This window comes from Adiantum capillus-veneris, chromosome 9 (genome assembly GCF_014529385.1).
Source record: "Adiantum capillus-veneris isolate H3 chromosome 9, ASM1452938v2, whole genome shotgun sequence".
In the NCBI taxonomy this organism is placed as follows: domain Eukaryota; kingdom Viridiplantae; phylum Streptophyta; class Polypodiopsida; order Polypodiales; family Pteridaceae; genus Adiantum; species Adiantum capillus-veneris.
Window position 1 is genome coordinate 158,266,715 of NC_140939.1, and position 72,089 is coordinate 158,338,803.

The following is a 72,089-nucleotide window of genomic DNA, read 5'->3' on the forward strand; positions in this document are numbered from 1 at the left end:
ATAAAGGCCAAGACTTTATCCGTAGCACCAAAGGTACCATCATAGGTAAGGAAAGAGATGCTATTCCCTCCCTCTTTGAATTTCTTCAACTTGGAAGACCTCTTCCATGCGGCATAGGATTTCCTATGGCCTCTTCTTTTTGATGGTTCAAAGGTTGCACCATCACTTTCTTCAGAAGGTGAAGAAGAGGGAGACCTCTTTCTCGCCTTTTTCTTGTCTTGATCTTCGTTGTCTTCACCATCACTTTCATAAGAGGAAGAGGATGAAGAAGATAGAGAAGAGGGTGTCCTCTTTCTCGCCTTTTTCTTCTCTTGCTTTTTATCATCCTCTTTGAATTATGTCGTGGAGGCGGGAGACTCACTTATTTCTCGTTCCTTCGGTGAAGGCCCTTGAGTTCTCCTTTGGGAAGGAGATGCATCATCAAGGAGTAAATTCTTGAGCCCTTCGTATGGATTCTCTTCTTCTTCCCGAATCGGAGAGAGACCTCTTTTGGTAGTCTCACAAGGGGGCTCCCTAGGTGTTCTCTCGTCATGGTGATGAGCTTGGAGAATCCCGTGAGCAAGGAGCTGCCGTTGCACTTCACTTTGGGGGTTTCTCGTACAAGTTTTTGAATAGGTCACCAAAGTGCAGTATACAGAGATTTATTGTACAAGTACAGTGGTTGTATGTACGCTTGATTGTGGACACTCGTTGAGTGTAGAAAGCGTTACATGTACCACGATAGCAGGTTCAGTAGATTTGCAGGTTTTTGCAGATTGCAGCTATTTTGTCTTAGTGCTTCAAGATGTCTGACGGTTTCAGTCAGATTGTCACTGAGAAGCTTGAGAAAAATAACTACCTTGCATGGAAGTTCAGAATAACAAATTTCCTAAAAGGAAAAGGTTATTGGGACTATGTAGAAGGAGACAATGAAAAGGAACCAGAGATTCCCGAGGCAAATGCTACATTAGAACAAAGGAAAGCTTTGAGGGACTGGCAACAAGGCCAGAGCAAAGTGATGTATTGGCTTTCTATGAGCATCACAAATGGCATGATGGGCTATCTACAGGATGCTGAAAGCCCCGCCATTGCATGGAGAAACTTAGGCAGAGTGTTTGAGGTGAACACCAAGGCCAGGAAGCTTCAACTAAAGTCAGAGCTAAATCAGGTTAAGAGGAACAACCTCTCCATCAACGATTATGCTTTGAAGATCAAGAGTATCATCGAGGCTCTTGTATCTATTAAAGTCTCAGTGGAAGACGATGACATTGTTCGTGCATGCTTGGATGGTCTAGGAGATGAGTATGTACATTTCAGGTCTTCCATGAATACAAGAGTCGACATCCCCGTGTTCCAAGATTTGATTTCTATGCTTATTCTAGAGGAGAAGAACCTTGACACATCTTCTTCTCATGGCAGAAATAATTATGTACAGGCCTTCTATTCTAACTCCAACAGAGGTAGAGGTAGAGGTCGTGGTCGAGGCCCAAGGGGTTGCAGGGGCCAATTTCAAGAAGGTCAATCAAATCAAAACAATACAGGTGGTAGGGGAAACCAGTCTCAAGGCAGGGGGAGTCAAAGAGGTCATGGTGCAGGATCAAGCAGGCAACAACATACTGCAGATAGTAGAGAATGTTGGACTTGTGGTGAAAGAGGTCACATGTCATGTGACTGTCCAAAGGGAAAAGCAAGTGGAAAGAGAGAACAGGGCAACTATGCATCTACTAGCAGACATGCAGATGACCTCAAAAACGAGCGCATGTTTGTTATGCAACATGTAATGAATACAATGGCTGCAGAGAATTCCACCCAAGATGATGTTTGGTATGTGGATTCAGGTGCCTCTAATCACATGACGTCTCGTGGAGAGTGGTTTAGAGATATACGCAAACCAGATGTGTCAGGCTATGTGCAGACAGGAGATGACACAGCTCACCCCATTGCTCATGTAGGGGACATACCTCTAAATACTAAGAGTGGGAAATCAAAGTACTTAGCAGATGTACTTCATGTCCCAAAAATTACAAAGAATCTTGTTTCTGTTGGACAAATGGTTGAGCAAGGTTTGCAGGTTCGCTTCAATCCAAATGGCTGTTATGTAGAAGATTTCCAGAATGGCTGTAAGCTGATCACAGAGGGCAAATGTGTGGGCAGAATGTTTACGCTGAATGTAGACATGTCTGAGGTAAAAGGTGCATTATTTGCACAGGGCACAGGTGTTGTGGCTAATGTTGACATTTGAAGCCTAGAAACAAGATAGTTAACAAGCATTGAAGCATCATTAGTAGCTTGCTCATGAGCAAAATCAAAGTTATCAACATTAATTTCACTCTCTTTACTATTGTCGGCCATTCTAACTACTTTTAGGTGTAAACGTTTTAGGTGTACTTTGGCACTTCAAGCCCTAGTTGCTACTCCTCTTTACCCCTTTAGAAAAAGCACTCAAGCTACTGTACCCACGGCTTGAATACCATTAATTGCAAGGAATAGAAGAGAGGGTCATTCAAAACCAAAAGAGCACCGGCTCTTGTCAAGCTTCTAATAGCTCAATAGTGGTTAAGCCGTAGGAAAGCCCCGTTAGACTCCACTATTAAAACCATAGCTCTCGACGGTGATGCCCCGTTAACTGCACAAAGGCAGGCGCACTGCAAGGCTGAAAAATCCCTATTCTACTTACTCACAGGCAATTAATAATACCAACCATTTATAGCTAGCTTGAGGAGCTCCCTTCTTGAGCAAGAAAAGAGAAACCTTGTGCTTTGATACCAATGTAACATTTAATGGCCTAATAACTTGTGTGTAGCGGAAATTAGCATGAACATAGTGGGCATTTCATTAGAATAGATTCCTAATGAGAATTACAAGAGTGCTTGGGTGGAGAGAGCAACAAAAATCATAACACCTAGTTAGATAGCATCAACAATACTTTCAAAACAGAGAGAAATTAAGCAATTGACAACAGTTGAGGACCGGATTTGCATGGAGCCGGTCCCCCCTCCAAAAGGCTTTGTATTATGGTTTCTCCCATCAAGAGAGACATTGTACAATACAATTCTTTGTGTTCCTTCAAGATTAGCTAGTGCAATCAAGATGAAAGCTTCGTGCACTAAGAAAAACACTTAGCAAACACAAAAATAATTATCCCTGTTGTCAGACCCAAGACCTCACACACCTTCGAAGATGGTGAGAGCTATCAGGGTATGAGAGTAGATTGAGAGGAAGGAGTATCTTACGAGAAAGATGTACATCTCCTCACATAATCACTCATATTAGCATAGCTTAGCTTAGTAATTAGCATGGTAGAGGAGATAAGCATGCATTGAAGCTTTGGATCTTGGTTGGATTTGCATCCACATGCCAAGAGTGTGTCGATGTAGGCTTCTATCTCACAAGCTTGGAGTAGGTGATGAGCTCTCCATTAAAGCTTCGGAAGAGATAGTCTTCTCTTTCTTCACACATGAGATTGTGTGAGTGTGTGTGTGATATTGCCTTGCAAAAATCAGCCCCCTCTCTCTCTCTTGGGTGAGCCCTCTTGCTATTTGCTCTTGCTCAACCCTCTTTGGCCCTCCCCAAGTCAAGCCAATGACTATTAAGTAGCATAAGTGATAGCCTTCTAACATGTGTCCCCCTTTCCCCTTTTGTGAGAGATTTAGGTTAATTAATAATTCAATTAAACTCTCATTAGACCCCTTTGCCTCCTGGCCAATAGGAATCAGGCAAGCCATTGGGATGCTGAATGCTCATTGGACCCCTTGGGAGACTGTCCAATAGTCATCTAGGAGACTTCATTTTCATTGGTTCTTTTATTAAGTGTTTTTAAATTAGTTAAACTAGATTTACTCTATCGTAATTCTCATTGGTCCACCTCTAGGGCCATCCAATAGCAATTGGGCATACCTTGTGGGCATGTGGGCTAGGGAGCTAACATGTGTCCCTAATTCCCTTTGTGTAAAGGGAGCCTGTGTGTGTGTGTGTGTGTGTGTGTGTGTGTGTGTGACTTTCTCTCTCATCCCCTACTCCCAAGGCTCGTCCCCTCCTATGTAGGGATTTGAAAAGACTTTATGATCACACACAAAGCATCCAATTTGCCCTAGGGTTGACCTTTGGACACAACCTTTGAATTTTGGAACCTTAGCATTTTGGAAGTCTTAATGGGCTGAACCTTAGGGTCTTTTAAGCCCATTGTTGCACATGGCTCTTTTGCATATGCCCCCCATTTGGATCCCTATTTTCCCTCCTTTGGATCCCTACTGTGGCCGGTCTGCTAGCTTAACCAATATTCTAGCTTTTTCTCCCCTGGCACTTCCCCACATTAAATGATCAGTTTAATATTAGAAAATCATTTAGAAGAATTAGATATTGATTATTATGACACTGCTCATCTCTTTCTATCTGTATATATGTAGCCCGCTCTCTCACCCTCTCTCTATTCCCCCATTTATCTTCTTGTCTCTCTCTCTCTCTCTCTCTCTCTCTCTCTCTCTCTCTCTCTCTCTCTCTCTCTCTCGTACTCACCTTCCCCCGTTGGGATGAGAGAGGGAGGAAGGGAGAAAGAGTGAAACCATTCTATCAATTGATAGGGTCATTTTGGTACATCGTATTGGACAACAAATAGAAGCACAAGCAATCAAGAATTGACACATGAAGACATTGCATAAAAACAACATTAGAATGTTACAAGATGCAATTGTAGAACATGGATTGGCTGTATCTGGGATACAAGAGCCAACTTTAACATGCAATACTTGAATACCATATCCAACGACACAAGAACACTCAAAGAAAATCCTCATTGGTAAGCTGGCTTTGATGGATAAACATGTTATGGTTTACATCAAGGCCAAAGTAGCAAAGGAAGAGAAAGTAAACATTCTTGCAATCTATGCATGGTTTGTTCCGTGCTATGCAATTTGTGAAGTCTCGCGATGGCTTTTTGCGATCTGAACCTCAGAAAACTTGCCTCGAACCTATGAGGTAGAGGTTTCCACAACAAATTTCTCATGGAAATTAGGCTTAGTAACATTGTGACCCACTATCTTAGCCTTGAACGGAACTGATGAGTCAACTGGCTTCGATGCTGCAACCAATACTCCTTGTCAATAATGCACATGTAATGTTTTTGTTGTTGCACACTTTTTGATTGTGTATCCCGAAAGCATGCAAAATCAATTGGTTGTCAATTGTTAAGTATGGAGCCTGATTTACCCCTTGTAATTTTTTGTGTTAAAAACGCACATTTGTAAGGCCCCCATTATGAGGAGAAGCCACCGTGCATCAAAAAATAACTCACCGGAAAATAAAATCACTCACCGGAAACCAAAATTTTAACACCCAGTCTTGAGCCGGAGCTCGAGATTGGCTTCACTGGAACATTCCTTTGCGTCGGAATATTATGGCCGAACGGCGACGAGAAAGTGACCCGAAAACGATCGGTCGGTTGGCCGGTGTTCGAAAGTCAATGGCCGGTGGGCGGTGGCCGAATTTAAAAGCGGACTTGTCTTCTCAAGGGCGGCCGCACATGGGCGGATTGGAGGGTCCGATTTGGACTTATCTACACAAGGGCGGCTACACATGGCTGCCTCTCATGAGAGAGGGCAGCCCTTTTGGCCTATAAAAGGAGGCCATTTCTACACATATTTCATAGTGTGGAGTTGATGCAACAAGGTGCGTGTGAGGTGGTGAGAGTGAAGCAAGGCGAGAGCTCCAAAAGGGTATAATCCCTTTGTAACCTCCTTCTTGTTTTGAAGTACTAAAGCCATTGAGTAGCTGCTTTCCTGTGGATGTAGCCCACATTGGGTGAACCACGTATATCGTGTGTACCCTCTCTCTCTCTCTACTCTATAATCTCTTGTGTGTGTAAATTATCTCTCTCCATTAAGTAATCTACTCAATTATCTACTTAGCTACATCATATTTCCTAACATCAAGTTTGTCCCTTTCTCAACGAGCCATACAGAGGGAACTCTGGTTCGACACTGAGTGCCAAGTGTGATCGACACTCTCATTGCAAACCCACATAAATTTAGCGTTAGAGCCTTTTCCATAGACACTATCTACTCCATTTTCTGAAGTTCTAATTCCCCAAAACAATGGAGCTATTGTACCTTCACATGTTTTTGATGCTCTTTTTGCACTTTCGCCCTTGTGCGCCCAACCACCCTTGGCATTGCTGTCTGCTTCCTTTCTGGATCCGATGGATTGCCCACATTATCTTATGTATTGAAGACTCCTCTACCGCCATCTCCTCTTCATTTTCATTGCAGTGAACATCCATTTTTCATATTGCATGCACACCTCTTCAATTCCTTGCAACATTTTGTGTAAGATACACTAGATGATGCAAAAGCATTTTATTCCTCGAAGCTCACATGGCCTGTTTGTTTTCACTTCCTAGAAACTGTGACATTATCTCCTTCAACAACTAATGTTGATAAAAAGGAGTTCCCCTAAGATTTTTGGCCACCTCTCTTGCAAGAAATGCTAGTGGAGAGGCTCTATCTTGCTCTACCCATCAAGCCAAATTTTCTGTAGATGGTCCAACTCCATGATATCTATCCTCCACAAATGCTAGCATCCACACACTCTGAAGAAAGGCATTGGACAAGTTGGGCACACATGTGTCATGCAAGCTAAGCATCTCTTTACTTCCCTTTCCTGCCAACCATCTTACATGATTGGTCTCTACTAGGTTTATCATGGGTACGAACGACAAATCATCAACGTCCTACACAAAGTTTTATGGTCAATGGTGACACAAGGTGTTACTTTCAATTTATACAAATAACATTATTTGGCACTTTTTACCCCCACAAAGTGTTTTCTCCAACAAGGGTATCTCACATGCCACCAACTCCCTTTGTTCACACTGCCACAGTTCATAAAGACGCTTGTGCTCATCTTGGAAATTCTTGAGCACATATTGGCTAGTGTGGATTCGGAGGCTCTGCTCCCAATGAAATAGACAAGAATGCTCTATAACCTCCATTTTGTTGTCTGGACCATCGTTAAACATTGTGTGTACTTCTCTCCAGTTTTCTCTAGCCTCATCAACCATGAACCCTCTGAAATCAGCTCGCCAATGTCCATTGTCCAACAACACTACATTCATCATTTCCCAAAACATGATCTTTAATTGGGTATCTTCTTCTTTCATCTCACATATAACAATGGTTTGCAATTTTTGAATCTTGTGAAATTTGTATGAAAACGCTATAAATGATTCAAATAGATGAAAAAGGAAAATGCTTATGCACAATAGCTACTTACGAAGGGTTGTAAACACGTGTGTCCATTGTTGTCCATCCCATGACCCCGCAAACATGGTCCAAGAAAACCCAGCTTCGTTGCAGGTCTCTAGTACCGTTTTGATGCATTCTATTAACAAGCTCAACACCTCAATCTGGCCTAGTGTGGTTGACATCTTGAACATGTGGCATCTTTTCCCTACATCATTGCACTGTCCAAGGAAAAACATGCTGAATCAGCTGAGACTCTATCCCCACTTCAACACTGGCCTCTTTCATCATATGTTTAAATCTAAAACAAGCATTCAAAAGTTATACATAATATGTCAAGCACATTCAGTGGTTTCTCATGGAAATTGAAAGTGTACCTTTGTGTATGGACCAATAGTATCATCTCCTCCAAGATCAAGAGGAGTTTGTTGCTGTTCAATTGTTCTCTATTCTCTCAGCCCACTGCTCCCATAACCATCTATTAAGAAATATTCAGATGCAAATGTTTGGGACCACTAGTAGAAACTTCCGTGACCATACGAGAAACTATCTCTGTACAATGGATTGAAGATAGAAGGACACCTCTAGGCACCAGGTAGCTGTGGGTTTCAAGGTGGATGAGCAGCGGTTGGAGAGAGGTAAAGGAAACACATCCAAAAACACACAAATATGCCTCTCTACAGACCAGGGTATTCACAACACCCCCGTCCACTAGAAATCACCATCAAAATTGCACACACCAACAAGCAAGTCACCGTTTGGATGCATACTAACACACACACACACACACACACACACACACACACACACACACACACACACACACACACACACACACACACACACACACACACACACACACACACACATGTTTAGCACAATCGATAGAAAACAAGCACCCCAATTTTGCTCGCTTTCAGTACTTCCACAACATTACACCTCTCCCTCTTTCATTCTCACACACACAAATAGCCCGGGGGGCACACATCGGTCACACACTGACACCACATGCACTTGAATAGAGAAAAGAAGAGAGGGGGGGGGGGGGGGGGGGGGGGGAACGTCACAAAAATCGGCAATTATTTTCTTCTTCTTCTTCTTTACAAACACCATGTACAATCACCAAAACCTCTGCTACAACTTGGATTGGTCGGTCACGTGCATCGATGAGAAAAAAAACATTTCCGATAGTCCTTGTTGACTCCTCCTTCATGTAGAGATTCTTCTTCATTGAAGAGCCCTCCTCGTTGAGAACTTTATCCTCCTGCTCTGGTTGTAGAAAAATAATTCCCCCCCCACTGCCAAAAAACCATGTCCTTATGGGTGTGTGTATAGTCTCCTCTATTTTGTCGATCTCTCCTTTTTTTTATCTTGCCTTTGCATGTGAATCAACCCTTTTTCCTATTTTTGGCACCCTTGGAGGCCAAGGCGCACATGTGAGACCACTTCCTCTAGGAGTAGTGACGACACCATCGTTGCTCTAAGGGGGGGTCACTTTGATCTCAAAAAACATGGGCCCCAAGGGCGTTGCGAGAACACTCCTGGAATCTTCCATGTCATCACCCTCTCCACTAAGCTGTTGACGCTCAGTTCCACTGAAACCAGCCAAAGATACCCCTAGTGCTGTTCACAAAATGCACATTAACCATCGGAATAGCCATGGAGCTCCTTAAGCTCTCTTTGGTACACCCCTTATGGGCCACGTTCCAATATATATACCACGTCCCCACTGGCCCACCCTTTGCATATGGGTTTTCTAGCATGCCACATGGCAGCCCACGGTTCGACCAACCCCCAATGGACCCAAAACCTCATTAAAACTACTAAAGATAAACTCTTTTTCCTCCAACCTTCCACTTTCTTGCTAGTGTTGCAATCCTTGAGCCAAAACCTCCACTTTAAAGAGTCGATAATCGACTTTGATCCATGCAAACCTCACCGCTTTTCTACTTTGCAAATCCCACAAACCAAAGCCACCAAAATTGGAAAAAATTATCTAATGCCACATTGTCAGTAACTCCCGTCGACTTTGACCATCAGTATCTTGCCAAATGTCACTCCGATTGACATTCGAGAGGGGAAATGGCAACACACACAACACACACAACACACACAAAAAATTCCCCTCTATAGCCTAGGGTATTTAGAGCACCCTTATCCTCTCAAAAACCAACTTCAAACTACGCACTCGCACTAGCAAACCATCGTTTGCACACACACCTAGATAGAACACCTCGTTGCACTCACAATCCATCATTGTCCATCTTGACCTGATCAAGACACACACCAGCACTCTATAGCTCACTCTCTCCACACACAAGTGTAAAGAAAGAGGATGTAAGAGAGCTACACAAGACAAGCACACACACACAGATATGGAAAGCTTCTTCTTCTTCTCACAGAAAAGAGAGTACAAAATGACTAAGTGCTAAAACTGAAAAGTAGCACATATGTACATGCGGTCACTAAGTGTGAACTCGCTAGAAGCGTACTAGGCTGGCACTATAAGTGTAGTCCAGCTGTAGAATCACTGGCAGAGATCCTCCGTGTCGGTCACCTAATGCACTAGTGAGTAAATGTCGTAAGAGGCCAAGACCCGTAGTGGATGCCAACTCAAGATGTAGAGCTCGACATCTCAACACTCCCCCTCGAGCTCTGCATGTCGCAGAGTCCAAGCATAGTCCAAAAACGTCGAAGCATCTCAACTCCAAGGGCCTTGTAAAGATATCCGCTATCTGCTCCTCTGTGATGACGTAGACCAAGTCGATGTCACCCGCCAACACTCGCTCTCGAACGTAGTTGTAATGGACCTCTATCTGCTTGGTCCTGGCATGGAACACTGGGTTCCTAGCCAACTGCATGTTGCTGACGTTGTCACAATGGATGAAAATCTGCTGGTCCACCTGCACTCCCAAGTCCTCAAGTAATGTGCATAGCCAAGCTACCTCGCACGCTGCAACTGCTGCACCTCTGTACTCGGCCTCTGTGCTCGATAAAGCAACCGTAGGCTGCTTTTTGCTGCTCCAAGTAACAGTAGCACTCCCAAAAGAGAACATGAAGCCACTCGTAGATCTCCTATCAACAATGCTACCAGCCCAATCTGCATCTGTATACCCATACAATGCTAATGGCGCATCTGCTACATAGAACAATGCGTAGTCAAGAGTCCCTTGCACATACCGAAGTGTGTGTCGTACTCCATCCAAATGTGGCTTCCTCGGAAGCTGCATGAACTGACTCTCCAAGCCTACTGTGTAGCTCAATTCTAGTCTCGTGATAGTCAAGTAGATTAGACTACCCACAATTTTCCTGTACATCTTGACATCCTCAACAATGTCACCCTTCTCTGCACTCAGCTTTGCATTCACATCCAAGGGAATAGAAATTGGCTTACAATCAGCCATACCATACTTTGACAATATGTCCAAAGCATATTGTATCTATGACAGCCATACACCCTCTGGAGTCCTGATCACCTCAATGCCAAGAAAGTAGCGCAACTCACCCAAATCTTTCATTTCAAACTCCTATTTGAGAAGACCCTTTACATGGTCAATCTCCATAGCATTGTCACCCACAATAATAAGGTCATCTACATATATGGTAATGACCACAATCCCCACATCACTCTCACGTACATAGAGTGAATGATCAGCATGAGCTCTCCTAAACCCAATACTGACAAGATACTTGGCAATCCTGTCATACCATGCTCTAGAGCCCTGCTTCAAACCATACAAAGCATTGAGAAGTCTGCATACATAATCTGGGTAACCTGGATCGACATAACCAGGTGGCTGATCCATATACACTTCCTCTTGCAGCTCACTATTCAAGAAGGCATTCTTTACATCCATTTGATGCATAATCCATCCTCTAGATGCAGCCACTGCTATGACAGCTCTCACAATCGTCATCTTTGCCACTGGAGCAAAGGTCTCCTCATAGTCTATGCCATACGTCTGTGCATAACCCTTTGCGACCAACCTTGCCTTGTGACGCTCAATGTTACCATCATCCTTATGCTTGGTTTTATACACCCATTTACAACCAATAGCTTTCTTGCCACTTGGCAATGGCACCAACTCCCATGTGTCGTTTGCTTCCAATGCAGCCATCTCTTCATTCATTGCATCATCCCAATGCACATTTCCAACTGCATCCTCAAAACATGTGGGCTCCACATCCTGTATCACCTTAGCCATGTAGGCTTGGTGATGAGCTAGATACCCATCATAAGTCAAATTTTGAACTAGATTTCTGACTCTGTTAGATCTGCGCGGTCCTGGGTCACTCCTTTTTCCTCTAGCATCTTCTTGTACTTTCCTTACACCAGGTGTCCTGACAGCCGGAATTCCAAATTCCTCATCAAGACTTTGTTCAGAACCATCTGAATCCATGTCTACATGTGAAAAACCTGATGATGCATCAACCATAAAGGGAGGTTCATCAACCTTTTCCTTTCCTTTTCGTGATACATTCCCTGTACCTGCTGGTGGAGTAACCTGCGTACATAGTCTACCATTCCATGGCTTCTCAACAGAGCCACGAGAAGAGGAATCTTGTGGTCCACTCAAAACCTGTGACTATGGCCTCACATTTTGTACAACCACATCATCTTTTACATCAGCCCTGATAGTGCCATGTGCATTACTGTACCAGCTCCTCATCTCATCAAAGACTACATCTCTGCTCACTCGTAATTCTCGTGTAGTAGGATTGTAGCACCTGTACCCCTTTTGTTCAAGGGAATATCCCACAAGAATACATTTCTCTGCTTTAGGATCCAATTTCCTACGCAACTCATATGGTACATGCACATAAGCTATGCAGCCAAACACTTTCAAGTGTGTCAAATCAGGCTTTGTACCTGTAAACTTTTCCTTAGGCGTTACATCATGCACCGCAGCTGTAGGTGATTCACAGCTTCAGCCCAGTAATGATGAGGCATGTTCTTCTCATTCATCAATGCACGTGCAACCTCTGCAATGTGCCTGTTTTTCCTTTCTGCGACCCCATTCTGCTGTGTAGTATATCTGCATGTAAACTGCCTACGTATACCATGCATTCGCAGTGATAGCCGTTTTTTGGCTCTCTGTAATTTCCATAGTGAGTTACCTCACCCTATCAAATCACTCAAACACTGTGGTTACCCTCACCTTTTCACTGTATATAGGTGTGTGTGAGTTAGGGGACATTTCCCATATCTTTTTAATAAACCCTCAATTAGCTAGTCATTGGGCTAGTTGAACCAAAAAAATATATAAAAATAAAAAAAATATAAGTATATTATGTCCCATTTGCGTGTAAATATTTCATTGTATATAGGGCCTAAATAAAAGTATTTTTCATAATTATTTGATATTTATTTAAATATTTCTACCTAGGGTGTGTTATTTATGCTATGTACATTGACTCACCATTACCATATTTTTTCTTACCATTTTGCATACTCTTTATTCCATATAAAAATAATCTCATGCAAGCTTCTTTTAGTTTTTGTGTAACTCCATCCCAACAAAAATCCAAAAAAACTAGTTCTATTTATGTGTATATTTTTTTACTATTGTGATTTTTTCCTTTCTACATCTATTCTCTATTACTTTCATAAATTAGACCACCACAAATATTCATCTTTTTATGTTAGACTTATAATGAGAGAGATTTATTTTGACCCCTTTATATATTTTCCACCTATGTTATTTATATTTGACATGTACATATTCTTTTTAGACCCCTCAATATTTGATTTTCTTAGTTGTAATATTCACTTATCTCATGATCTCAACAATATCTTCAATTATAGACCTACCAAATAAGGTCAAGGGTATGTGGCATGCATGCATGCACTATGGAGGGCTCACTCTTGGAGGCATTCAAAAGAATCATCCAAAGAAGGACCCCACAAGGCTTTGTGCAGTGGAAAAAGATAGTTGGTTTTGCTGAATTTTTAAAGATCACTTGCTCTCCAAATTTGAAAAGGTCTTACAAACAAAAGTTGTAGCTTGTGGACTGAACTTTTACCTCATATTTTTTCATATTTTTTTGAGCTACGAGCTGTGAGCTATGATTTTATTGGTGGACCCCAGTTTGCCCATGCTATGCAGCCACACTCCCTCCTCGACTTTATCAGTTTTCTCTTTCACACACACTTCTCCACTCATCATCCCCACCTCTCTCACCACTCTTCTCTACACCCTACTCACCTTCTTCTCAACATTGAATAATAAGAGAAACCATGGTGAACTCATGTCTCCTACACACACTTCCATTCCAAAATTGACCACCTAGTCTCATTTTTCCTTATCCATATTACCAATATCTATAAAAAAAACCACAAAATTCAGCCTCTTCTCTTGAAAGACAGCATCATGGTGATTGATTACTCATGTTCACTTACCTTGGCTCCTAAGGAAGGTCAAGAGTGGAGAAAAAACGTACCGTCAAAGCTAGTGGACCGGCAACAAGCGTCAAAATTGATCCTACTCAAGACACTTGGAGCATCAACATTGTAAGAAATCCATATTTTCTTACCTATTAAGAGTTTGTTCTTCCTTATTTGTATCCTAATTGGATACTCCCATTGTAAATATCCAATTCCATTTGTAAATCAATAAAAATACTAACTCTACTAATTTACTAACACTAACCTACTACGAAAAGTCCTATCACCTCCACTTCTCTCCTCTCTCTCTTCTTCATCTATCCCGACCAACTTCTTGATAATTACAATGCAAAAGAAATTAGATAAGTGCTGAAAATCTAACCCAACCATGGTCAGAGGAGTAACCCTAGCCCTCAAAATTGCTATAAAAGGAGGGTGTAGCTAGCACAAAAGGGGGGAGCCATAAGCAAGAGCACTATGCTATAGCTTGAGAAGCCAAGATCAACCTCTCTAGAAGGAGCTCTCGAGTGGAAGCTCATTGTCTTATGCATGTGCATGTGTTGTAATAGGGGTGATTAGCAAGGGAACTCTATGCCATTGTAAGAGAGAGAGTGATCATTCAATTGAGAGTAGGAGATCTATCATTTCTCCTACTAGTGTAAGCCCAACATTTGTTGAATCAAGGAGGGTGCATTTGGACTAAGCTTGGATACTTTGTCTCTCTTTCAACGTGAAGAAATGGACAACAATGATGTGTAAGTGTCTTGGTGTTTTTTTTTTAAAGTTCTTGATAGCTTGTCTCTGGGTGTTGTCATCAATTTAGCCATAAATCCCACATACTGTAAGAGGGCGACAGGGTGGAGAGGACTCCCCTAGCCTTAAGATAGTGACTGGGGTGGCTTTTCTTGTGATGTGTTGTGGTGTAATTTACTTAAGCTATGTTGAAAAAATAGTAATCTCACTTTGATTGGTCATGACAGATTTGTAAGAAGGTATTAATGCAACAAGCACCCCCTCCCCTTTCTTTCTCTTTCTTACATATATAATTGTGTTTGCTTGATCATTGCCGATACATTTCAAAGCAGCCCGAGCACTATCTCTCTCTCTCTCTCTCTCTCTCTCTCTCTCTCTCTCTCTCTCTCTTTACGCGTCCTAGTTCGCATCCAAAACTAGGTGGTGCCCCAAATTTGTGTAGGGTTAGGTTGCGGGTTTGTGTGTGTGTTTGTTGTTTTTTCCAACCCCAACCCAAATGGAGCAGCACGGGAGCCTAGAAGAGTGCTTAGAGGCCACTCTTCTTGTTTCCCGCCCCGGACCGCCTCAGCAGAAAATCTGAAAAATCATTGGAGAAGTATTCTCCCCCTCCATGTGACCTCAATGTCTTGATTTGCATATCTGTCTCCTTCTCAATCATGACTTTGAAGTCTTCAATTGAAAGTGACCAAACACTTCACTTTTGTTACGCATGAAGTAGACCCATACTTTCCTTGTATTGTCATCAATGAAAGAGACATAATACCTGCAACCATGTATACTTGCAGTATCGGTTGGACCCCAAACATCTGTGTGCACCACCTCAAGTGGCTTTTTACATACATTGCGCTCATGTGGAAATGAGCCCTTTGACTGTTTTCCAAACTGGCATGCTGCACACACTTTATGCATACCATCGACCTTGAATTTGGGCAAACCTTTTACAATCTGTTTTGATTGCATGCTGCGCAATCTCTGCTCATTGACATGGCCAATACGTTTGTGCCAAATGTCAACATCAGCCACAACACCTGTGGCCTGTGCAAATAATGCAGCTTTTACCTCAGGCATATCTACATTCAGCGTAAACATTCTGTCCACACATTTGCCCTCTGTGATCAGCTTACAACCATTCTGGAAATCTTCTACATAACAACCATTGGGATTGAAGCGAACCTGCAAACCCTGCTCAACCATTTGTCCAACAGAAACAAGATTCTTTGTAATGTTTGGGACATGAAGTACATCTGCTAAGTACTTTGATTTCCCACTCTTCGTATTTAGAGGTATGTTCCCTACATGAGCAATGGGGAGAGCTGTGTCATCTCTTGTCTTCACATAGCCTGACACATCTGGTTTGCGTATATCTCTAAACCACTCTCCACGAGACGTCATGTGATTAGAGGCACCTGAATCCACATACCAAACATCATCTTGGGTGGAATTCTCTGCAGTCATTGTATTCATTACATGCTGCATAACAAACATGCGCTCGTTTTTGCTGTCATCTGCATCTCTGCTAGTAGATGCATAGTTTCCCTGTTCTCTCTTTCCACTTGCTTTTCCCTTTGGACAGTCACGTGACATGTGACCTCTTTCACCACAAGTCCAACATTCTCTGCTATCAGCAGTATGTTGCTGCCTGCTTGATCCTGCACCACGACCTCTTTGACTCCCCCTGCCTTGAGACTGGTTTCCCCTGCCACCTGTATTGTTTTGATTTGATTGACCTTCTTGAAATTGGCCCCTGCAACCCCTTGGGCCTCGACCACGACCTCTACCTCTACCTCTGTTGGAGTTAGAATAGAAGGCCTGTACATAATTATTTCTGCCATGAGAAGAAGATGTGTCAAGGTTCTTCTCCTCTAGAATAAGCATAGAAATCAAATCTTGGAACACGGGGATGTCGTCTCTTGTATTCATGGAAGACCTGAAATGTATATACTCATCTCCTAGACCATCCAAGCATGCACGGACAATGTCATCGTCTTCCATTGAGACTTTAATAGATCCAAGAGCTTCAATGATACTCTTGATCTTCAAGGCATAATCATTGATTGAGAGGTTGTTCCTCTTAACCTGATTTAGCTCTGACTTTAGTTGAAGCTTCCTGGCCTTGGTGTTCACCTCGAACACTCTGCCTAAGTTTTTCCATGCAATGGCGGGGGTTTCAGCATCCTGTAGATATCCCATCATGCCATCTGTGATGCTCATAGAAAGCCAATACATCACTTTGCTCTGGCCTTGTTGCCAGTCCCTCAAAGATTTTCTTTGTTCTACTGTAGCATTTGCCTCGGGAATCTCTGGTTCCTTTTCATTGTCTCCTTCTACATAGTCCCAATAACCTTTTCCTTTTAGAAAATTTGTTATTCTGAACATCCATGCAGGGTAGTTATTTTTCTCAAGCTTCTCAGTAACAATCTGACTGAAACCGTTAGACATCTTGAAGCACTAAGACAAAATAGCTGCAATCTGCAAAAACCTGCAAATGTGTTGAACCTGCTATCGTGGTACCTGTAACACTTTGTACACTCAACGATTGTCCACAATCAAGCGTACATACAACCACTATACTTGTACAGTAAATCTCTGTGTACTGCACTTTCGAGACCTGTTCACCATCTGGTCGTGGATTGTGAACGAAGGGATTGTGATGCTCTTGCTCTCTTAGCCTCTCTTGCCTGCACCAAGCTCTGATACCATGTAAAGAAAGAGGATGCAAGAGAGCTACACAAGACAAGCACACACACACAGAGATGGAAATCTTCTTCTTCTTCTCATAGAAAAGAGATTACAAAATGACTAAGTGCTAAAACTGAAAAGTAGCACATATGTACATACGGTCACTGTGTGAACTCGCTAGAAGCGTACTAGGCTGGCACTATAAGTGTAGTCCAGCTGTAGAATCACTGGCAGAGATCCTCCGTGTCGTTCACCTAACGTGCCAGTGAGTAAATGTCGTAAGCGGCTAAGACCCGTAGTGGATGCCAGCTCAAGATGTAGAGCTCGACATCTCAACAACAAGAACCGCTGGTTTGGGTGGGTACACATGTCCGCATAGCCAAGACCATAGACACAAGACAAGAGCAAGAGAAAGAGAGGGAGGGAAGGGGCAAGCACCACTATGGATGGTTCGACAATGCACACATTCCCAAAGATCCATAGGCACACACTTCTATGAAGACCACACACAGAAAACACACTCTCCTTCATTGGCCTTGCATTAATTGGAAAAAGGTTCCAAAAATGATTATTTTGGGCTATTTATACAGAGATTGGTCCATTTTTAGTAAGTTGGGAGAACCAGACACCCATTCTGGAAACTTTGCATGAGACACCACCCTTAGTAGGCCTCGTTGACTTCCCTCTTTCTAACTTTCACTTCTACTGCACCGTGGGAAGTGCCCCGCCTGAGCACTAGTGCTAGCGATATTGGGGGTTCCCCTTTGCCTTCAAAAAATTGTTTAGCCTTTTGAGGCACATGAACTACCCCTCGGGGCCCATGCCACATCATCACATTGCTAATGATGCCATCCTACCATCAACTGCCAATGGCATCACCACATCACCTACAACTGCCGCCGTTGCTATCAACCACACCAAAATCGCCTCGAGTGCCTGGCAAGGCCACGAGTAGTGCCTAACAGGCGTCCACACACCAACACCATGGCTCCAATCTCCCTCTCTGCTTCGATGACTAATGAGGTTCATGCCTCTTGCCCATATACCCTTCTCCATTGCTCCTAGATTCTATATATGGGATCATTAACATGCCACGTGGAACGCCCAAAAGGGCTCACCTTTCTAAAGCTTCAAACCCTCCATAAAAAACCTCTTTTTTTCATCAACTTCAATACCTTGCTAGCCTTTTCTTAGGAATCCAGTTACCAAGCTACAAAGCACCACCTATAAACTGGTTCCTGGCTTTTATCGGTACCATCCCCACTCCATCTTGACTTTGTTGAGACCTTGAATGACGCTTTCAAAAATGGGAAAAAATCATCTGCCGTCATTTCACCGCAATTGCTTCCCGACTTTAGACTTTAATATCTTGTTGATCTAAGCTCTAATTGATGTGATGTCAGTTTATTTTGACTTCACACGCTTCATACTTCTCTTGAAAAATCTTGCAAGGCTGAAAAAATGCCAAATGGCACGTCTACCAATGTAGTCATCCTGGCCATAGCTGGCCTCGACAAACTTTCAACTGGCCATATCTTTCCCATCGGAGCTCCGATTGATGATCCAAAAGGAACGGCATGCTCCATAACTTGAGCACTTCACACCCATCCACTCACATCAGCTCTGGCCACCTATCCCCACTTGCCCTATCCATCAAGAATCTATAATGTATTCCATCTTTAGGCAACCATAACTTTCACCCTGTAGCTCCGTTTGAGGAGCCGTCTGGGCCGGCTTGCACAACATCTCGAACACCACATTCTCAGGCTCAATCTCAACATTTAGGACATCTAGATTTTCCATCCCATCTGGTCCATTTTGAATTTCTCTTGGCATAAAATATTTCATCAAACATACATACCCGTTATCACTTGCCTACCCAGGTCTTCCATACCTGCTTTAATACTCTGCCATGCACCTGTGAACACCCATAGCCCTGCTTTGCACACTTCCAACATCGACAAACTTTGGCATCACCAACGTGCCAAATAACTCTCATACAAACCCTTGTGAGGCTGAGAAAACCCCAAATGGCACACCTACTCAGACAGTCAAATTGGCACAAAACTGGTTCCCATCTGGGAAACTTCAACTATTTATATCTTGGCCACTTCAACTCCGATTGTTGATCCAAGAAGACCGACATGAACCATAAGATGAGCACTTAAGGCCCATGCACTCAGTTCAGCTTTGACCCATCATCTGCAACTCTCCAACCCATTGGATAGGGGAAGGGGGTACACACCTAGAACTGAAACGATCTACCTCTCTACAGCTCAGGGTAAACACAGCACCCAAATCCACTAGGATTCACCTTCAAAATCCTGCTTCCTGCTAGCAGACCACCGCTTGCACACCTCTCGACTCGACCACATTGTTTCAGATCACGATCAATCATACACGCACCACATGATACATTTCACAGCTTTCCACACACACCAAGAGCCTCTTTCCCTCTCTTTGCCACAAGACACCGTTGGTTCGATGGGGACACACTTGCCTACACGTGCACCCGATACCCCAAACACAAGCACAAGAGGAATAGAACAGAGAGGGGAAAGGGGAAATGACACCAGAGAAGCAGAAAATCTTTGCTCAAAATAGCCAAGTACAAACGGCCTCGTCGACACAACCTGGACGAGCATGGAAAATTGATCACAGATACCCTCATTGGTGGTGTTGTCAAGGATGTAACTTTCTTCCTCCTACCTTTTTTGTTGGAGCATGCACGCACGCGAGCTCTCTCCTCTCTCGAGCTCCCATAGCCAGGAAGAACTCCCTCCAAGATCCTCTCCTTGGACTTGCCTCACCCTTGACCAAGCAAACAAAGAAGAAGATCGAGAGACAAAACCCCTCTTGGCTCGTCCTTTTCCCAAGCCCAAGAAAACCTCCCCTTTTTTTCACTCCCAAGGGGGCAATGACGGCACAGTGCCATCGTTTCCTTTCTTCTTCTTTTGCCCTTTTTCCAAAAGAGGGTTTCCACTTGTTTTTTAATAACAGAAATCCTCAATGCAACAGTCTCCACGAGCACACTTATCTTCTCCCCCCCCCCTCCCCCAATCCACTTGCCAATTCTTCCCTTTCTTTTCCCAAATTCTAACCACCTTTTACTTTTGAATTTAGGCTTCAATCAAGGGATTTTAAAGCATGGTTTTTGCATGTGGTCGGTGATCCATGCGCTCGAACTTGCCAAACACCCATCTCATCAACACATTGGAACTCCATCCTATCAGTTGAAAGGCGTGAAAATTTTGCTGCACTCCCACCCTTTTGAGCACGTCAACTGAGACCACCAAAAATTAAAAAATATGTATGTGACCGCCCCACATTGAGCTTGGGGTATCTGGCCCATCGTGATTTTGATTTGCAAGCCATCAATTTCTACTGACTCCACACAGTGCATTCTACATTCACGAACCTAGTTGAGACTAAAAAAGACCTGATGTCATGCCTTTTAATGCTGACAACTTGGAACACACCTGACCCCCGAAAAACTTTCAACTGGACATAACTTTTCCATCCAAACTCTGATTGGAAATCCAAAAAGACCAACATGCTCCACAACTCGATCTTCATACTGCTACTTGCCTATTCTGGCCCAGGCCACCTGTCCCCATTTGCCTTATCCGTTAGGGATCTGCAAAACCTTCCAACTTTGAACTAACATATCTTTCACACCGAAGTTTTGTTTGACGGGCCATCTCAACGGGCTTCTAGAGAATCTCTAACACTACATTCCATGTCACATTTCCCATACTTCAAAATTTTTGACTTTCCATCCCAATTATCCCAATTTGGAGGCCCCCTGGCCTAAAAAACCACTTTGAGCATACATTTTTGATGTCACCTATTTTCCCATGTCTCCCACACTGGCTTTAGCCCTTTACCATGCACCTGTCGGCATACACAACATTGCACTTAACACGTCCTAGCACGAACCAGCTTTGGGTGCACCATCATTTCCCACCCCCTAGTTGAAAATTTATGTTCGACCACATACATGTTTATTGTACCTAAAAAAACTAAAACACCAATTTGGCAACCGAAAGCAGTCCAAAACCACAACCATATGTACAAGAGCTATCTTTTGTCCCCCGTTGCACGGCTGCTTATGCGATTTTCTCAATCCCCTTCTTTACCTGCCATCATCCACTTAGATCAAACACTTGACTTTGATCACTTCCATTCACCTGCAACACCTTACCATAGTGCCATGCCGTTGCATGTAGCCAACTATCCACAGAAGCTTCCCTCGGCATGCTTCCACTACTCTCAACATCCATTGACAAACTACCCACTTCAAACAAAGCATCACCAAACACGTCACCACTCTAATCAAACATACCATCACTGACATGGAACATACCATGCACTCCCTCCCAACTATTTAAAGTGAGATCCTCCTCAAGCAAATTCTGTACCTTCTCAACAACCCTCTGCACTGCTGCATTTATCACCATCCCCTTCATCCACCATACACAAACCTCCTTTAAAAATTTGGCCCCAACATGGGAATCTCCACCACCTATCATAGAGCGCACTTGTAGCACTGGAAGCTCCATCTTTGGCTCCCTGCTCTCCTCTTTACCTACCATGCACTTGATTCTAGCATCCTCAGGCACTTTTGTACCATCCAGCTCATAGGGGTCTATCACCACCTCTTGCGGATCAACCACGCATACTTGCTTGTCAAGCCTCTCCTCATCTAGTGGTAGACAAAGCACAAAGCCACCTTTAGTTTGTATCCTGGCTAAAGACTTCTCAACAAGAACCTATGATTGTTTATCCATTTCACCCACCGGCTCATCAAACTCCCAATCAATCTCCTCATTCAAGCATACCTACTCAAAATAACCCATATCCAAGGCATCTCCCGTGCAATCCCTAGGTAACTGTAGCTTCTCTTCCCTTTAATGAGCATCCAATACCTCTTTCTTGCCATCTTCTTCAACTTGCTCTTATTTTTTAGCCACAAAAACTCTCTCCTTCTTGGGAAATCCCTGTGCCTGTTGTGTAAACAAAGCACCTTCCACAACTACCTTGACAAGCATCATCATCAGCATGAAGCTGCACAACACCCTCACCTATAGCTTTTCATTTCCAAGCTCTAACACTCTTACCTGCTCTTCATTTATAGTGGCAACCACCACATCTTCATGCATATAACAAGGTAGTTTTACCTTTATCAGCACTGGATCTTCTGATTATATCTCTTAGCTTGTATCTCTATCCTCCTCACTTGTTTACCAGATACTTGAGCTTGTAGCCTCATCATCTTCACCATGGGCCGATTTGATATCCAAACCACTTTGAGCATACATTTTCATTGTGACCTGTTTGCCCAGGTCTCCCACATTGGCTTTAGCCCTTTACCATGCACCTGCTGTGAGCATACAAAACATTGCACTTAACACTTCCCAACACGAACCAACTTTGGTTGCACCACCGTTACGAATTTGCGAACCACTTTGACCATCAATTTTCCATAACTTTCATTCTATAGCTCATTTTGAGGAGCCGTCTAGATAGGACTGTAGACCATACTCACGGCCATCTTTGGAACTTCTATTTGTGCACTTTTCACACTTCAACCATCTCTGGCAAGCACCAAAACAGAGCATCCTAGCCTTGAAAACAACATAAAGCATACAGAATTGTTGCTCCTTCTCTTCCCTTGATCTCCACTTCTCAATCACTTTGGCATGTCCTTGGGAACGCACACATCCCTGCATTGCACTCTTTGTAGCATCAAAAAAATTTGGTTGCACAATCATTTCCCCACCTCTTGGTTGAACATTCATGTTCAACCACAAAAAACATTTATTCGTGTAGAAACTAAAAAACTAGCAAACACTATGAGAAAACAAAAACAACTACCATATGTACAAAGACCTATTGTTGCTTTCATGTTGCCCATCGTCAAGTGGGTTGCATAGTATGACCTCTTGGATCAAACATGTCTCTTTGCTCACTTCCATACATTTGCAATAACTCCCAATAGTGCTTTTCCCAAGCACGTAGCCATCCATACACACAATAAACCCATAGCAACTTTGCACCTCTTCGAGTAACACCTTGCCTCCTTTGTGCTTCAAAACGAACACCATCTTGTTCCATCAACACATCTGACTCTGCAAACACATCGATTAACCCTCCCTCATAACCATGTACATCAGAGATCTCCTCAAGAGAACCTCGTATCTGACAGATAACACATTGCACAACTGCACTTACAAGCATGCCTTTCAACCAGGACTCACGTACCTCTTTTTGAAGCTTGATCTTCTTCCTGCATCATTGAACCTGTTTTTTGCATTGGAATCTCTTCTACCATGGGACCCATGCTCTCCTTCACATTTGCAACTAACTCAATGACAAATTTATCAATCCCTTCTTCATCAATAGGCCCTTCAAGGTCAACTATCACCTCTGCCTTGTTAACTTCATCTGCTTGCTCTTCATGCACATGTTCTTCTTCTTCATCCTCAACCAAAGAAGATAGGGATTCACTCCCTCCCACATTGTCTGTCTGTTCCATAATCAAGCTTGCTTGATCTTTCAAGGAAAAATTCCATACATGCTACATCAGTGTAGCACATTCCACTACAACTTTCACAAACCATCAACATGGCACCACATAACAAATTTACCTGCATGTCCACTTCTATAGGCCTGGACTCCTCCATTTTGTTTTTATCTAGCACATTGGTTTGTATTTCTTCTTTCTCGTCAAATATATTTGTCACATCTTTAGACACATGCAAAAGATCAAATTCCTCATAGCTTGAGCGGGACAAATCGGTTTTGCATGTTGTATTTGCATTTATATAATTGCCATCACTAGCTTCCACCTCAACTTATCTTTCAAGATCTGGGATTTACTCTACTTTCACCACTTTAACCTCATCTGCAAACCACACCTTTTGATTTCTAGCACACATCAATAGACCTTGCATAGTGTGACCTCTTGGATCAGACACATGGCTTTGCTTGCTTCCATCCATCTGCAATAACTCCCAATAGTGCTTCACCCAAGCACGTAGCCATCCATTCACACCTCTTTGAACATCACCTTGCCTCATCTCTACTTCAAAATGAACACGACTATGCACACCATTGTATTCCATCTACAGTTACCTCCATAAGATGTCTCCAAAGGGCTTTAAATTTCCACTTGAGCGCTTGAAATTCCCCGTCCATGCTTTTCTTCAAACCATCCAGCTTTTGGTTTACGTCATGTAGCCACACATCTGGCACATACTAGCATCAGAAATCCACTTCCAAAGTCATCCATCCTACCTTTTATTCATCTCATAATCCATCATACCACCTCTTTGCTTTACCACAACCTAGGAGTGGAAAAACTTAAACGGCACCTTCACCGTTGAAAATGTGCTCTCTAGCACAAATATCCCATAATCTCGTAACTAGGTTTCCACATCTCAACCCCAGTCAGAATCAACAAACCTGACCACACTATCTTCAATAACACCTGCTCTTCAAAAACTGCAGATCCAGTAGCTCCAAAACCACAACTTCACCTTATAATAGAAATCTGATACTCCTTCGTGGGGGCACTAGAATATCAAGAGGGGGAATGGGAACACACCCAAAAACATACACAGATGCCTCTCTATAGCCTAGGCTACACACAACACCCTTGTCCACTAGAAATCACCATCAAAATTGCACACATTGACAAGAAAATCATTGTTTGCACGCATACCAACGAACACACGTTCCTGCACTCAAAGTTGGTCCAAGATATAAAGTGTGCCAACAAGCAGTGCTAAGAGTGTAGATAGGTGCAAATTAGAGAGTTAAAGCAAGTACAAAATCTCTAAGTAAGGAGGTGTCAGCAAAAATGTATGGTTGATGCGGTTTTCTAGGCGAGGAAGGCTCCAAGATGTGCCTATTGGGATGGAAAGTCAAAGTGTCCAAAATGATGGGATAGTGCTCCGAATGTAGTGTTCAAGATACTCTATAATCCCATCTAGACGACTCCTCAAACAGACTCACGGTGTGCAACATACGGGTGTCAAAGATGGAATGCATAGCAAATCCTCGACAGACGGGCAGGTGGCTAGAGCTGGGGTCAATGGATAAAGAGCTCAAGTTGTGGAGTATGTTGGTATTACCCTTTCATTGATTGGATAAAGAGCTCAAGTTGTGGAGTATGTTGGTCTTCCACTTTCATTGATTGGAGCTCTTAAAAGCAAGTATGATCATTTGAATGTTTCCTAGGAGTCAGCTATACACCCAATTGTCTGCTTTGGAAATAGTTCCATCTGGCATGTTTTTGGGCTTGACCAAGTTCTAGAGCGTGGTATGTATCATGTGGTATTAGTAGGAGTTGACAAAGTCTAGAGGATTGGGTTTTCAGGCGGCAACATATGCCAATTTGAAGGTTGGGTGCAATTTCTTGGAGGAGGATGTCAGATGGATTTTGTCTTCGTTTGTGGCCCCTGGAAAGGTAAAATTGTGGTGAAGTTCTCCCGGATTGAAGTTGGCATGGAAAGCTATCACTTGGTTGCGGTGGCTCAGGATTCCGACCATTGGGAAGGATATGGGAGCATGGACAGGATGGGATAAAAAAGAACTCTTTTATGTGCTTTATGAGGATTTTTATGGAGCAAGGAGGTTGGAATGCCCTAGAAAGGTAAAATTGTGGTGAAGTTCTCCTGGATTGAAGCTGGCATGGAAAGCTATCACTTGGTTGCGGTGGCTCAAGATTGCGACCATTGGGAAGGATATGGGAGCATGGAGAGGATGGGATAAAAAAGAACTCTTTTATGTGCTTTATGAGGATTTTTATGGAGCAAGGAGGTTGGGATGCCCTTTAATTGCCATGTGCTACGGTTTATTCCTATGCGAGGGTACCGAGCTCAAGCACAAGGTATTGTGGGTATCGCAAGTGAGAGAGACTCCCTTGGAGCTCACAAGCGTGGTCATGGAACATGTGTGTGGGTGTTGCATGCGCGGTGCCAGCAGCAATACAGGGAAATGCGACTCTGGATTTTGGTGGAGGAGTTAGTGGCGACGGCCTGTGAGTGGCGTTTAGCAATGTTTGGTAGCTGAGTGGTGATGCTACATATGGTGGTGATGTGGGGGGCGTCTAGTAAGGGGCGGGTTTACACGTGCCCTTGGGCCGACCAAGACGTTTGAAGGCAAGATTGATGGAGCACTAGCCCTAGAGCTAGTGCCCCCCTTGGGATCAAGTGAGGTAGAGAGAGTGAGAAGTGAATCTAGCTTCAAGGCTTGCAAGAATTTACAAATAGAGAGCTCGGGAGGTCCAATCGAGTGCAAGTTACCAAAAGTGGCCCATAGGGCTCTATAAAAACAATTATGATTCATTAAAAGGGATCTATTGGCAATTTTTTTGGCAAACGAGGGGTCCTTTTGGGGGTCCAAAAGGGGATGTTTTGGAAGAATGGTCTTGTGGAGGGTTGTGGCCACGGAGCCGAAAGCCTTGCAACACTATTGAAGTAGCGGGGAGCCAAGGAGGGCTCGCCCCCATAATTTTTTAATGAAGAAAAGGTTTGGATGGTGTATTGTTTGTCGGGCTGGCCATTTTTTGGTGCTTGTGCCAATTTAAGGGTCTTGTTGGGATGAAATCAAGACTACATTTCCCCATGTTGGTGTTGGTTCTCCCCTTACCTCTTTCTATTTCTCTTGCTCTTGTAATTTTCCCGCAATGTCGGCTTGTGGAAGTGTGTGACCACCTGAATCGCTAGTTCTTGTGTGTAGAGAGAGTGAATCAGAGTGTTGGTGTGTGTGGTAAGAGGGTTGAGATGGAAAGCGGTGGAATGTGAGTGTCATGTGGTGTTTAATCTGAGCTCTTGTTCATCATGTTGTGTGTTGAGTTTTGAAAGTGAACTCTAGTGGATTGGAGTGCTGTGTATATCCTGGCTATAGGGAGGCAATCTGTTTGTGTTCCCTGTGTGTTCCCATTCCCCCTCTCCATTTTCTATTGGCCCCATGGAGGTCTGATGCTCCTTTTTGAAGACAAAGCGGTGATTCCAATTTTCAATGGGGTCAAGAATGCAAAAAAGTGGCTCCAAGATTACGAGGTGTTTCTACTAGAGTGTAGTGTGTAAAGAGAAGAAGGCGCGGTGCAGGTGTCCCTACTCTTGGTTCATGGTAAAGCAAGGCTATGGTTTGATGGCTTACGTGATGAAGAAAATCCAAATTGTGAGGCCTTGGAAGTGGCTTCTTGGAGAAAATTCGTGGCGGATGTGCAACTAGATGAAGTGAAGAGAAAGCTGGACAGTGGAAGCAAATCTTGGAAGGGGATTTTCAAGTGTTTGAGTGAGAGTTTGACACCCTTTGGAGAAATATTGTAAAGGTGATTGCTGCTAAGAATGTCGAGTTTTTAAAGTTACATTTTTGGATTGCATGCACAAGGAAATTTGAGACAAGGTGGAGATAGATGGCTTGGTGTTATATGAAGAAGTGATAGCTCTAGCAAAAGGGAAAATCAAGAATATTCTCAAGAAGCGACATGCAAGGTAGGGTTTTCTAGGTGCTATGGTGTTAAAGCAGGTTGATGTGGTGGTTGTTCAACCAAAATTGGTGCAAAGTGAAGTTCCTGTGCGAGAAGAACCAGGGGTGGTCCCTATGCCGCTAATGCCAGCTAGAGCAGCTCCAATTGTGGAGGATGTGCAGGTGGTTCAAAATGGGAGAAAGGATGTGCTCCCATGTCAAGGTACAATTGTTCAAGCTTTGTTGAGGTGTGCTAGGGGTGAAAGAGTGCCTTTTGCAGATGAGGTGGAAGTGATGAAGCTAGAGGAGATTTCAAAGCTTGAGACAAAAGACGAGATCAAGCCAAGTGATAGTAGCTTTATGGATGCTGACACAAATTGGGATCTTGAGTTGCCTCAGTCAAGGTATGATGAGTTTGATCTCTTGCATGTGAGCAAAGATGCAGTGAATTCATGTAAGGATCAAGGTATGATGAAAACCGTTATGATTGGTGAAGACCCCGGGGCGGTCACTTTTTAGAATGTGTATGCTATCACGTGAGTTAACCGGAGAGGATTATTAAAAGATCAAAATGTATCAAAATTTATACATACAGAGGGGGGTGGGGGTTTTTTAAATAGGCACGTAGTGTAAATATAGTATGTATATCGAGGTATTATTAATAACCTCTTGAACGCACGTGATATAGGAAGCTTTTGATAAGTGACCGTCCCGGGGTGGAGACCAAGTGGAGGAACCTGAGCCTACAAGCAATGACATACATCTGAGGATGGTGTGTGGTGCCATGCTAATGGCCACATTGGTGAAGGTTGAAATGGAGTGTGCCATAGTGGTGCAACAGGTGGAGAGTTTGGCCAGGAGGGATGGAGAAACCTTGCCTATGGAAGAAGATGAGGATAATGCGGTAGAGAATGAGTTTCTCTTATCAATGATGGAACATGATGCAGTGATAGAGCACGTGTCTGATGAGAAGGTAATTGAAGTTGATAAGCAAGTGGTGCTAATCAACCTTGAAGGGACAACTCAAGACAAAGGGCTTGATGATGTTGGAATTGAGTGCTTTGCATGTGAGAAGACAAGCATGGATCCAAAGATAGAGGAGCTTCTAGTGCTACAAGTGTGCTCTATGATAGGTGATGCAGATTCCCAGGTTGTGCCTAGACAGAGGTTTGTGTGTGGTGATTAAAAGGTATGTTGATAGAAGAAGATGTGTAGTGGGCTATTGAGAAGGTACATGATTCTCTTAAAGAGGATCTTGCTTTATATGGTTGAGAGGGAGGGACATGTATGTTAGATCTATTTTATGAGAGTGGTAATGTGGTTAATGATTCTTGTTTGGAGGTGGGCAGTATGCCAATGGGTGCTTGGAGCAATGGAGATATGCTACGGGTAGTTTATGTGGGCAATTGGATGTGTGCTGGGTGCAGCAATATGGGAGGTGGCTACAAGTGGATGGACAAGATCAAAGATATGTGTTTGATCTAAGTGGGTGATGGCAGGTAAAGCTGGGGGTCCAGGCAACCCACTTGAGTAGGAGTGGTGGGTGGCAGGAGACAGGTTTTGAACATATACGGTAGTGGTTTTGTGGTGTAAAGAGAACTTGATTGGGTGTGCAATTTTTAAAGGTGCAATAAACATGTGTGTGGTTGAATATAAATATTCAACAAGGGGGTGGGCAATGAGGGTGCAACCAAAGTTGGTCCAAGATAGAAAGTGTGCCAAATAGTGCTAAGAGTGCAAACAAGTGCAAGTACAAAAGCCTGGGGCAAGCAGGTGTCAATAGAAATGTATGTTTGATATGATGTTTTAGGTCAAGAATGCTCAATGATGTGCCAATTGGGATGGAAAGTCAAAGTATCCAAAGTGTGGGTATAGTGCTTGAGAATGTAGTGTACAAGATTCTCTAGAAGCCCATCCATACGGCTCCTCAAACGGAGTCATGATGTGCAAGATATGGGTGTCTAAAGATGGAATGCATAGCAGTTCTGCGATGGACAGGGCAGGCATGGACAAGTGGCTAGAGTTGGGGGTCAGTGGATACACATGAAGAGCTATGGAATATGCCGGTATTTTTTATTCATTGATTGGAGCTCTAAAAAGCAAGTTATGGCCGTTTGAAGGTTTGTCAGTGGTGGGGAACCAGTTGTATGCCCACTTGTTTGCATTGGAAATAATACCATTTGGTGTGTTTTTGGGCTTGACATGGTTCTAGAGTGTGGTATGTATCACGTGGAATCAGTAAGAGTTGACAACTTGAGGATCAGGTCTCCAAGCAAAAAGATATGCGAGTTTGAAGATTAGGTGCAGTTGCCCGGAGGAGGATATTAGATGGATTTTGTCTAGGATTGCGGCCTTGGTTTGCGGTCCCTAGAAAGGTTGCAGTGTGGTGGGGTTCTCCTGGATCAAAGACGGCATGCAAAGCTCTCACTTGGTTATGGAAGCTTAGGATTCTGAATTATGGGCAGGATATGGGAGCATATGGGGAAGATGGGATAAAAGAAAACTTTTTTATGTGCTTTATGAAGATATTTATGGAGCAAGGGGATAGGGATACCCTCTGAATGCCACGTGGCTACTGTTTATCCCGTATGTAGGGGTAATGAGCTAAGGAGCAAGGTATTTAACTCAAATTGTGGCCTACTGTGGGTATCTCAAGTGGGAGAGACTCCCTTGGAACTCACGAGCGTGGCCATGGCACATGTGTGTGGGTGTTGTGTGTGCTGTGTTAGAGCTATGCAGGGGCACGTGGCACTGGATTTTGGAGGAGGAGGTAGTGGATGGACCACGAGTGGAATTCAATGGTGTTTTCAGGATGACTGGTGGTGCCACACACGGTGGTGATGTGGCGGGCACCAACTAAGAGGCAGGTACACATGGCCCTTGAAGCTAACCAAGACTTTTGAAGGCAAAGTTGATGGAGCACTAGCGATAGTGCCCCCTCCCTTGGGATCAAGTGAGATAGAGTGTAACATTTAATGGCCTAAAAACTTGTGTGTAGCGGAAATTAGCATGAACATAGTGGGCATTTCATTAGAATAGATTCCTAATGAGAATTACAAGAGTGCTTGGGTGGAGAGAGCAACAAAAATCATAACACCTAGTTAGATAGCATGAACAATACTTTCAAAAGAGAGAGAAATTAAGCTATTGCAATAGTTGAGGACCGGATTTGCATGGAGCTGGTCCCCCCTCCAAAAGGCTTCGTATTATGGTTTCTCCCATCAAGAGAGACATTGTACAATACAATTCTTTGTGTTCCTTCAAGACTAGCTAGTGCAATGAAGATAAAAGCTTCATGCACTAAGAAAAACACTTAGAAAACACAACATCAATTATCCCCGGTCTGAGACCCAAGACCTCACACACCTTCGAAGATGGTGAGAGCTAGCAGGGTATGAGAGTAGATTGAGAGGAAGAAGGGGTATCTTACGAGAAAGATGTACATCTCCTCACATAATCACTCATATTAGCATAGCTTAGCTTATTAATTGGCATGGTAGAGGAGATGAGCATGCATTGAAGCTTGGATCTTGGTTGGATTTGCATCACAAAGCCAAGAGTTGTTGGTGTAGGCCTCCCTTCTCACAAGCTTGGAGTAGGTGGTAAGCTTTCCATTAAAGCTTGAGAAGGAGAGAGAGTCTTCTTTACTTCACACGTGATATTGTGTGAGTTTGTGTGTGATAATGCCTTGCAAAAATCATCCCCCTCTCTCTCTTGGGCGAGCCCCCTTGCTATTTGCTCTTGCTGTCCTCCCATTGGACCTCCCTAAAGCTAGCCAATGACAATTAAGCAGCATAAGTGATAGCCTTCTGACACGTGTCCCCATTTCCCCTTTTGTGAGAGATTAAGGTAATTTAATAATTCAACTAAACTCTGATTGGACCCCTTTACCTCCTGGCCAATAGGAATCAGGCAAGCCATTGGGCTGCTGAATGCTCATTGGACCACTTAGGAGACTGTCCAATAGTCTTGTAGAGGACTTAATTCTCATTAGTTCTTTTATTAAGTGTTTTTAAATTAATTAAACTAGATGTACTCTAGCCTAATTCTCATTGGTCCACCTCCATGGCCATCCAATAAGAATTGGGTAAACCTTGTGGGCATTTGGCCTAGGGAGCTGACATGTGTCCCTCATTCCCTTTCTGTAAAGGGAGCTTGTGTGTGTGTGTGTGTGGCTTTCTCTCTCATCCCCTACATGCAAGGCTCGCCCCCTCCCAAGTAGGGATTGCAAAGACTTTTTTGTACACACACAAAGCATCCAATTCCCCTAGGGTTGACCTTTGGACACAACCGTTGAATTTTGGAACCTTAGCATTTTTGAAGTCTTAATGGGCTGAACCTTAGGGTCTTTTTAGCCCATTGTTGCACATGGCTCTTTTGCAAATGGCCCCCCCTTTGGATCCCTATTTTCCCTCCTTTGGATACCTACTGTGGCCGGTCTGCTAGCTTGACCAATATTCTAGCTTTTTCTCCCCTGGCACTTCCCCATATTAAATGATCAGTTTAACATGAGAAAATTATTTAGGAGAATTCGATATTGATTATTATGACATTACCTCTCTCTTGAAACCATAGTCATCCTCGACTATGGTGTAGAGAAGATAAAGCATATTCATGAGTCCTTTCCTTAGCGGGTAGAGGATCCCTATGTTACCCTACGACATCATTCCACAATGGATGACTAGTCCATTTGGTGCTTGAGAGCCTTAGGCTGCCGCAAGCATGTCTGCACATTAGTCCTATCACTTTTCCATAGTAGAGTGACAAGCTGTACTTGGTGTTTGGGAGACGTCGTCTCCGCAAACTTGATCTAAGCATGCATACTACTTCATTTTTGTGCACAATAAAGAAAAAGAGAGTCTTATAAGACAAAAAAAACTTTGTTCATTTTTAACATTTTGTACATTTGCTTACTGTTGGGAAGCATTGTAAGCATTGACAAGGTTTAGGTTATCCTTTAATTGTATGCCTTGCATCCATCTAGCATCTTCAAAAGGATAATTCTTAAATTTTATAAGATATTGTCGGACAGTCTTACCACCTCTTAATACCTTGTCTTCATGTCGGAGAATGGACTCGGGCTACAGCACCTCCTCTTGGTCCTCGATCTCCGGTGGGTCTTCAGTAGTTGGTTCTTGAGGTGGATCTCCTTTGTAAGGCTTTAATAGGCTCACATGGAAAGCATTGTGTATGAGCCAATGATTGGGAAAATGGAGTTGATAGTCCATCTCATTGATTGGCCTAAGAATCTGGAAGGGACCATAGTACCTTTTTGCTAGTTTAGCATAGTACTTTTGGTGTCTCGTAGGATTCTTGCCCGTCATGTGCCTTAATCGAGCCTTGGGAAAATTTAATAAGACCCAATAATTTTCTTTAAAGGCTTGGGCTCTTCTGTGCTTGTCAGCAGCAGCAGCCTTTTGCCTTTGCTGTGAGATAGAGATAGCATCCTTAATCATTTGAAAAGATTCTTGTAGATCTCGGCTATACTCATCTGCAGCGAAGATCTTCCCATGTACCTTAAGTAGCAAGGGACTTTTTGATCTCCCCTCAATTACCTCGAAAGGTGCTTTTCCCGTGGAAGTATGTACAGTGTTATTGTAAGCATACTCCACTAAGGGTAAGTACTTCTCCCATTGGGATCTTTGATCTACTTCCGTTACATCGTCTTTTATTAGATCAAGAATTTTTAGGTTAGCTATTTCACTTTGGCCATCCGTTTGTGGATGATTGGCCGAAGAGAAGTTTATCCTTGTCCCTAAATTCTCAAAGAGACCCTTCCAGAAATTACTGGTCATTCTAGGATCTCTATCCGACACTATGGACATTGGCAAGCCATGGTACTTGAAAATTTGTGAAATGAAGAGGGTTGCCATTTGATGGGCTTTGATAGTCTTTTTGACAGGTATAAAATGAGCTTGTGTATTGAACCTGTCTACTATCGTCCATATTCCCGTATTCCCATGGATAGACTTAGGCAATCCAAAGATAACATCCATGGATATGCTCTCCCATGGTGAATTAGGGACTGGAAAGGGTTGAAGCAATCCATGTTGCTTCCCTCTATCAAATTTTGTCTTTTGGCATACCACACATTTAGAAACATACTCTTGTATGTTCACTTTCATGGTAGGCCAATAGAAATATGTTTCAATTCCTTTAAGGTAGACTGAATCTCTCTATGCCCCGCATAAGGTGGAGCATGTGATTCATACATTACTTTCTCACGTAGTGAGTTAGTAAGACATAGTCTATTGCCGTAGAGAAGATAACCATCTTGTAAAGTAACTGGTTCTTCTTTCTTCCCTAATGCAAGGGCTGAAATCACATATCTAAAATCGGGATCAATAGCATACTCATCTATCATTGAAGATAGATCATTGTGAGTTGCTATGGAAACCGCATTCACTCACAGTCATCTTGAGAGTGCATCAGCTACTTGATTATGCTTGCCAGCAATGTGAGCAATATGAAAATGAAATTGCGAAAGTAAATTTGCCCACCTCATTTGTTTGTCGGAGAGCTTGGTCTGCGTCATGAAGTACTTAAGACTTTGGTGATCCATTCGCAGAATGAAAGGAGTCCCCAAAAAATAGTGCTTCCATGAGTCTAACGCATGTAGAACTGCAAGGAGTTCCTTTTCATATATGCCTAGAGCTTGCTCAACAGGGTCGAGCCTTCGACTCTCATAGCCTATGGCGTGCCCTTCTTGGAGCAAAACAACTCCAAGGCAATCACCACAAGCATCACATTGGACCTCAAATGGTTTTGAGAGATCCGGTAGTGTAAGCACAGGTTGAGAGATAAGCTTTTCTTTAATCTTTTCGAAAGCATTGTTCTCCTTAGCAGACCATGTATACCTAACGCTTTTCTTTGTTAGGTCATGTAATGGTCCCGCAATTTGTGAGAACTTTCTATGAAGCGTCTATAGTATGCACACATACCTATAAAGCTTCTTAGTTCATGAAGATTCCTTGGTTTAGGCCATCCTTTTATTACCTCTAACTTGGATGGATCCATTTGGATGCCATCTTGAGAGATAATGTGACCTAAATACTGAATCTCTTGCAAGAAAAATTCACTTTTCTTTCGATTAACATAAAGTTTATTCTCTCTTAAAACATGAAATATTACCTGGAGGTGTTGCTTGTGTTCGTCTAATGAATTAGAGTGGATGATAATATCATCAAAGAACACTCCAATGAAGTTTCGATGAGGCCTGAACGGCTTCTCCATCAAGCGGTTGAATGTGGGTGGTGCATTAGTCAAGCCAAAAGGCATGACAATGTATTCATAAAGACCAAATGTGGTGCGAAATGCGGTCTTTACAATATCTTGATCAACTATCCTTATTTGATGATAGCCACTTTTTAGGTCAATCCTACTAAAGTTGGTCGATTCTTGTAGCTTATCAAATAGGTCTTCTACCCGTGGAACGGGAAACCTATTCTTGATAGTGATCCTATTTATTGCTCTATAGTCGACACACATACGATATGTGCCGTATTTCTTTTGCACTAATAGCACAAGTGAGAAAAATGGAGATGATCTAGGCCTAACCATGCCCTTCTCAACTAACTCATGCGGTGAACTTCCTGGAAGAAGTTCAATTGCATGGTCATCATTACCTCGTTTAGGAGGTAGCTCACAAGGGATGTCGTCAATAAAAACATCTTGAAATCCCTTGAGAAAATCGGATAACTCTAATTCCTTTTGGTTGCTTTTATTTTCTTTTGCTAAAGCATTAGGTTCATTTTGAGAATCTTTAACAAAAATCATGTACACAGAAATAGAGCTCTTTATTGACTTGTTGAAAGCCGGTGTATGTACAACGTGTTGGAATTAGGGTTGCAGAGAAACACACACAGCTTGGAGAAGACGAAGGAAGCTCAAGGCACACAATAGAGAGGTGGGTTACTTAGTGTGCAATGGAAAGATAGATAGCCCTAGAGTGATGGGCGTATATACAATGCACGGGGGAAAAAACCTCCTAAAGAGGGAAAAAATGCCCCGGCGGTCCTAGTGTGTTCACACACATCACTACCACATGTATATGGTAACAAATCCCCCTGGAGTGATGCGGTGAACGAGAGCTGGCACATGAGTAAAGGGAAGTGCCATGCCCTGAGGACAGGATCAGTCCACAAAGGGGAGTAAGCCCAAAGCTTTGTATAGTGAGTTAGTGTTAGTAGAGTTAGTATTAATTTACAAATGGAATTGGATATTTACAATGGGAGTATCCATGTAGGATACAAATAAGGAAGAAAAAATCTTAAGAGGTAAGAAAAGGTGGATTTCTTACAAGGTTGATGCTCCAAGTGTCTTGAGTAGGGCCAATTTTGATGCTTGTTGACGGTCCACTAGCTTTGACGGTACATTTTTTCTCCACTCTTGACCTTCCTTGAGAGACAAGGTAATTGAAGCTGAGTAATCAACCACCATGATGCTGTCTTTTAAGAGAAGAGGCTGAATTTTGTGGTTTTTTTGATAGATATGGGTAATTTGGAGGAGGAAAAATGAGACTAGGTGGTCAATTTTGGAATGGAATTGTGTGTGGGAGGTATGAGTTCACCATGGTTTCTCTTATTCTTCAAGGTTGAGGAGAAGGTGAGTAGGGTGCAGAGAGGAGTGGTGAGAGAGGTGGGGATGATGAGTGGAGAAGTGTGTGTCAAAGAGGAAAATGATAAAGTGGAAGAGAGAGTGTGGCTGCATAGCATGGGAAAACTGGGGTCCACTAATAAAATCATACCTCACAGCTCGTAGCTCAAAAAAATATGAAAAACTTTGAGGCAAAAGTTCAGCCCACGAGCTACAACTTTTGTTTGTATCACCTTTTCAAATTCGGAGAGCAAGTGAACTTAAAAAATTCAGCAAAACCGACCGTTGTTTTCCACTGCACAAGGTCCTTGTGGGGTCCTTCTTTGGATGATTCTTTTGAATACCTCCAAGAGTGAGCTCTCCATAGTGCATGTATGCATGCCACCTACCCTTGACCTTATTTGGTAGGTTATAATTGAAGATATTGTTGAGATCATGATATAAGTGAATAGTACAACTAAGAAAATCAAATATTGAGGGGTCTAAAAAATATGTACATGTCAAATATAAATAATATAAGTGGAAAAAATATAAAGGGGTCAAAAGAAATCTCTCTCATTATGAGGCTACCATAAAAAGATAAATATTTTTGGTGTTCTAATTTTTTAGAAAAAAAAAAAATAGATGTAAGAAGGGAAAAATCACAATAGTGAAAAAATATACACATAAATAAAACTAGTTTTTTTGGATTTTTGTTGGGGTGGAGTTACACCAAATATAAGAGAAGCTTACATGAAAATATTTCTATATGGAATAAAGAGTATGAAAAATGGTAAGAAAAATTGTGGTAATGGTGAGGCAATGTACAGAGCATAAATAACACACACCTAAGTAAAAATATTTAAATAAATACCAAAATAATTATGAAAAAATCTTTTATTTAGGCCCTATATACAAAGAAATATTTACATACACATGGGCCATAATATACTTATATTTTTTATTTTTATTATTTTTTTGGCTCAACTAGCCCAATGCCTAGCTAATTGAGGGTTTTTTATTTCAGTAAAGAGATATGGGAAAAGTCCCCTAACTCACACGCACCTATATACAGTGAAAGGGTGAGGGTAACCACAGTGTTTGAGTGATTTGATAGGGGGGGATAACTCACTATGGCAATGACAAAGAGCCGAAAAACGGCTATTTGTATCTTACGAGAAAGATGTACATCTCCTGACATAATCACTCATATTAGCATAGCTTAGCTTAGTAATTAGCATGGTAGAGGAGATGAGAATGCATTGAAGCTTAGCTCTTGGTTGGATATGCATCACAAAGTCAAGAGTTGTTGGTGTAGGCCTCCCTTCTCACAAGCTTGGAGTAGGTGGTAAGCTTTCCATTAAAGCTTGAGAAGGAGAGAGAGTCTTATTTACTTCACACATGAGATTGTGTGAGTGTGCATGTGTGTGATAATGCCTTGCAAAAATCAGCCCCCCCTCTCGCTTTGGCAAGCCCCCCTTGCTATTTTCTCTTGCTGTCCTCCCATTGGACCTCCCTAAAGCTAGCCAATGACAATTAAGCAGCATAAGTGATAGCCTTCTGACATGTGTCCCCCTTTCCCCTTTTGTGAGAGATTAAGGTAATTGAATAATTCAACTAAACTCTCATTGGACCCCTTTGCCTCCTCGCCAATAGGAATCAGGAAAGCCATTGGGCTGTTGAATGCTCATTGGACCACTTGGGAGACTGTCCAATAGTCTTCTAGAGGACTTAATTCTCATTGGTTCTGTTATTAAGTGTTCTTAAATTAATTAAACTAGATTTACTCTAGCCTAATTCTCATTGGTCCACCTCCAAGGCCATCTAATAGGAATTGGGTACACCTTGTGGGCATTTGGCCTAGGGAGCTGACATGTGTCCCTCATTCCCTTTGTGTAAAGGGATCTTGTGTGTGTGTGTGGCTTTCTCTCTCATCCCCTACATGTGAGGATTGCCCCCTCCCAAGTAGGGATTGCAAAGACTTTTTTGTACACATACAAAGCATCCAATTCCCCTAGGGTTGACCTTTGGACACAACCTTTGAATTTTGGAACCTTAGTATTTTGGAAGTCTTAATGGGCTGAACCTTAGGGTCTTTTTAGCCCATTGTTGCACATGGCTCTTTTGCAGATGGCCCCCCCTTTGGATACCTATTTTCCCTCCTTTGGATCCCTAATGTGGCCGGTATGCTAGCTTGAACAATATTCTAGCTTTCTCTCCCCTGGCACTTCCCCATATTAAATGATCAATTTAACATGAGAAAATCATTTAGGAGAATAAGATATTTATTATTATGACACAGAGAGAGTGAGAGAAGTGAAGCCGTCTTCAATCCTTGTAAGATTCTCCAAATAGAGAGCTCTAGAGGTCCAATCGAGTGCAAGCTACCAAAAATGGCCCAAAGGGCTCTATAAAAACAATTTTTGATTCATTAAAAGGGGTCTTTTGGCAGCGTTTTGGGCAGACCACGGGTCCTTTTGAGAGTCCAAAAGAATGTTCCCGCGAAGGGGTGTGCCTGCAGAGCCAAAATCCTTGCAAAGCTAATGAAGCAGCAGGGAGCCAAGGAAGGCTCTCCCCCATGGTTTTTTATGAACAAAAGCTATGGATGGTGTGTTGTTTGCCAATACGCCCATGTTTTGGCTCTTGTGCCAATGTAAGGGTATTTTTGGGATGAAATAAGGCTTGCATTGCCCCATGTTGATGTCCATTCTCCCTCCCCCCTTTCTCTTTCTCCTACTCTCATCTTTTGCCTACGGTGTTGGCTTGTGGAAGTGTGTGCCCACCCGAATCGGCGGTTCTTGTGAGAGAGTGAACTAGAGAGTTGGTGTGTGTGGTGAGAGGGTTGAGATGGACAACCGCGGAATGTGAGTGCGGTGTGGTGTTTTGTTTGAGTGCATATTCATCATGTTGTGTGCAAAAGGAGGTTTGCTTGTGAAAAAGGGTCAATTTTTAAGGTTAACTCTAGTGGATTGCGATGTTGTGTATGCTGGGCTATAGAGAGGAAATTTTTTGTGTTCCGGGTGTGTTCCCGCTTTTCACAATCGACAATTAGGAATCACCCTGACTTTTCTCGCTTCGAGAACTTCCACAACATGAAACCTCTGTCTCTTTCTCTCTTTCTCTCTCTCACACACAGACAGCCCGGAGGGCACACACCGCTCACACACTAGCACCACACACACTTGAATAGAGGAAAGAAGGGGGACAAAACGACACAAAAATTGGCAGTTATTTGCACCTTCTTCTTCTTCACAAACTCCATGTACAATTACCAAAAACTCTGATATAGCTTGGCTTCATTGGCACACACATCAATGAGTAGAAAAAACTTTTTTTGCAATCCTTGTTGGATCCTCCTCTGTGTAGAGCTTCTTATTCATTGAAGATCCCTCCTCATTGAGAACTCCCTCCTCCTGCTCTCATTGTAGGAAAAAAATCCCCCCAATTGCAAAACAACCGTTCCCTATGGGCGTGCGTAGCCTCCTAACACTATATTAGTAAATTTGGAAATTTCTCAATTCCCACTTTCAAACAGAGCTTAAGATTTGACCACATGATCAAAAGTTCGAAAGAGCATGGCTTGAAATATCTTTTCAAGTATTACATTGTGGAAGGCTTTAGTCTTAAAAACAATTTAAGATTTCTTTCCTCTCTCTTTCCTAAAAATACTCTTCCTTTCCTAAAAATATTTCTTCGTTCTTAAGGGCCAACTCTTATCTTTAGAAATAGATTTGAGGCTTAAGTTTTCCATATCAACCTATTGTTTCCAAGTGAGTAACGACCATAATTAATAGTTTCAGAGTCCGATTTCTGATCCAATAAATCCGTTTGAACGCTTTATGACTTACCAAAATGCAAAGCTTAAATATTTGCAAAGTAAATGAAATACTTTTATTGAAAAATGTTGGGTACATTACACCGCCTCTGGTGTGGCTCGCACAAAGCACACTGACCATCTCCATAGCCATGGAGATCCTCGAGCTCTCTACCTTTATTTGATACACCCCTCATGGGCTACGTTCCAATATATATACCACGGCCCCAATAGCTTGCTCTTTGCATGCAGGTTTTGTAGCCTGCTATGTGGCAGCCCACGGTTCAACCAACCCCCCAATGGCCCCAAAAACCTCATAGAAACTATAGTAATTAAAAAAATACTTTTTTTCCTTCAACATTCCACAATCTACCTATTTCTAGGTAGTCGTCCAATTACTGAGAAAAAAATTTCACTCAAAAGAGCCGATGATCAACTTTGACCCATGAAAACCTCACATATTTTCTACTTTGTCAAGCCCGCCAACCAAAGCCATCAAAATTGGAAAAAATCATCTGATACTGCATTACCAACAACTGTCGTCGACTTCGACCATCAGTATCTTCTCAACCATGACTTGGATTCACATGCCCTTGATTCTTATGGCCTTCACATATTGCATAGATCTCCTACAAACCCTTGTGAGGCTGAGAAAACCCCAAATGGCACACCTGCTCAGGCGGTCAAATTGACACAAAATTGGACCTTGAGGAAATTTCAACTATCCATATCTTAGTCGTTTCAACGACGATTATTCATCGGAAAAGACCAACATGAACCATAAGATGAGCAGTTTAGTCCTATGTGCTCACTTCAACTTTGACCCATTGTCTGCAATTGTCCAACCCGGTTTGGATCTCCAAACCACTTTGACCTTCAATCTGCCATAACTTTCACCCCGTATCTCTATTTGAGGAGCCGTCTAGACTGGATTGTAGATCATACTGAGAGACACCTTTGGAAATTCCATTTGTGAGCTTTGCAAATTTCAACCATCTACCTCTTACAGGCACCACAATAGAGCATCTTGGCCCTAAAAACCACAAAAAGCAACAGGTTGTTGCTTCCCTGCCCTTGATCTCCACAATTCTCAATCACTTTGCCATGTCCTTGGGAACCCACAGATCCTTGTATTTCACTCTTTGTAGCACAAAAAAACTTTGGCTACAACATCATTCCCCAAAACCCTTGTTGAACGCTCATGTTCAACCACAAAAATCTTTTATTCACATAGAAACTACAAAACTAGCAAACACTATAAGCAAAACCAAAGAACACTACCATTTGTATAAAGAACTACTCCTTCTTTCCTATTTCCCATCCTAAAGTGGGTTGCCCAAGCCTTTCATAGGGTGGCCTCCTTGATCAAACACCTGGATTTGCTTGCTTCCATCCATATGCAATAAGTTAAACTCCCAATAGTGCTTCACCCAAGCACGTAGCCATCCATGCACACAATAAGCCCATAGAACCTATGCACGTCTTGACTCTTCAAGCATCACCTTGCATCCTATGTGCTTCAAAATGAGCACCACTATGCACACCATCCTATTCCATCAACACATTTGACTCTACAAACACTTTGTCTAACCCTCCCTCCCAACCATGTAAAGCAGAGATCTCCTCAAGAGAACATCATATCTGACGGATAACACACTACACAACTGCAGTTACAAGCATGCCTTTCAACCATGACTCACGTACTTCTTTTCAAAGCTTGGCCACACCCTGGGATTATTCTTCTTGCATCATTAAAGCTATCTATTTCATTGGAAGCTCTTCTACTATGGGACCCATGCTATCCTTCACATTTGCAAGGAACACAACACCAGCATCATTAAGCCCTTCTTCATCAACAAGCCCTGCAAGGTCAACCATCACCTCTACCTTGTCAACTTCATCTACCTTCTCTTCATGCACATGTTCTTCCTCTTCATCCTCATCCAAACAAGATAGGGATTCACTTCCTACCTCACTGTCCATCTTTTCCATAAGTTCAAGGCAAAATTCCATACATGCTGCACCATTGTAGCACATTTCACTATAGCTTTCACAAACAGAGCCATCAACATGGCACTACATAGCATCTTTACCTACATGTTCACTTCTGTAGGCCTAGACTTCTACATTGGATTTTATCTAGCATGTCAGTTTAAACTTCTTGCTCCTCAAACACATTTGTCACATCTTTAGCCACATGCAAAAGGTTTTCCACGTTCTATTTGCTTCCATCAGGGATTTAATATTTACGTAATTACGTCAAATTGTGTGATCACAAGGTCTTATTGACACAATTACATGATTACACTAAACATAATCACACAGAACCTGGTTAATGGTGACATGCAAACCCACTAAATTCCCACCGGGGTTTATCTTTTTCCCGGCGGGCCCGCTGGGAATACTGAAAAGCCCGGCGGGCTCGTAGAATTATATATACGTGGGCCCGATCTAGGCCCGATGAGTTTTATTTCATCTTTCTTTGATCTTCAGAGAGAGAGAGAGAGAGAGAGAGAGAGAGAGAGAGAGAGAGAGAGAGAGAGAGAGAGAGAGAGAGAGAGAGAGAGAGAGAGAGAGAGAGAGAGTTGAACACCTTTGCAGGTACGTCGAGAGGAGAGAGGAGAGAGGGAGAGAGGGGGTCGTGTAGGAGCATGCTCTGCGTCGCAGTGCGCGACAGCAGAGTAGAGTACCTGACCACACGCTCCGGGTATGTATTGTGTGTGTGTGTGCGTTGTGTGGTAGCGTGCCTTTTGTCGTAGTGCATGGCAGTAATAAGGTACCTTACCAGAAAATGGGAGTGTGTGTGTAAGCTGTTCTACGGAACAGTGCTTATCATGGGGGAATCACCTCGGTGACACGGGGAAGATGGTGTCCTTGTGGTAAGTATTGGCTTACTGTCTGGGTACTACATTTGTAACGCGGTGAATCTAGTATCCTTATGGTAAGTCAACTTCCCTTCCCCGTTCCCAAAAAACATATGGGCATTGATCGGTAACGTGGCTATATGATGTTCATATGCAGACCATTGTTTTTCCTTACATTCAGGCGGCACTCAGTCAATAACATGGCTAATAGAGTGTCATTTGTTAGAAGCATCTGTTTTTGCATAAATGTGGCATTGAGGTCATTAACCCGGCCATACCAACATCATATAATTTGCATGTGTATGTGCAATTAATTTTTTAAGTATTAATTATATGAAATACTTGGTCGGTAACGCGACTCTGAAGAGTATTTCATATACAAAATGTATGAATTGTTTGATTTTGTTGTTTTCAAGTGTCCATTTGAAATTATATACTAGCTAATCATATTCAAAAGAATACTTTATTCATCAATCATTGCTATTTTAAATGTTCCATTTATATAAATTATATGTAAAAAAATATTTGCACACAAATTGCATGTTTAATATTCTTTTTTAATCTTTTTGAAGGACTCTCAAGAATTATCACTATTTTTAATGCTTCATTTACATAAATTTTCTGTAAAAAAATTTAAATGCACACAATTTGCATGTTAAATATTCTTTTGTATCTTCTTAAAGAGCATCAATTATCATCGCTTTTTTGATTGCTACATTTACATAAATTCTATGTAAAAAAGTGTGTAAACACAATTTACTAGTCCAATTTGTATACTTCCAATGTTTTAAATGTTTTTGAAGTCTTTAAGTCATTGTGTGCTTTGTTTGAATTAGTATGTGCGCACGAAGAAAAATATAAGTAAAAAATTCAATATATGCTGAAATGTGCCATACTGTTAACATGTATTGTTTCATCTGAATTAAGTTTTTATAAACCACTTGTTTGAACTGCATTTTACACATGTAACAAATTGCAATTTTAAGTGAAGATTATTTTCAATTTTTATCAATATTTCCTTGCACATTTGTTAAAGTCTTCAAGTGGTGGTTACGAGTTTACCTGAGATAGTGTGAGAGTGTTAGTGTCATTCGCAACCATGTATTTGATATGCTATTTTTTTATTGTCCAGTGCAAATATGACGCCAGATCAAAAGAAATGTATTATGCGTGCCATTTGTAAAGAATGTATTTTGGCAATCTCATCATGTGCAGCTGATCGCACACAGCAGATTAGTGAAAGTGATGTCTACATCAAAGACATCACTAGTGCTATATGGGAGAACACAGAGTGCAGGTTGCAACTTGAAGGCCAATACGAGTTGTTGCTTCCAGCAGGGATATGAGAATTTGACCCCGACCACAAGGTCAGGACAGTGTTGGGCAATATGAAAGTATGTTGCAGATACTTAAAGGAAGATATTCCACCTGCCTCCGACATGTCAAAATTAGAGCTCTGGGATAAATTTTGGGAAGAACAGAAGGTAAAGATGAAGTTTCTGAAAGCGCACAACCAAGAAGCCTTACCCAAGGGATTGAAGATGGCCCAAGATGCGCAAGTAGCTTTGGAAGGTCGATCCGATGCCAGCGGCACCGGCATAATCATGCGCACTTCTTTGAATGCAAAGTGCGCTCATCTTTTTGGCATTCCTCATGAAGCCTTGGTAGAAGGTATGAGGATTGGAGAAGGTTACATATGTGGAAAAATGTTACAAGGGAGGGAGTGAGGCAAAATTTATAGCTTTTAGATAGAGCAAGGAATGCAAACACTTCATCCCTCCATTGTAAGGTGCATTGGGTTTACTACAGAAGCTCCTTGGATCACGATATTCCCATACTACAATGGGGGTACCATGGGCGACATGATGTGTCGCTTATCATTCTCTCACGGATTGTTCAGACGACACATGCACAGGCTACAACACGGGTGGAGGTCATTGCTGTAGCAAATCTTCCTGTAAGCGAGATAGACAAGGTGCAGATCAAAGCAGTGATTGAGCAGATACCAGCCATTTTTTATGCCTTAATCGATGGTGTTGCGGCTACCCACTCGGCCAGTATAGTGCACAATGACTTGCACCCGTTCAACATAATGTTGAACTTTACTCGTGCAAATAAACCCCACGTTGACATCATTCATTGGGGTATGATGCTGAGAACACCAGCTAAGCGTGCAACAAATAATTATCTTCATCCAAGCGCACAATCGGACGAAGCAATTTTGAATGCACAGAGAGCAGGGAATGCCAAGATGGCTAAGTGACCGTGGATTGCTCCCGAACTATACGATCCATGATGCACAGATGCATACACAAAAGCGAGCAACATTTATGCATTTGGCTACCTATTTGACATGCTGACAGATTTTTGGAGTGCAACTAGAAATATTTATTTTCCAGAAGAATTTTCTCACCACCTGGATGAAGATGTTATGACGGCTATTTGAATTAAAGTAGATTGTTAGAGTGAAGTTAAAATAGTGGGACCAAAGAAGGAATGCTTCTGACGTGTTGATATTTTTCAAAGAACATTTAAAGACAGACCCTAACCCTGTCCAATGTCCACTTGTTAAACTTGCACCATCATTTTATTCGATTTAAATATTTATATGATATACATATGTCTTGTCCAGGGTATTCTTTTTTTTATTGAAGTGTATTATTTGGTTTGAAGTGGTTCACCTAATTGAGTCAATTATCTTTAGTCATTTCAAATTTGTCATTTAACTGTCAGTATTTCAAATTTGCCTTGTGGTTCAATTAGTTGCATTTATTGTGGTTTGATTTAGTGGATTCCACGCAGTGTCCCAATGAGTGAGAATATATATTTGCCAATGATACTGAATATTTGTCTATCTGTTGACTGCAGCTCTAAGAGAAAATGGTAGATGAAGAACCATATCTTGACACCCAATCACTTCCTGATGATCAACAACAAGCGACTGTTAATGCATTTCAGCGCATGAAGTCTCTGGCACATGGCATGTCGGCACAACAAGCAACGCATACTGCTTGCCAACTCTCAAAAGTGGGCAAATCCAAACCTTATGCAATGGAAAGAGATCAATAAATAAGTGACAAAGGACATGATCAAGACAATATGGCCATGTCAGGACGCAGAGATCAAGAAAGGAAGGTGAAAGGTTTTGAAGTGCAACCAGGATACGATCAAAGATAATGCTAAGAGGATTTATTTGGAGATTTATGGAAATCCCCTATAAAATACAGATTGTGTGCTATATTTTGTAGATATATTATATGTTCACTTTGTGAAACAGTGACCAGTAGACTTCTCGTCAAAGGAGACAACTGTTTCCACTCATGATTTAAGGGAGAGTTGTGTCACTGTCACCCGAGATGAGCTGGCATTAATAGTGGAAGGCGCCGACCTACAGTTAAAAAAAGAGAGAAGGATATTTACACGACACAGTTGGTAGAGAAAGATGCAAAAATAACACGGCTTTCTATAGCCACCTAGACACCCCAACCCTCACAAGTCCGGATGGAGGAAAGCATTCACCGCTTAAGTCAAGACATTCAAAATCTGACACATCGAGTGAATCCAACACCTATACAAGGGACACACATCAACCACCTTGTCATGCATCAGGAGTTGGTCCCCTTGTCTACTTCAGATGCATCCTCATCTTCCCAATGTCCAGTTTGCTACAAGAATTTTGATGGATGGAGTGGATATTATACATTGACATGTGGTCATTATTATCATTTAGTTTGTCTTATTTGCTTGATGCAAAATAGTAGTTGATGCACAATTTTTTCACAAGATATTCCACAAGGAATATATATTATGTTTGGCATGGAAAATGAACATAAATTCTAGCACGCACACCCAGATACCCCTAGCATAATTAGAAATTTGTTTGATGAGCAAGATGCTGCTTCAGGGCAACACAATGAGATCGACAAACTATGTACTATCGCGAATATGAAGCATTGTAATTACTCAAAACATATTTGAATACAAGGTCTTTTACAATGGTTTTTGACATTTACTCGTTCTACTCTCAAGCTATATTGAATCAGTTGAGTTGTTATCTGGTTCTAAGTTTGAGTGTTGTGGTTCTCCTTGTAATTCAACCTCCACATCTATTATCAAATTCTCTTCTATTTCGTCTACAGTGCATTGAGATACACCAACATTGAACTCTTCTTCATCTTTGTTTTGACAATCATACAACTAGGTTGGCATTTCCTCCTCGTAGCCATCACTTTCAATGTGATTAAATATCTTTTCGTTGCAAAACATATACACTAATTTTTCTTCTCTGTTTGTTAATAGTCTATTGTAAATAGTGTTGTGAACATACTTGTACATACTCCAGTTTCTCTCTGAACTTGAGTTTGCTGCACATTGTGCGATTAATTTCATTGCAAGGGGACGTAAGGTAGAGTAATGCTCTCCACCATTCATCATCCACCACTTCCATGCAGGTTTCTCTTTTGCCATTACTTATACAAAATCATTCGCAAAAGGACCTTATTTTAATATAAATGCACTCATTTCTTTGATGCAATCAATTCGATCCTGAATGTTGGAGTAGAATGTGTTGACCACGTGATAGAAATCGCTTACCACCTCTGTATTGGACATCAGATCTAAATTCCAATACTCTGCATCGAGGATGTTATGAGCGCTCTTCCACCTTGCATGAAAATACTTAGCTAAAATTTTTTGCTGTTTACCAAAGAATGGTAATCACCACTCCTTCTCTACTATAGACTCTTTCAGCTCTTGAGGATTTTGAAGACTCTATTGGACTGACCACCATGTCATCCACACTTTGCCCAAGTTTGGCGCCCTTTGATCAAGATTACGGATCGCAAACATAACGGGCATCATTACATGGTATGCATCGATTACACTCCTCCACCAAGCAACCTTTTTACATTTCCACGTAGACATGTAATTTTATCTTTCATTTTTTCTAGATGCCATTCATCATAGCGTATTTACTCCGGAGAAGTGATTCCAAGGTATAAAAGTGTGCAAAACCAAGTTTCAACAGGAAGTTTCAGCATCACTCACATGCGCATCCTCTTTGTCGTTTCAAGATAAATTTCACAACCTGACGTGCTGTATCAATTATTTTGGCGAACCATGTGGTTTCTTCGCTAGTGTACCAATCTTTCAGCACCAAGTTCAAGCTATGCGTATTACAACCATTGGCAAAAATGTGTGGAAAGCACTTCTTTATTAATTTACTGGCGTTTTTATAATTCTTTGCGTTGTCCATGACTACTTGAATGACATGTTCAACACCAATTTTGTTAATTACATTAATCAAGACCTCAGAAATGTGTTTGCCACTTTTTAATTGCACCAAAACTATCAATCACCTTTATAAACGTTTCTCCCTTGGACAAACCAGCATTACATTGATCAACGGTCTTCTCTAAACATTTGACCAGCCATCACTCACACTTGTACATCTTGAAAGAAAAATATTATTTTTCCAACACGCTCTTTGACTTCAATGTAGCATTTGTCCATGAAAACATTTCTTATCGTGTGATAATAAGGAGCTGAAAATCCTGGACCAAACTCACCCATTTTCTTCCAAGCAGCCTTCCAATTATTGGTGTCTACCATGACCAAAGCACTTCCAGTAAAGAGTATTGCTTTGGCTAGTGCAGTTTGTGCTTCTTCTAGAGACTGCACTCGAAATCTTTGATGTAATGATATTTGACGCATTTGACAAAGTCCACCTTCATTGTGACGTTTAAAAGGAAAATTGCCTGGAATTTCCTCTCCTTGTGCAAGTTGTTCTCCAAGGTTAGTTGGCGTCACTACAGGATCTGCAGAGTTAATATTTGGCTCTGGGAACTCTTGACTCAAAGCCACAGAGCTATATATCTGTTGTCTCTTGCCACCCTTTTTGGCGATCTCTTCTCTCAAACGCTTTGCAACTACATGTGCGTGAGGATGTTCACATTTCTTAGAACTGTTTTTAGCGCTACCAAGAAAATGATCCCTACTATGTGCTGCACCGCCTCATTTTGTTGTGTGACAAAATTTACATTGCCACTCCATATATCGGCCGCATATTTTGTGAGCATAATTCCACTCTTTGCCAGGAGATTTTTTATTCTTTGGCTTCTTCATACCACTTGTGCTCACATTTTTCTCCATTGCTTTTAAATTAAAACTAAAGACAAAAGAACAAGATGTTCAATTTTTAAAACAATTTTCTTATTTTCAATATATATTATAATCTAAAAACCATTTAATATGAAAGTAACCCAATCAAGGATTATAGCTCTTATATTGTGGAGTGACAAGTGTAAATCAACTCAAATGCAAGACTTCAAAGATCTTTATATGGCTGGTACACTAGTATAGGACATCCGACCCTTGACTATCGACTCGTCATTTACATATTCTCATCTTCTAAAACCAATTACAGCCCTCATTTGGACCAATGACTTCTTCGCAATGAGCATGATTCTCCAAGTTTTCAGCTGTTTTGGTTTTGTACCTTTATGTCGGTAAATGAATTAAAATTTTTTAGAAGTGGTTACCAAATTCACGTTCCGTTCAAAAAAAGGACCTGTGACTCTGTAACCTTAGGTCAATTCACAAGGAGATGACTATACCTGGCACTCAGATACACTCCCCAACGATTTGTGTGGGACGCATGTCTAACCTCACCATCCTATCTTATTGCAGTATTAGCGTGAAACACGATTAATTTGTCAAACCATGGGATGAAGCTGACTCAACTAGTGCATAGAAGCTACAAGAGGTTGTCAATCTCTCGGAAAACAACTAACAACTTGCATCTAACTCAAGATACACTCAAGTGACTGAAATCACCAAAAGCCAATCGCCCATCGGCAAGCAAATCACATCCGTTACAGCATTAAATGGCATCCAAACGTAATGAAACTTCTAGGACAAGTTTATAAGACCTAAGCACACATGCCTATGGCCTCAAATCCCACTTTAGGTCAAGTTCCAAAATCACGATTATTAACAACAGTGGATTTTTGACCTAGTCGTTTTCGACCTAGAATGTATCTAAATGCTTAGCAATGATACCCCAATACCTCGGATATGCTTAGTTTTTTATTTAAAAGTGTAAATTCCTAGTTATGATGAAATTAGTCCGCGAGTCGCGGCGACGCCAAAAGCTACGAAATACTGTGAATGGCTTACGTCAATGCGTAGAGCTCTTACCTGCGGTTGCAATGTGACAACCGGAGAGGGACTAGGAAGCGCGAGAAGGAGAGAAGTGAGCGTCGTTAGCTCACGCTGTGTATTTCTTATCCAAAAACTTACAAAAATTGGCTTTTATACCGTAAGCTTAGCCAAAGTTTATGGGTGGTCAGAACTAATAATCTAGAGTTCTACCAAAGCTGGAAATTGATTGGCTGATACAATCTGGAAGCTTGTAGCCTTAGCTCATTAATTACAAAGTTTACAAAGAAAATAGGAGTTACAATATTCCCGATTTATCAAAATAATAATTGTTTTACAAGGAGAACTCCAAAAAATGGTGTCCACATTAGCTTGCTGCTAACATTCCCCTCCTCCTCGCCTATGTGGTCCCTTGACAGAGCTTTATGGACTGAAGTAGTCTTTGGGCTGACGGCGGGCAAGGCGGGTCTTTAAGTGCTTCCAGTGCCTTTTGGTATCTGATTCTTTGTTCTTTGTCAGACACTTGCAAAAATTGCATGGTGACTTGGTTTTTCAGTTCCACCGCTGAGTAGCCTATAAATCTGGATGTGAGGTTGCTTATCACCAGCGCAAATATCTTCTCTCGCTAGGTGAAGAATCCAGTGTAGAATGCTTCTTCAAAGGCTACAATATTATGCGAGGGCAGGAACATGCATCTGGCATAGAATCCGTAAAGGATTTCTTCTGAAGGTTTCCCACTCAGATTCTAACATAAGCCTTTGTTCCCTTCCAAGAATGAGAGCCATGGGGCTCTTGTCTGCTTAGGCTCATTGAAAACTTGTATGCATGTGAGTAGCATCCTGCAGATCTTATATAGAATTGCACATGAGAGATCTGACAGACTCTTGAAGAATGACATGGCACCCGTTAGGGTTTTCACCATGTATTCCTTTATCGCTTGGCCTCTCTCTGAAGGTGGCAGCCTAGGGAAGTTGAGCCAAGCTTGCCTCTTCTTCTTTAGTGCTTCATGGGCCTGCCATGTCTTCGGCAGCGGCGCCAAATGTAGGACGCATGTCTAACCTCACCTAGTACTATCTTATTGCAATATTAGCGAGAACCACGATAATTTAATGTGTCAAACCATGGGACAAAGCTGACTCGACTAGTGCATAGAGGCTACAAGAGGTTGTCAATCTCGGTAAAAACAACTAACAACTTGTATCTAACTCAAGCTACACTCAAGTGGCTGAAATCACCAAAAGCCAATCGCTCATCCGTAAGCAAATCACATCAGTTACAACATTAAATGACATCCAAACATAACAAAACTTCTAGGACAAGTTTTACAAGACCTAAGCACACATGCGTATAGCCTCAAATCCCACTTTAGGCCAAGTAACAAAATCGCGATTATTAACAGCAGTGGATTTTTGACCTAGTCGTTTTCGACCCAAAATGCATTTAAAGCTTAGCAATGATGTCCCAATATACCGCCTATGCTTAGTTTTCCATTTAAAAGTGTACATTCCTAGTTATGATGAAATTAAGCCATGGGTCGGCGATGCCAAAAGCTAAGAAATATTGTGAATGGCTTACGTCAATGCGTAGAGCTCTTACCTGCGGTTGCAATGCAACAAATGCATTTGCAATGTGACAACCGGAGAGGGAGTAGGAAGCGCGAGAAGGAGAGAAGTGAGAGCCGTTAGCTCACGCTCTGTATTTCTTATCGAAAAACTTCTTAAAAACTTACAAAAATTGGCTTTTAGACCTTAAGCTTAGCCAAGGTTTTTGGGTGGTCAAAACTAATAATCTGGAGCTCTACCAAAGCTGGGAATTGATTGGCTGATACAATCTAGAAGCTTGTAGCTCCGGATCATTAATTACAAAGTTTACCAAGAAAATAGGAGTTATAATATTTCTGATTTATCAAAACAATAATTGTTTGACAAGGAGAACTCCAAAAAATGGTGTCCGCGTTAGCTCGCTGCTAACATTCCCCCCTCCTTGCCTGTGTCGTCCCTTGACACAACTCTATGGGCTGAAGTAGTCTTCGGGTTGACGGCGGGCAAGACGGTCCTTAAGTGCTTTGGGTGGCTTTTGGTATCTGATTCTTCGTTCTTTGTCAAGAACTTGCAAAAATTGCATGGTGACTTGGTTTTTCAGTTCCACCGCTGAGTAGCCTACAAATCTGGATGTGAGGTTGCTTATCACCGGTGCAAATGTCTTCGTTCACCAGGTGAAGAATCCAGTGTAAAATGCTTCTTCAAAGGCTAGCATATTATGCGAGGTAAGAAACATGCATATGACATAGAATTCATAAAGGATTTCTTCTGAAGGTTGCCCACTCAGATCGTAACATAAGCCTTTGTTCCCTTCCAAGAATGAGAGCCATGGGGCTCATGTCTGCTTAGGCTCATTGAATATTTGTATGCATGTGAGTAGCATCCTACAGATCTTATATAGCATTGTACAGGAGAGATTTGGCAAACTCTTGAAGAAAGACATGGCACCCGTTAGGGTTTTCACCATGTATTCCTTTATCGCTTGGCCTCTCCCTAGAGCTGGCAGCCTGGGGAAGTTGAGCCAAGTTGGCCTTTTCTTCTATATTGCTTCTTGCGCTTGCCATGTCCTTACTCTGGGTACAGGACAGAATGTTGGATCTTTTTGTAAGGCTGCAGGTGCTCTTCTGAACAGAATCAGGTATCACGGATTCTTGTTCAACCAGCTTAACCTCCACTTTGGGTGGTCTTTATCTGCACCATCTTCTTGCATATCCTTGTACAGCCTTTCTTCTAACTGTAAAATTTCTACCTTGATGAGAGGGTACGGCAGGGATAGTTGGTGCCATTGAGCATTGATTTGATTGGGAGTGAGTTGAGTGACGTTGGCAGAGTGTAAAACTCTCAACTCCCAATCCATAGCGGCCTTCCACTGCTCATCCACCTCTAGGGTGATTTTCTCCTTCAGTGCATCTTCTTCAGCTTTGGATAGTTGGACCATTGGCACTATATCTTCATCTATGATGTGGACTTGAAAGTCTTCCTCCCCACTTCGGCTCTGTTGTGGACTGCGTCTCAAACTCAACAAACGAGACCAAGGGAATGTCTATTTGGGGAGGCTCTGAAGTGCCTATCTCTTCCTGCATGTCTGGCTTTCCATCTCTAAGGAGTTGATTGATCCGTTTGAGTTCTGCTATCTCCTTTAGGAGCTCCTCCTCTATTTGAACCCGCATCAGTTCCAGGTCTCTGCGTTGTGACTGTTCGAGCTTTAATTCGAGTTCTAAATCCTTTTTTTTCTTTTCTAGTGACTTGTACACTTCATCAGTTCCCTTGATCGAGGCCACGACTGGATTTTCTCTGATTTGCTGCAAGAAAATGACCTGATCATTGATTCTCTGTTTGGAATATTGCAGAGAAGCATTGGTTACATCTAACTGCACTTGAATTTTCTGAGCTGACAAAGAGTTCATAAGAAGTTCATTCGTGACTTCTGTCAGCTGCTTGTCTTTTACCTTGCAAGCATCAGATAATTTGGTGAGGAGGTCACCTAACTCCTCCATTTCCTTTTGTTATTTGTCCTTGGCTATCTGATGTTGTTCAGCTTGTGTCTTGAGCTCTTGCACATGCCTTTGGAGATCAGTGGTGATAATCATCCTATATTTGAGCTCTCCTTGAAGAGCGTCGATCACCATTTCTAGTTCCTTGGCCTTTGTGCTTCGGTTTAAGGCTGCTAAGCGGAGTTTCTCAGTCATTTCCTGCATCTGACTTGCATACTCATTGACCTGTATTATAACTTCATCATTGGAGTGCCACTCCTCCTGTCTTGCTAGTTGGGATGTGCTTGTAGCCTCATGTGTTGCTTCTTGCTGTGTTGTAAGTGCTGGTGGTTTTGTAGAGGTAGATGGTTGTTCTTCTTCTTGGCCATCCTGAGGCTTTGATGCCTCGGCAGTTTGCTGGCTGAGTGGAAGTAGATGGTGTGGTCTAAACTCTTACTATCTCTTCAGGTGCTAGCCTTTCTGCCTTCTCTGGCTCGGCTTTTGTCTCATGTGTAGTGGTATGCTCTTTTTCTGTATCTACTTCCTTATTAGTTTCTTCCGCCGGCTTTTGAGTTGCTTCTGCTGCCTGCTCCGGTTCTGGCTCGACTTCTTTTTCCTCATGTCCTTTGGTGTGGTCAGCTTTTTGTGTAGATTTTTGTTCATTGGGTGGATTCAGAATATTTTTCTTTTTCAGTCTCAGCTTCTTCATTGGTACCTTGGCCTGGTGGTGATGGTGGTGGGCTAGGCATGGGATGGTCCTGTTGTTCCGGAGGCGGTGAGGTGGGTTAGGGAGATCCCTGGCTTTGCTCTTGAGTAGCCGTTTCCTCAGCTTTCTTTGCCACTTCTTCATCCTCTTTCAACTTTAGGGATTTGGTCTCTTGGTACATCCTTTCTAAATAATCAATTGGATTATCTGCCTCTTTTCTTGTATGATGCTTTGTTCGAGGTCCTTTCAATCCTGTGGGTACCCACTTTTCTGGGTCCTTTCCTAGTGCTTGCCTACTACGCTGGTAAGCCTATTTTTCTCTTTCAAAACACGCTTGTTTTTGAGTTGGCTCCTCTTGGTGGGCAGCCATAGATTTCCTCTTCATCTCTTCCCTCCGAGCTCTCTTTTCTTCGTTGTTAGATCTCTCGCTGCTATGCCGCTCTGGTGAGCTATCATCTGATTCATCACCTGATTTAAAAGATCTTTTACCTGATCTTGTAGCTCTTGGAGAGGGTTGTGTTGCCAAAGATCCATGTATTCTGATCAGGGGCAGGTGGTAGGTTGTTGGCCGTGGCGATCACATGATAGGCTATTCTTGTCAACACTTATGGCACACCCAAGTATGTGATTTTACCCTCCTTCTTGGTGCCCTTCAAGGTTGTCAAGACATACTGCACATGGTCCACACGCTACCTTGTTGTTGACTTAAGAACCTGAGTAAAGGTGGTGGCCACGATGTGATTTGGTGTCGTGTACCTTGTTGGACTTTTTGCCAGAAAATAAAAGTGTTGATGGTACAAACGGGATGGCTCTTACACCTGTTTGTGGATAAGATCGACGAATGTAGCCGTGGTTGTCTCCTTGGTAAATGTACCTACGGTCTTCTTGTCTCTTGCCCGCATGGTCATTTCTTCAGCGGGCAATCTGAGTGCCTCTACCACTATTTATTTTTTGATTACTATCTCGACCTTGTTCCCTTGGGTGTCTGATATCTGGGCGGTTCCATCTTCTTTGATTGTGGACAGAATCTCGTAAGCCTTCTAAAAGTCCACTCCGCAAGGCTCTTGTTTGTAGAAATGTCTGAGCCCCAACCTACGATTAGCCTCTTTGGTTTCTGGCTTGGCAGCTACATGATAGACTTCTTTGGGAAGGAGCTACAACTCCACCTGATGCCCTTCTTCACTCTTGAATCTGCCAGTGAAGACCGTAGTGTGGTGTTCTTCCAGCTGTTCTTTAGAAAGATAGGATGCTTTTGCCGCCTTGATTGACTCGGGGTCCAGTTGATACGCAGGTAGTTCTTGTAGTTTCTCTTTTTGGTTTAGCTTCTTCTTGGCCTTCTCCGCTGCTTGCATTGCTCCTGTCCGGTGAATAGAGTGCGAAGTTAACAGATTTGTCAAATTTTTCTTTGGAATGTCCTTTTAAACTGAAATGCTGATAATCTGGTCCAAATTGCTTCAAATCAATTTTTGAACAAGCAAAGATGCATAAAATCATCCAATGAACAAAACTGTATGGTCAAAATAAAAATTTGCAACCAAAGTAAATAATCGTGATTATTTACAACTGAGAAAAAAATTCAACTTTTTGCAAACTTGGCTTTATAGGCTTGAAGTATAGGCCAAATACATGCTCTGAGGGAAATATGGGCTCATTTGGATGCACAGGTTGAAAATGGTACGAGTTTTGGCTTTAGGTCTCTGAAGTAGTAGATATAAAGAAAATCTAAGATTTTAAAATCCAAATTGATTCAAAGTTGGCTAGTGGGCTTATCACAACATGTACTTTGGATGTATGACGGCCAAATATCAAAATTCCCCAATTTTGACCAAAAAGTAAATAATCGCGATTATTAACTTTTCTTCCAAAATTGACATTTTTTGGTACAAATTGGTTCTAGGCATGGTATAGACCTTGGGTATGAGATATGAGGTGATATTTTGGATCAAGAAATATTTATTTAGCTTGCAAATACTTCTTTGCATTTTTTGGCAATTTTACAAGTAATGGGTGGTCATTTTGGCTCATACTTGATTTTTGGCATGTAATAGGTGTGTACACATAATAAATGAGGTGATTTGACAATTTCCAAGCAAAACTGATGCAAAAGTAAATAATCGCGATTATTAACTTCAGTGACAAAAACTCTTTAAAACTCACAAATTTTGACCTAGACATGTTTCATACACCTAATGCAAGTTCTAAATTGAATTTGGTCAAGTTTGGTCATGCCGGCATCACTTTGTGCTTTGTTGACTATGAAATCACCGTTTTTTGTGATTACTCGGTCGGTTGGGTTGGTCAGTCAACCTTGAGGCTTTGGACTTGTCCGTAACATAGTCATGAAGCTACATGTCTAATTTTGGCTCATTTGGAGTCAGTTTGGCCTCGTATGTCGAATTTGACACTTTGTAATCTTCGAGCCGTTTTCTGCTTTTCGAGGGCCTTGCTTGATGGATTGCACCAAACCAATCATATACAATCTATATGAACCTCATTAGCAAGCCATCTGTGGAGTGAGGTCGGAATTCTAGCATTTGCCAAAAACCTAACTTTTCTACTGGGGATCCCCTTGACCCTAGCCAAATGGTCATCTGATGGTATAGAAAGGTTCTATTATGTTAGGGCATGTTGTGGTTCAAATCCCATCCGATTTGGTCAAGTTGGCAGGGTTTTTTCTAAGGCTTTAGACTAGCTACCGGCCGTACAAAATGGATCATTATCGAGTAAAGAACTTACCCCTCATGTCTCCTGTGAGACGGTGCTGCAAAAGGTCAACTATGGACTCCAAAAATGTCGCGCGAAAGAGGCTGAAATCTCTCTCTGCAAAGGCTCCAAATGGAAATGAGGTGGTTTTAGCCTACCATGGATATCTATACCTGGACTTCCCAAACCAATTTTCCCCATATTTCCCCGTTAGTCCTACTAGGCCGTGAAATATATGCTAGACTCAAAAATTTCTATGATTAGATTCCTATAGCTCATTCTGCAAGAATTTTGCAAAAGTAGGCATGGCCACCTAATTTAGGCTTCCTGCTTCCATCTTCTAATTTCATTGAAAATTTTTGTGCTTGTCCGCCTTGTCCTTCTGATCACCATCGTGTCTTCAATTTTTCCATATGAGCTTCCCTTCTATTTATTATTAATTTTGACCTTTTTATTGGAAAAAATCAAAGAAAATAGCAAAATGCTCTAAAAAAGTAAAGTAAAATTCCAATAATTAAGAAAATCCCTTGAAAAACACAACTTTATTGTTTTTTGTTGTATTTCTCCATTTTTAAGCTTCCTTATTAAAAAAAAATGAAGAAAAATACCCAAAAATGACTATTTTTGATGATTTTTTGATAGTATACACTATTTACACTCGTTGGGAAGATATTATCAGTGAATTTTCCCTTGTTGATGAATTATAAGGGCATTATTAGGTAGCTTTGCAAAAAATCACACGTTAACATGGAACTTTTTCCTCCCTCTTCAAACATTGCCCTTAATTACTTAGTACTTAGTGCCCTTCCACCCCTCCTAGATGGCGCACTCCGGGACGACTGCGTGCATGGGTTGAAAAATTGTGTCTATGCATAGCTGTGATTGGCCCTACCATGATATGAGATCAATGCAATGAAAACCAATATGTTGTGCAAGAGCTGGATCTTGAGTATTTAACTCAAGGGTTTTCGATGTCGAGGTTTGCTGCTGATGTCTTCCAAAGAGAAAATCTTGTAGCTTTTGTGCGCTCTGTTTGATTGTACCATCAGGGTGCTTTATCACTCTGATTGCTTGAGCTGTTGGTAGCACTTTAGACTGTTGTCCAGCTTTTTCTCTCCATTGGTAATTCAGTCGGCTTGGTGCTGCATGGTGTGGTGGATTCTGTTGAGACTTAACTCGCCACTACTTGATTGGTTTCACGGTTTGTGGAGGAGATAAGTGCTCCTTTTCTTCCAAACCATTTTCATGTTAGGTTCCTTGCTTGTAGATGCTCGATTCTGTGTTCAAATCTTGGAACCTTCTTTTGTTTCTTCGGGGAAGTTTTAGGCACCCAGATCTGAATTGATTTAACCTTAAGTTGTGCTTTTGGTACCCAAATCTTCCTGACTCCTTGCATGCTACATGTAGCTTTTGATTGTCAAGGGGATGGAGAAGATTGGCTTCGTGGATTGGTCTGTTGATTGCTTCTTTTCCATTCTTCCTTGCTTGGTGCAATTGGAACAATGAGTTGCCCACCTTTAGGTGATAGCTTTAGCTGATTCATATCCCAATCTGGTATTGCTTTGTATGTACGCATCCAGGGAATTCCAAGAATCATCGTCTCATTCATGTGTTCATCTAGCAAGCATAAAAACTGATGCGAACATGGACATTCATGTACTACCACGTTCAAGTTGACTACTCCTACTTGTTGCATCCTTTGAGTGTTGCTATTCCTGCTGTCAATGCTTGACTTGTTGCCTTCTTGTATGTAGAATAACTGACGGCATTCACTCTAGCTCCTGTGTCAACCAAAGAATTGGTGCTATGATTGTTGAGCTGCACTTTGATGCACAGATCCATTCCATCTAACCAGTCATCATCTATTGAAACTGCGTCTTTAGGTAATTCCCATTGTCGATCATCTATTTCCATAGTGTTGAAGGGAATCGATATCTATTGATTCTTGAGAGCAGCTTTATGCTTGAGTACCCAAAGTCCAGCTTCCTCTTGGGCTTCATCAATAACCTGCTGTCGCTTGATCTTCCTTTGTTTGGCTGCATGCATTCTTTCTAGCAAATCATTGGTTAGTGGCAGATTGTATTTCTTTAAATGACATCCACTAATCCAATTAGCCATTGGTCCAGCATCCAGGGTGGACAATTTTACTGCTCCACTTGGAGATACATCTTCAATGATAAATGGTCCGTTTCTCTTTTTCTTAAACTTGGGAATGTGTTGCTTAAGGAAATAGACTAGAACTAAGTCCCCCTTTTTTGAAGATTTTTGTGATTAAGTGGGAATCAAAAAACAGTTTTTGTTTCTGATTTTGTGCATAGATATGAGCTACAGCAATTAGCCTTTGCTCGTCTAGCTTTTCCAAATCTTCAAGTCTTTCTGACATTTCATGTCCAGTCCACTCAAGATTCTATGCTACCCTTAATGTCGGCAATCAAAATTCTATTGGCAGTATGGCATCAAGACCATAAACAAAGTTAAAGAGTGTACTATTTAGAGCTGTTTTGAATGAAACTTGATAAGCCCATAGAGCAGCATGGAGATTCATTTCCTAGTTTGTCCCTCCTGAACTAACCACTTTGGTTAGTACCGAGCTAAGAATTTTATCCGTATGCTCAGCTTGTTCGTTTGCTTGTGGGTGATAGGGAGCTGATTTGTTATGGATGACCATAAACTCATTAAGCAAATAATCTATTACCTCATTGAGGAAATGAGTTCCCCGATCATTGACAATCTCTATTGGCAGTCCATATCTCGTGAATACATACTCATATAAGAATGCAGCAGTGGTTATGGCATCATTCTTTTGAGTCGCTTTAGCCTCAGCCCACTTGGTCAAATAGTCCGTAGCTACAATGATATATTGAGCTTGGGTTCTATAAGCAGGTGGCTGTATCGGTCCAACAAAATCTATATCCCATTTTGTGAAGGCTCTAGCCCCCATCATTGGTCTTAAGGGCATGCTGTCTACTCGTGTTGGCATTTTTGCTCGTTGACAAGCATCACACCTTCAACATATTCTTTGGCATCTGCAAAAAGTGTTGGCCACCATATGCCTGCCATCAAGATTTCTCTTGTGGTGGTCTCATTAGAAAAGTGACCTCCAACTAATCCAGCACGTGCTTGTTCTATAATCAGAATATACTCGTTTTCATTTGCACAAAGACGCAAATGTTGATCTTTACCTCTCCAATATAATTGGCTCCCAATAAGAGCATAGTCTCTTGCTTCTGTTTCAATTTCTCTTTGACGGCGTTTACTCATATCCTCATGAAATGTTTGGCTCGATAAGTAAGTAACCAGATAATTACTCCACTTAGGAACAAACACCATTTTAGATAATTTGGGAAAATCCCGTTTCCCAAATTCTAAATGTTTATGCTAGGATTGTGTTATTTAATGATTTCTAAGCTTTAATTGCCTTTAATTTAGATAAATTATCATAATTGTATGAGTCTATTTTAATTTTTCTACTAAAAAATTTAAGAATAAACCTCCAATATAGTTTTTGAAAAGAGGATTTGTACGACATCAGTTCTTTTCAAAATCAACAAATGCTTCTAGAAGTAGCTTGTCAAAAAATGAGGTGTCAAAAAAACCAATTGATATGATTTTAAAGCAGCATATAGATTGATTACAGCAATTAAAAAAGATAATATGTAAAGACAAATACTATTAAACACTCTTGTCATAATTTGGTGACCTTAATCCATGTATAAAAAAATCCTTGGTCATGGTTTTCTAGCATGATATCAAGTTTTAAATACACGATAATTTAAACAACATTCAAACTAATATTTCACACTTAAAAAGTGAAAACAATACTATATAGTATCCTATGGCATAAGACCATGAGATGCCATCTATTGCACCTATGGCCTTAAGGCCATATGGTGCTCTTTGTAGACATGTCTATGACTTTAATATGTCTCTTTATGACCTCAAGGCCATAGGGTTAGGATTGTTAGCTGGTCCCAACGTATAAAGAGGTCCAATCCTTCAAAGCCATATGGGACTTTATTTATGTGCCACCCTATGTCCCTAAGGTTGTAGGTTGTCTTAGGGCCACAAGATGTTGTTTATGCCAATAAGAAACCCTTCTATGCTCTATGTTGGCACACTATGTCCCCAGGCGCACAAGGTGTGCCTCGTATGCTAGTTAGAAACCCTTTATTCTATATGTTGTCACCATATGGCCTTAAAGACCATAGGGTGCCCTCTGTGCTAGTAAGAAATCCTCTATTCTCTGTGTTTGCACCCTATGGACCTAGGGCCACAAGGTACCCTCTCTGCTAGTAAGAAATCCTCTACGCTCAATATTGAGACCATGTGGCCCCAAAGCCATAGGATATCCTCTATGGTAGTGATAGCTGTTTTTTGGCTCTCTGTAATTTCCATAGTGAGTTACCTCACCCTATCAAATCACTCAAACACTGTGGTTACCCTCACCTTTTCACTCTATATAGGTGTGTGTGAGTTAGGGGACTTTTCCCATATCTTTTTAATAAACCCTCAATTAGCTAGTTGAGCCAAAAAAAAAAATAAAAAAAAATAATAAGTATATTATGGCCCATTTGCGTGTAAATATTTCCTTGTATATAGGGCCTAAATAAAAGGATTTTTTATAATTATTTGGTATTTGTTTAAATATTTCTACCTAGGGTGTGTTATTTATGCTATGTACATTGACTCACCATTACCATATTTTTTCTTACCATTTTGCATACTCTTTATTCCATATAAAAATAATCTCATGCAAGATTCTTTTAGTTTTTTTGTAGCTCCATCCCAACAAAAATCCAAAAAAACTAATTCTATTTATGTGTATATTTTTTGACTATTGTGATTTTTTCCTTTCTACATCTATTCTCTATTACTTTCAAAAATTAGACCACCACAAATATTCATCTTTTTATGGTAGACTTATAATGAGAGAGATTTATTTTGACCCCTTTATATTTTTTCCACCTATGTTATTTATATTTGACATGTACATATTCTTTTTAGACCCCTCAATATTTGATTTTCTTAGTTGTACTATTCACTTATATCATGATCTCAACAATATCTTCAATTATAGACCTACCAAATAAGGTCAAGGGTATGTGGCATACATGCATGCACTATGGAGGGCTCACTCTTGGAGGCATTCAAAAGAATCATCCAAAGAAGGACCCCACAAGGACTTTGTGCAGTGGAAAAAGACAGTCCGTTTTGCTGAATTTTTAAAGGTCACTTGCTCTCCGAATTTGTAAAGGTGATACAAACAAAAGTTGTAACTCGTGGACTGAACTTTTACCTCAATAGTTTTCATATTTTTTTGAGCTACGAGCTGTGAGCTATGATTTTATTGGTGGACCCCAGTTTGCCCATGCTATGGAGCCACACTCCCTCTTCCACTTTATCATTTTTCTCTTTCACACACACTTCTCCACTCATCATCCCCACCTCTCTCACCACTCTTCTCTGCACACTACTCACCTTCTTCTCAACCTTGAAGAATAAGAGAAACCATGGTGAACTCATGTCTACTACACACACTTCCATTCCAAAATTGACCACCTAGTCTCATTTTTCCTTATCCATATTACCCAAATCTATAAAAAAAACCACAAAATTCAGCCTCTTCTCTTGAAAGACAGCATCATGGTGATTGATTACTCATGTTCACTTACCTTGGCTCCCAAGGAAGGTCAAGAGTGGAGAAAAAACGTACCGTCAAAGCTAGTGGACCATCAACAAGCATCAAAATTGATCCTACTCAAGACACTTGGAGCATCAACATTGTAAGAAATCCATATTTTCTTACCTATTAAGAGTTTGTTCTTCCTTATTTGTATCCTAATTGGATACTCCCATTGTAGATATCCAATTCCATTTGTAAATCAATAAAAATACTAACTCTACTAATTTACTAACACTCACCTACTATGAAAAGTCCTATCACCGCCACTTCTCTCCTCTCTCTCTTCTTCATCTATCCCCACCAACTTCTTGATAATTCCAATGCAAAAGAAATTAGATAAGTGCTGAAAATCTAACCCAACCATGGTCAGAGGAGTAACCCTAGCCCTCAAAATTGCTATAAAAGGAGGGTGTAGCTAGCACAAAAGGGGGGAGCCATAAGCAAGAGCACTATGCTATAGCTTGAGAAGCCAAGCTCAACCTATCTAGAAGGAGCTCTTCAGTGGAAGCTAATTGTCTTATGCATGTGCATGTGTTGTAATAGGGGTGATTAGCAAGGGAACTCTATGCCATTGTAAGAGAGAGAGTGATCATTCAATTGAGAGTAGGAGATCTATCATTTCTCCTACTAGTGTAAGCCCAACATTTGCTGAATCAAGGAGGGTGCATTTGGACTAAGCTTGGATACCTTGTCTCTCTTTCAACGTGAAGAAATGGACAACAATGATGTGTAAGTATCTTGATGTTTTTTTTTAAGTTCTTGATAGCTTGTCTATGGGTGTTGTCATCAATTTAGCCATAAATCCCACATATTGTAAGAGGGCGACAGGGTGGAGAGGACTCCCCTGGCCTTAAGACAGGGACTGGGGTGGCTTTTCTTGTGATGTGTTGTGGTGTAATTTACTTAAGCTATGTTGAAAAAATAGTAATCTCACTTTGATTGGTCAAGACAGATTTGTAAGAAGATATTAATGCAACAAGCACCCCCTCCCCTTTCTCTCTCTTTCTTACATATATAATTGTGTTTGCTTGATCATTGTCGATATATTTCAAAGCAACCCGAGCACTCTCTCTCTCTCTCTCTCTCTCTCTCTCTCTCTCTCTCTCTCTCTCTCTCTCTCTCTCTCTCTCTCTCTCTCTACGCGTCCTAGTTCGCATCCAAAACTAGGTGGTGCCCCAAATTTGTGTAGGGTTAGGTTGCGGGTTTGTGTGTGTGTTTGTTGTTTTTTTCAACCCCAACCCAAATTGAGCAGCACGGGAGCCTAGAAGAGTGCTTAGAGGTCACTCTTCTTGTTGCCAGCCCCGGACCGCCTCAAATTGGTGCCCCCATGCAGGACCAACTTGTGTATGTTTTTGTGTAGGATCAATCTTTAGAATAGTCAAGTAGTTTGCATGAATCACGAGAATTTGTATGATCTTTTCAGAAATTTTTTCTTTTTACTTCACACCACATATTAGGATAAATATTGCACTTAGTAGAAAGATACATTTGCAGTAGCGTATGGTGTTTATGTTTGGAGTTGAAAGAACAGGGGAAATTCTTGCATCTCCACAACCTGTCATCCTACCTCTCATCAACTACCACACTTCTTTTGATGTACATGTGTTCATTTTATTTTAAAATGAAGTGCAGCCAAGCAAAATAGTGTGTATGTTGGTTTTTTCTTTGTCCAAGTTTGTTACAAAAACAAGAAACGATCATTTGTTCTAACAAGGAGTGTGTGTGCAGTGAAAGTTCAATCCTTAGAGATCTAGCTCTATTACCGATTGAGTTGTAGGAGCAGGTAGTAAAGCGTCTCCCTCATAACAAGAGGGTGGTGAAGCTAAGACGAAATGTCCTGTATGTGGATTCCATTTTCCTTTTGCTGTTGGGCACTAAGGAAGACCGCACATTCATCCAAATAGTGTGTGCCCTAAGATTGGTAAATAGAGGGAAATTTGGTGTTTGGCGAGTGCATTTCACCATTGAGGAAGACTCTTTAAGAAACTTGCGGCCAGAGTTCATGCTTCATAGACTCACATTTGGTGAATTTTTCCCTCCTTTGCGTCTTATTAATAGTCTTCCTTTCACTTTCAACAAAGGAGATAGGGAGCTATTCAGGGCTTGTCTTAATAAAGAGAGCATAGAGAAGATTGCAAATTTGTATAAATTCTCATCCTTCTCTAATTTCTATGACACTTTGTTCATAGAGACATTGTAAATATCTTGATGCTTATGAATGATTTAACCATAATCCTGAGGAGTTTTTGTCCAGGAGTCTTGTAGCACAAGTGGAGTCTTTAAATCTTGCAAGCTTGATTGGACTTGATGAGGATGTTCTTTATGAAATTGTGAGAACATTGCCTCATTCCGACTATGTGGAACTCGAAGGAAAGGAGATCCTAGTCAACTGCTACTTTCTTACAGCCTTCAACGAGCATGAAGATCTAGTTTTTATACAAACTGCTTGTGCATTGGGAATTGTAGAGCAAGTGCAATTCATTACTTGGGACGTGGTTGCTCTTCTAGATCCAGAGAATGAAGTTGTAGAGATTTCTGTTTATCGCCTTAGCTTTGAAGAATTTCAACCTTCTAAGAGCTCATAAATAGTCTACCTTTTTGTTTTGATCAAACAAATCGAGACCTCATTGAAGCTTGGATAGCTAAAGAAGAAAACCTAGAGTGGTACTTTCTTACTTCTTCATTTGCACGCGAGTGGTTCTAAGTTTCTATTGTATCCCTTGTTGCATCTCGTGTTGTAATCTTTCATAATAATGGAAAGCCAACGCCAAATGTCCAGATATTCTCTTTTCTTTGGAGAGCCTGGAGAGGATGCACAATTATTTTTAGCAAATTTCAAGATGTCTTGCCGTATCAAGAGGATAGTAACTGACCAAGAGCGCGTAGAAATGTTTGAGGTGGTCCTTAGGAAAGATGCTAGCACTTGGTTTGACTCTTTGCCTGAGGAAGTTAAGGGGAATTACACAGAAGTTTTGAATCATTTCAAGAGATACTTCTTTGATCCCCAAAACACTCAAAAACTATGGCAAGACATTGTTTCTCATAAGCAAAAAGATTTAGATAACTACTACTTGTACAAGCAAGAGTTTCTACGTCTTTGGGCTCTATGGATACGAAATGTTGCTAACCCTGGTGATGGTGCAGAATTTCTAAAGAAGGAGAGATTCATAGCTAGACTCTTTCCTGATCTTAAGGTAAAGGTGGAGGCGGATACACTTGCCACCTATGATGCTGCTGAAATTAGAGCTTCCAAGAAGTATAGGAAACTCAAGTGCCTAAGGGGAGAGGTTCCAATAGAAGGTCTTAGACCCAAAGGTAAGTCACAAGCATCGACATCTAGGGAGCTTCCTGAGGTAACAGCTGAAGTAATCGAGAAGTTGAATGAATCTTTAAGTAGCCTGTCAATTCACCTTGCACAAGCTGTAGGTCCAAAGGGACAAGCAAAGAAGTCTGTAGAGCAAGATCCACGACCTAGGAGAGTCTTGCAATGTTGGAATTGCGGAGAGTCTGGACATGGGATGTATAATTGTCCTTAGCCCCGTGGGGAGCCAGGGAGACCTAACTTGAATTACCCAGTGACGAATGTAGGTGAAGGAACTGGTCAACAACCAAGGCTTCTACAAAGATCAAATGGACCAAGACCACCTCCACAAGGGGTGGAAGGAGTTCCACCTTTTCCATATCCAAATGTGCATGTGGTAGAGGTGACAAACTCAAATGCGGTTGACATGGAAGCAAATGGCATTAAGTGTGGCCGAGGAAAAGGTAAAGAGAAAGAAGGTGTCACATCACAGAGTGACCATGGACGAGGCAAGAAGGCAAAGGAGACCAAAGAAGCTAAGAGGACTCGACGTTGTATCAATCTCCAAGACTTCCCTCTTGGACATGGTATGGCTCCATACAACCTGTTGGAAGACATGCGAGGTAAGGGTCATGATATCTCATGGCCTCAGTTTCTTGCATTATGCCCACAAGTTAGGAGGGATTTAACAAAGGAAGTCAGCACTAGGAGAAAGGTAAAAGAGAGTGTTCTTGTTGTAAAAATTGCACATGCTGAAATGAACGAGGATATTACACTTGTGCTAGATTGTTACATCAAAGGAAGATTGGTTAGGAAAGGTCTAGTGGATGGGGTGCACAAATTTGCATCATGACAGAGGGGCTCATGCAAAGACTAGGCATGCACATCCATGAGACACCTGAAATTAAAGTCAAGATGGCAAACAATAGCAAGGCTAGGTGCGTAGGCATTTGAAAAAATGTTTTTGTGGAGGCCTTTGGCATTAAGAAGGCAGTGGATTTCTATGTCATGTCTACCAAAGGAAATGGTTACCCATTTTTCCTAGGAAGACCATGGCTAATGAAAATGCGAGCTTTGCAGGATTGGGAGAGTGGAAAGCTAATTTGCAGGAATGACAATCATAAGAAGGTTGTCTTTGACATGAAGGAGCAACACCAAGAGGAGCTCCATGAAGAATCATCTCAAAGTGAGACGGAAGAAGATTGGACTGATAACACTTCAGAAGAGGAAAGTAGTGGCAGCATTACTGAAGAGGAGTCTTCCATCAAAGTCATGGGGGTAAGCTTTAAGCCAAACAACCAGGAGACCTCTTCTCGAGGTTTGGAAGAGGTAGGTACTCAAGAGAACCAAAATGTGCAAGATGAAGGAATGTTAGAAGGTATGTTGTCTACAACACTTACAAAGGACGAAAGAGAGGAGTTCAAATGTGTGCTAAGGAAATTTCCGAGGCTTTTTGCTAAAGACTACACCGATGTGCGTGGAGTAGATGCTGTTCAACACAAAATTGAGTTGAAGCCAGAGGCCACACCTAAGGCTTAGAAGCTACGAAGGCTAGGAGTCATCAAGGAGCAGGCTTTACTCAAGGAGGTAAGAAAGCTTCTAGCAGCATGTTTCATTTATCCAGTGGAGAATTCAGCGTGGGTCTCTCCCGTTGTTGTCACTCTTAAGAAAACGGAAAGTGAGGGTGTGTGTGGATTACCGTCCACTTAATGAGGCAACAAAAAGAGATCACTTTCCCCTCCCATTTCAGGATGAGATACTAAATGAGGTAGCTGGTCATGAGAAGTACACTGTGTGGGATGGCTACTCGGGTTACTTTCAAATAGGTATCGCATTGGAAGATCAATTGAAAACAACCTTCATCACTCCTTGGGGTTGTTATGCTTTTAGAGTCATGACATTTGGCCTAAAAAATGCTCCTGCAACTTTCCAACGCTTCATGAACATGGTGTTTCAAACATTCTTTGGAAAGTCCACTAGGGTTTTTATTGATGATTTTTGCATTTATAGCTCAAAATCATTGCATCTACAAAGGGTAGAAGAAGGTTTAAAGAAGCTCTATGACATGGGAGGTCAACTCAACCCCGACAAGTGCCACATAGGTGAGGATGAAGTGATCTTGCTTGGTCACAAGGTTTCATATAAAGGCATTGAGGTGGATCCTTCAAAGGCAAAGGCTCTTATTGAGCTCCCATCACCCAAGAATCTCAAAGAGGTCATCTCATTCATTCAAAAGGTGAAGTATATATCACGCTTTATTCACTTAGCTTCGGAGTTTCTTCATCCTTTGCAAAAGTTGACACAACAAGTAGAATTTGCATGGTCTGATGAGCTTGAAGAGTACTTTTGTAACATTAAAGTAATTTTGTCAGAGCTACCAACACTCATGCCTCCTTCTTGGGAGTACACATTCTTTGTTAGCTCTAGTGTTGGGAAGGAAACAATTGGTGCAGTTTTATTACAACAAGATCCCCACAGTACCGGATGCGACCCATCTACTTTGCTAGTAGGGTCATGAATGGTTTGGAGAGAGGCTACACGGAAGCAGAACTCATGATGCTTTCTCTCATGTTTGCGGTGAGAAAGTTTAGATCCTACTTGCTACCAAAACCTTTTGTAATTCTCACTGCAGAAAATCAGTTTCCTTGGGTGTCATCTCAAATGAATCTTAGCACTCGGATATCAAAGTGGATTATGGAATTGCAAGAGTTCCAATACTCTTTGAAGGTAGAAGATAGTGTGCGTGCACAATTGGCAGGGATCCTTACTTATAGGGTACATGAGAAGGAGATTAAGGTGTCTGAAATAAAGACCCTACCATTGCCACCACCGAAAAATATTCCTAATGCTTTTACCTTGTTCTTTGATGGAGATTTTCGACGAGCCACAGGAAAAGCAGAGGGAGGGCTAGTGTTGCTCAACCCAAGTGGGTAGGTGGTCATGAAAGAGAAGGTCAATCTACCAGGTTCAACTAGCAACAATGAAGCAGAATACGACACACTACTTCATGGTTTGAAGATGTGCATTGGCCAAGGGATACAACGTCTCATGGTAAAGGGAGATGCACTTCTCATTATTAAACAGATTTTAGGCATTTGGGCATGCAAGAATGAAAGCTTACGGACAAAAGTTCATGCCATTCGTAGATTGTTTAATCAATTTGAAGAAGTGCAACTATATCATATTCCTAGGAAATAGAATGAAGATGCCGATTTACTTGCACAGCAAGTAGTTACATGTGTTGAGAAAGAATTGCAGGTCATCATGGTGGCAGCAATTGTCAAGCAACCGAGATACCAGGGATTGGAGTCATTGACTCCCATTATTAGCTACATTTTGGAGGGTGAGTTTCCACAAGACTTCACGAAGGCTCAGAAGAGGAGACTCATGAAGAAGGCAAGCGCGTATCTCTTCCTAGAAGAATCCCTCTATCAAAGTGGGAAGGATCAAGTGTGCAGAAGAGTACCAACTATCAAGGAAATTCTAGCCATTCTAAAATGTTTGCATGAAGAGACATGTGGTGGTCATTTTTCCCAAGAGTTAACTGTAAAGAAGATTTTTCTTGAGGGGTATGTTTGGCCAAGTTTGCATGTGGATGTTCAACATTGGTCTAAAAGCTGTCACAATTGTCAAATAAATGGAAATAGAAGGTTGGTGCATGGCCCGAGGCAAATAGTGCTTGCAAATGGACACTTTGAAAAGTGGGGCATTGATGCTATGGGTCCTCTGCCTAGGACAAAAAGTGGTAAACTCTACATTTTAGTGGATGGAGACTATATGACTAGGTGGGTGGAAGCACAAAGTGTGGCAAAGGTAAATGAGAGGACAGTGAGAAAATTTGTCTACACTCACATTTGTTGTAGATTTGGCACACCTTTGGAGATTGTTTCTGATAATGGTCCAGGGTTTAGAAAGGGCTTGCTCACAGAAGTCTGTGAAGAACTTCACATTCTACATCGTCATAGTACACCCTACTATCCCCAATCAAATGGTTTGGTAGAAAAAGCTAATGGTGTCATTGCAGGAATCATTAGAAAGATGGTGAGAAACAAGACAAAGTTGTGGGATGACTTCTTAGATGGTGCCTTGTGGGCGTATCGAACCACATATAGGGAAGCCACAGTCTTTACACCATTTCACTTGGTCTATGGTCAAGAGGCTTTACAACCAATTGAGCTCAACATTCCGACAATGCGACTTCATGGCAAAGCAGCACAAGATGATCAAGAAGCATGGATGGATCGACTTATTACCTTAGTTGAGCTTGAGTGGAAAAGAGAAGCAGCATACGAGTGCTACAAGAGGAAAGCTACACAGGCGAAGGAGAAGCTTGACAAGAAACAAAAGGAAAAAGGCATCAATGAAGGAGATCTGGTGCTAAGGTATGACAATCGACTCGATAATCATTTTGATGCCAAGTTTGAAACTAGATGGTAGGGGCCATACATAGTCAAGAAGGCTTGCAATTCAAGTTACTATCAACTTATGGACTTGAATGGGAAAGAGCACTCCAGGAAGGTGAACGGGTATCTCCTAAAGCCTTATTTGAGTCGCCTTCTACCAAAGGATCTACCAAAGATCTGTCAAAAGACAGCTACCTCACGTCAGTATTGTTCCGTGAAACATGAGTGTAACTCAAACCAAAATTCCAAGGGGCCAATCAATGAAGAGCTTGTCAAGGACTCTAAAGCACTCTCTTTGGAAAAGATGCTTTATGATGGTACATGAATATACCATCATCCTGGGGGAGGGCTAATGATAGTCGTTTTTTGGCTCTCTGTAATTTCCATAGTGAGTTACCTCACCCTATCAAATCACTCAAACACTGTGGTTACCCTCACCTTTTCACTGTATATAGGTGTGTGTGAGTTAGGGGACTTTTCCCATATCTTTTTAATAAACCCTCAATTAGCTAGTCATTGGGCTAGTTGAGCCAAAAATAAATAAAAAAATTAAAAAAATATAAGTATATTATGGCCCATTTGCGTGTAAATATTTCATTGTATATAGGGCCTACATAAAAGGATTTTTCATAATTATTTGGTATTTATTTAAATATTTCTACCTAGGGTGTGTTATTTATGCTATGTACATTGACTCACCATTACCATATTTTTTCTTACCATTTTGCATACTCTTCATTCCATATAAAAATAATCTCATGCAAGATTCTTTTAGTTTTTGTGTAACTCCATCCCAACAAAAATCCAAAAAAACTAGTTCTATTTATGAGAATATTTTTTGACTATTGTGATTTTTTCCTTTCTACATCTATTCTCTATTACTTTCATAAATAAGACCACCACAAATATTCATCTTTTTATGGTAGACTTATAATGAGAGAGATTTATTTTGACCCCTTTATATTTTTTCCACCTATGTTATTTATATTTGACATGTACATATTCTTTTTAGACCCCTCAATATTTGATTTTCTTAGTTGTACTATTCACTTATATCATGATCTCAACAATATCTTCAATTAAAGACCTACCAAATGAGGTCAAGGGTATGTGGCATGCATGCATGCACTATGGAGGGCTCACTCTTGGAGGCATTCAAAAGAATCATCCAAAGAAGGACCCCACAAGGCTTTGTGCAGTGGAAAAAGATAGTTGGTTTTGCTGAATTTTTAAAGATCACTTGCTCTCCGAATTTGAAAAGGTGATACAAACAAAAGTTGTAACACGTGGAATGAACTTTTACCTCAATTTTTTTCATATTTTTTTTGAGCTACGATCTGTGAGCTATGATTTTATTGGTGGACCCTAGTTTGCCCATGCTATGCAGTCACACTCCCTCTTCCACTTTATCATTTTTCTCTTTCACACACACTTCTCCACTCATCATCCCCACCTCTCTCACCACTCTTCTCTGCACCCTACTCACCTTCTTCTCAACCTTGAAGAATAAGAGAAACCATGGTGAACTCATGTCTCCTACACACACTTCCATTCCAAAATTGACCACCTAGTCTCATTTTTCCTTATCCATATTACCCATATCTATAAAAGAAACCACAAAATTCAGCCTCTTCTCTTGAAAGATAGCATCATGGTGATTAATTACTCATGTTCACTTGCCTTGGCTCCCAAGGAAGGTCAAGAGTGGAGAAAAAACGTACCGTCAAAGCTACTGGACCGTCAACAAGTGTCAAAATTGATCCTACTCAATACACTTGGAGCATCAACATTGTAAGAAATCCATATTTTCTTACCTATTAAGAGTTTGTTCTTCCTTATTTGTATCCTAATTGGAT